General features: G+C 39.8%; 2 protein-coding genes and 3 non-coding genes across 5 annotated transcripts; all 5 read left to right on the plus strand.

Moving 5' to 3' along the window:
- The first annotated feature begins 17388 nt into the window (after nucleotides 1–17388).
- LOC130718423 (probable glycosyltransferase At5g03795) lies at nucleotides 17389–22829 on the plus strand. Its single transcript, XM_057569012.1, has 4 exons — nucleotides 17389–18021; nucleotides 20750–20979; nucleotides 21242–21590; nucleotides 22024–22829. Exons 1-4 carry the CDS (start codon nucleotides 17668–17670, stop codon nucleotides 22690–22692), a joined length of 1602 nt encoding a protein of 533 aa, XP_057424995.1. The 5' UTR covers nucleotides 17389–17667; the 3' UTR covers nucleotides 22693–22829.
- Nucleotides 22830–25015: 2186 nt separating this feature from the next.
- LOC130720386 (late embryogenesis abundant protein At3g53040-like) lies at nucleotides 25016–26636 on the plus strand. The gene is given in 3 exon segments (XM_057571021.1): nucleotides 25016–25934; nucleotides 26148–26271; nucleotides 26274–26636. Coding segments are annotated over 3 exon segments (1038 nt in total). The 5' UTR covers nucleotides 25016–25133; the 3' UTR covers nucleotides 26387–26636.
- A 1031-nt stretch (nucleotides 26637–27667) lies between these two features.
- On the plus strand, nucleotides 27668–27741 carry LOC130721695 (small nucleolar RNA snoR14). The gene has a single exon (XR_009013617.1). It is a non-coding gene; the product is annotated as a small nucleolar RNA snoR14 (small nucleolar RNA).
- Nucleotides 27742–27803: 62 nt separating this feature from the next.
- On the plus strand, nucleotides 27804–27883 carry LOC130721680 (small nucleolar RNA Z101). Its single transcript, XR_009013599.1, has one exon. It is a non-coding gene; the product is annotated as a small nucleolar RNA Z101 (small nucleolar RNA).
- Nucleotides 27884–70652: 42769 nt separating this feature from the next.
- Nucleotides 70653–70759, plus strand: LOC130721598 (small nucleolar RNA R71). Its single transcript, XR_009013526.1, has one exon. It is a non-coding gene; the product is annotated as a small nucleolar RNA R71 (small nucleolar RNA).
- The last annotated feature ends 1330 nt before the right edge of the window (nucleotides 70760–72089 follow it).

The raw sequence follows: 72089 nt of genomic DNA on the forward strand, positions 1-72089 counted from the left end.
AGTTCAGCATCGAAGAAAAGATAGATACAACGGACAGTGCATGGTCCTTGATTAGTTGATCTTGACTTGAACTTTGGCAACAACACGTCGGAAACATAATAGATTGTCAAAGCTACACGTTGGACGAAAGGCGGTAAAGCGTAAGACCAAGATAGCACGGTATGCAACATAGAATTAAGTTGGCACCATATTCTTTTTTTTTTATAGGCAAATGTTAGTGGTTAGTTGTTAGTAAGTTAGAAAATCCCTTCAAAGTTCCCTTCCAAGATTCGAACCCTGGACCTTGCCCTCCCCACCCTTATGTCCCCTAGCTCTTACCACTTGAGCTAACCCTCGGGGACGACACCATATTCTCCCTTGGTAAAGGAAAATAAAGGGTCAAAACATAATTTGTAAAGGGTCAGTATGCACTTATTGGCAATTAAATCCGCCAATAAAATGAAAAAAATACAGTAAAATTAGAGGCCTCATCTTTCTTCACAAATTGAGGATCCAAAAAATTGTGGGTTCACCTCGGGCTTTTCTAGTGGGTACACATATTTTCTCATTCTTCTCTCTAATTTTCTACTACTATTTCCTATTTCTCTTTACCCAAATTTCTCTTTATCAAACTAAGTAGTGTAATACAGTTTTTTTTTTGAAAGATCAAATGATATTATAATTGAAGAGGTCATAGACCAAATTACAATATTCATAGCATAATACACATGCCAGTACAACAAATGAGGATTGGTCATACCAACACCTAAGGCTAACAAAGAAACTACCCCTCAAAACAAACAAACGGATCCTATAGCCACAAATAAACAGACATGAGAGAGCAACTTACTCTAAGAACACACACAAATAGTGAATTTACCACAGTCTTCACATGTCTTCCCGCAACTATAGCTAGCTTTTAATCATGATATTTGCCTCTTGTCAAGAATCCTAGCATGGTTCACACAACCCAGCTTCCAGAGCAAGTTATAATTAGCTTTTCCTCTCAAACCATATCAGATTTTCTGTTGCACCATATCGGAATTTCAGATCAGTCAGTTGTTGGCAAATTCGACCTTCTTTCTTCAAGAAGCACCCAAATGGGAGAAGCAGCAACACATCCCTTATAGGCTAACAAGTCAGCTTCTAAGTTACCTTCTCTGAAAGTGTGTCTAATTTCCAGACAATTGACTCCTGCCCTCAACAAATCAATTTTGTTTAATTCATTCCTCAGTTTCCATGGTCTTTTGTCTCTTGAGACTACCCAACCAATTGCCATTGTGGAGTCGCTTTCGATGATCACATTCCTAAGAAGGTTCTGGTGACAGAACAATAATCCATGTAATATAGCTTTCACTTCCGCCTCATAAGACCAGCCAAACCTGATTCCAAGTGCGAAATACCCCACATATTTCTTGTTGGAGTCTCTAATAACTCCCCCAACACCGCTGATATCGGGATTACCTTTGGAAGCTCCGTCAACATTACATTTGAGAAGCCCAGAATCTGGAGGGAACCAAGACACCTATCTAGGTACAGAGACATATTTGGGCATCTGAATGCTTCTGTAATTCCTAGTCAACTGGTCTGTATCGTATGGACAGCTTGGCCATGCACTTTTCACCCACCATGCTAGCTGCAACATGTACATGTCTTCAATCTCTTGCATTTGCATTCCTCTATCTCTGAATATTATGTTATTCCTTTCCATCCAGACTGACCACACAAGTGAGTAGGGGATAATTTTCCAAATGGTGCTGTCCATAGAAGAGCCTAAATTGTTCCATTCCTCGTGTAGTGCCAACAAGGAGTTTGGAGCTGCCCACATAATGTCTTCTCTATTTAATATATCATACCAGATAGCACAAACACGGGGGCATGTCAAGAAAATATGATTGGCTGTTTCATTGTTCATATTGCAGAAGCAACAGTACCTGTTGTCGTCCTGAATTATACCTCTTTGCCAAAGATTCATCCTCGTAGCCATTTTATTGTGAACCGCCTGCCAGAATAACAGAGCTACCTTTGGTGGAACTAGTTTTCTGATCTGATCAGGGATTGAAAAGTCTGATTCCTCTTGAATATTTTCTTCAGCCCATTGACATAAGCCTTTTACCGAGTAAAAACCATTCCCGCTCCCACACCATATAATATGATCTCTAGAGTTTGCTGCTGGAAACATTGAGTTAATTAATGTCATGAACTCAAAATATGGCTCCATTTCCCACCCCAGGAAGTTCCTTCTAAAAGGAATGTCCCACAACCATTTATCTCTTACAAATAGCCCAAAATCGGCTAAGTAGGCAGTTTTGTTTGAGCACATTGCAAAGATTCGTGGGAATTGCATTGATAGAGGCTTGTCACCGATCCAAGGGTCCAACCAAAATCTGGTGTTGTTCCCATCCCCAATGCCACAGATCAATTAGTCTTTGAACCCCAACGCTAGTAGGGAGTCTTCCATAAGCACAGTTCTTATCCTTTATAATAGCTGAGAAAGAGCCTCCTTCATCCAAGACAATATGGAGAAGAAGCCTTTTGCTGTCCCACTTATATTTTCCAGCAATTAGTCTTCTCCAAAGGTTGTTCACTTCAAATCCATACCGCCAGGCCCACTTGATTATTAGAGCTTTGTTCTTCCAAGCCAAATGTCCCAGCCCAAGTCCTCCTTTGGCAGCTGATTTGCATATCATATCCCATGGGATCCATACCATTTTGGTTCCTCTTTCTTCCCTCCCCCATAGGAAGGCCCTGTAGATTCTCTCTACTTCCAGAATAACACCATTGGGAGCTTTAAACAAACTCCTCCAATACACTGGAATGGCATTAAGGGCAGCCTTCAAGATTGTTATCCTTCCGCTTAAGGAGATGTATTTTGAGTTGTAGGACCTGGCCTTTTTCCTCAATTTGACAATCATCGGTTCCTAGAAGGCTATTCTCCTTGGGTTACCTCCCAAAAGTGCCCCTAAATACGTTATTGGCAGCGTTCCCACTGACCACCCATAAAGCTGGGCCACTCGTGATACTTCAGAGGGATCTATATTGCGTCCTATGAGTTCTGACTTTGCCATATTCAACCTCAAGCCTGACGGAAAGAGGAAAGCAAAAAGAGCATGGCATAGTAATTCGAGTTGCTTATCGTCTTGCTCGCAAAAGAGCAAGGTATCATCTGCGAATTGCAGATGATTAAGGGCCTCAGCATTGCCCATTCTAACACCGCTAAAGAGGTTGATTCCAGAGTATCCGATCAATTGATTTAACATACATGAAAGCCCGTTGGCGCAGATGTTGAATAAGAGGGGGGGATAGGGGATCCCCCTGCCTCAGTCCCTTTTGAATATCAAAGAAGGTTGAAGGTGATCCATTTACCAACACGGCCAGAGAAGCAGTTGTGATACAGTTTTTGATCCAAATAATCCATTTTTCTCCGAAATTCATTTCAGCTAGCAACTCGAGGAGGAAGTTCCATCCTATAGAATCATAAGCTTTGGCAAAGTCCAACTTTAGGAGATAACCCCCTCGTTGGTTCTTGTTCATGAAATCCTCCACCTCCGAGGCCATTAGGATGCAATCACTTATTTGACGTCCCGGGGTAAAAGCAAATTGGTTTTCTAAAATAATCCTTGGCATTATCCTCTGTAGTCTTGCAGCTAAGACTTTAAACACCAACTTATACACGCTCCCTATTAGGCTTATAGGTCTGAAATATGTGAATTCAAGAGGGCATGGTTTTTTCGGGACCAAGGCTATGAAGGCAGCGTTTAGACCCCGAACCAGCTTGCCATTTGTTTGGAATTCCTGGAAGAACCTACAGATATCACCTTTGATCGTCGGCCAAAAATGTTTGAAAAAATTGAAGTTAAAGCCATCGGGGCCTGGTGCTTTATTGCCATCGGAATGTTTGAGGACTTCCCATATCTCTTTCTCAGAGAAGCTTCCTTCCAGAGATTATTTTTCAGCTAGAGATAATTTGACTAGGTTTGAGCATTTCACCTTTGGTCTGAGCACTTCCTCCCGTGTAAAAAAGGATTGGAAGTGATCACGAATGACCTCTTTTATTGCTACTGGATCAGAAACTTCGTTGTCCCTCACACTAAGCCTGAAGATGTGGTTCCTTGCTCTTCTTCTTTTGCTCACGAAATGGAAGAAGGAGGTATTCTTATCACCCTCCTTTAACCATCTTAATCTGGACTTTTGACACCATTTATACTCTTCTAATCTGTATCCTTCCCATAATCCGCTTAGCACTTGAGTTCTTTTAAGCCTCAACTCCTCGGTCATGCCTTCAGACTCAAGCCTACCCATAACACTTTGCAAATCACACTCCAATGATTTTATCTTCTCTTCACTATGTGTAGCAGAATGTCCTCTCCATCTTTTAATATTTACTTTTAGCTCTTTTAATTTCCTCTAAAGAACATAACCTGACCAGCCTTGCACAGTGTAACGCCCCGATTTCTCGAGTGTCACACAGTAAACCAAATGCGTGTATTTTCACTAGGAATTTTCGTCGTTCAATTATTAACCAACATTAATGACAAAGATTAATTTTATCGAAAACTCTTGAAACTTATGAACGAATTTGCGGAATAAAAGACGTGCATTTCTGAATACAATACTCGTAATCAAAAGAAATCATAATCTCAAAGTACATAAATAAGGCTTGGGCTAAAGCCCTACATCAAAGTACATCGAAGGAAAATGAAATAGGAAAGATAAATAGTTCGACACGAATGCTCAGCCCCACAGAAAGGAATACTCTAATCCAGATCCCGCTCCGGAACATTAGCTCCCGCTCCACGCGCTCTCTTCCGAGGTCCCACTCTAAAGCACTTTGGACGCCCAGGTATACGCTGCGCACAAACTCCCGACTTGGCTTCTGCTGGTGAAGGCTCCACTGCCTCCTCCTCCTCGACCAACCGTGACTCCACTGTAGTGTCCTCTGAAGGATCTTCTTCCTCCTCGTCCACTGCAGTCTGATGAAACCTAGCGGGAGGATGTGGCAGCACAACTGCCCCACCCCTAAGGGTCTGCCTCTCCACAATCGTCCCAGGTCTAATCCTTCCTAAGAGCTCCGCATCGCCGACGTAGACTCTCCGGACTCCGGAACCGTCGGTCTCCCAGAGCCGGTGTTCCGCTGGCCTACTCAGAATGATCTCTCATCTCACGATAGTCTCCACTATCTTGGTGGTCACCATCTACCCCCTCCCCCCCCCCCAAATAAACACGTAAACAAGTAACAGGGTCAGATCTCATATTCTCATAAAAACATTCACATATACATGTACTCTCATAAATAACAAGGTATAATAAGCATAATCTTTAGGTTATATCTCAGTCAGTCACCTAAGTTCAGTTAGGCTAGCGACCTCACCATTCACACAACCACCTCAACACCAATGGTCATATTCACGATCATCCGCAGATGAACAATTCTCGGAGGGGACACACCGTACAACCCTCAATCACGTGGGGACACACCGTACAACCCACAAAACACCCTCGCGTGCAAGTAACCGTTTGTCTCTAACGGTACCATCGTTCTCATGGTCCATAATCATCACTATACCTATGTTCCAATTACATCACATTTTACTTGCAAGCGATTAAGTCGCAACTCTCTTTGTTAGGGCTCTAATAGTCAACCTAGAGTCTTATTACATGCATCGAACAAAACTCAACGATACAGATAAAATAAACAGCAGAAGGAATTACAGCTGGATGAGCGACCTTCGTAATTAAATTTCGGCCAACAATTCGCCAAGACATAAGAGCCAAACATACTATCACAATCCATATAAGATATCCACACCCATCATGTTCACATACCCTTAATCTTACAGTAAAATTTTCAGCAACTAAACACATAACCTAACCCAAAGAGGAGCACAAGAAAATTTCGCCAAAACCCTCAAACATGTGTTCGGCCATGAGCCAAAGACGGCCCAAGGTTTTCCAAAACAATTTGCTCTCTTCATTTCAATTAACCAAGCCAAAGTCCAGCAGGCATACATCATGACAAATCAACACCAATTTCAGATCTAATCATGTTACATACTTCATGTTCGAAAGACTTGCAAAGATAGCGATAAAATAGCAACTTTAAGAGTAATTCTTATCATAAAATTTTGTACATGGATAAAATCCATAACATCATCAATATCATACTCATGTTATCATAAACTTAGTACCTAAAACAGTAGCAAAATTATCCAGCCATCTCATGGACAAAAGAAGGCAAGAAAAATTCACCGAAACGATATAAGGTGGGTTCGGCCGTGAGCTTTTAGGCTCTAGGGTTTTCCTAAAATTCTTGATCTATCATGATCAACCTTCAAGGCCAATTTCCAGCACACATATCCTCATGCAAATACCATAAAAAGTCCAGGTCTATCATACAATTTATAACCAACACAAACCTATGCAACACAAGGCACATTTAGCAATTTTTAAGCATGAAAACATCAAGGATCATGGCATCACTTAGCTACTGGAAAAAAACAGAAGTATTGCATCATATACATGCATAAGTAGAGCCCCCCATCATACAAATAGATTCCCCATAGAGAAACCCATCAAAACCGCATTTTTTACACATGAAATCATAGCTTTTCACATAGAAATCCCTAAACTCTACCCATGTCCTAGAGATCAGCCCTTACCTTGATTTGGTGTGAAGAGATAAGAAGTTGGGTGTTGAAGAAAGGCTCAAAGCTGTTGTCCAAGACCCTCTCTTCCTCTCCTACTCGAGCTTTCTCTCTCGCAGGTCTCCCTCTCTCTCTCTCTCGCGCGCGCACAAGGTGGCGGTGATAGGGTGCGAGCGGCGGCGGCTAGGGTGCAAGGTGGAGGCTCCTTCTCACTTTCTCTCTTCTGTTTTCACGTGTTGCAGAGGTGCACAGGGTTTCTATCTTTAGACTTGTGTGAAAAGAAAACTCTTCTCCCCCTCAAAACCCTATTGCAACCGCGGGCTCCCCCTCTTCATGGGCTAGGGCTTCTTTTCTTTTCTTTTAAGCCCGATCCAAGTCAAACCCTTGACCCAATTACTTAAGCACTTAATCAGACCTGAATCTAATTAAAAACTTAAGCCCTCTTAAGTAATTTCATAATCAAATTCGGAATTAGAAGAAAACAAATTAATTAACTCGCTGGTACTGTACAGCCGGAACCACCGTCACCATAACGCGAATATCTCGAGCTACAGGGGTCGGAATGACCTGATTCCACTTTGAGAATTTTCTACACTTAAAGGGCTACAACTCCCATGAAGGAAATATTCCCAAATGAGATTGTTAAGACCCTCTAAAAATTCACACAAGTTGACAGCCATAATCTGTCAATTTTCAAACTTGGCCAAAAACCTCATTTTTATTCAATTTTTCTCAAAAACGATACAAAATGAATTTGGGCCTTACACATAGCACAAGTGTTCCACCACTCTTGTATCGATCTATCAAATTCTTTGTCCAAAAGCCAATTATTGTAGAATAGGAAAGGTTTTGGCCCTGTAACACAGTGTCCAGAAACCAAAGAGAGTGCTCTATGATCTGACAAGCCCAAGTTTTCCACTCGTTGTATAGCTTCCTCAAGGGAAGCCCAAGCTTCTTCGTTTAACAACCACCTGTCAATTATGCTCCAAACCCCTCCATTTCTCGGGCTAAACCAAGTAAAATCTGAATTTTGTAGTGGTAAGTCTACTAAGTTCCATTCGTTAACAAAGCTGGAGAATGAAGCTTCTGTTCCTCCTAATCTTCCACTCCTGTCTTCTGCATTTAAAGTAGCATTAAAATCCCCACCGAGGACCCAACCACACTCCCAAATCCTGATGGTATCACTCAATTCTCTGAACAATACAGTTTTATTTAATTAAATTAAATTAATTTTAATTAAAATGAAATAAGTTTACAATGTTGCACAAATAAAAAAAAATCAATAGACAGGAAATGAAATTGAAGGTCTATGCAGCATTAGTGTAGGGTGTGTTTGAAAACATTTTTTCATGGGTTAACTTACATTCCAAAACCTCATTTGTTATTATTATTATTATTATTATTTTGGTACAAAACAGCTTAAAGAAAAACAAAAGGACTACAACGCTAGCGCCTCATAAAGAGAGTGTCACGGTAATCATCCGCAAGAAGAGGAGCAATCGCCAAGGGAGGAGCATCCAAACACATCAACCGACAATCCTCACGAGCATCCTCCTTGGCTAACAAGTCCGCAACCACGTTGCCCTCATGAAGAATGTACTCGAGACGCACCACCCAGTTCTGACGAAGCAAACTCCGGATCAAATCAAACACTGCAGCATAAGCATGGAACCGGCCGCACCCATGCTCCAACAGCGACAAGGCCAGCTAAGAATCAGAGAAAACAACAACCTGTCTAAAGCCACGCTCCCAACAAAGGCGGAGACCATAGAGAATCGCTAAGAGCTTAGCTTTAAGAATTTCTGAGGTCCCAACACACGCTGAAAAACCAAAACACCACACTCCAGTAGAATCACGCACCACACCTCCCGCACCGCCCTTCCAAGATTCCCAAGCGAATTAACCATCAACATTCAACGCCACCCACATGTCTGGCGAGGCTCGCCAGGCCACCCAGCGGGGCTCATTTGAGACATGGAAGAATTTGATAAATTAAAAAAGAGATTTTTTTTCGGTTGCAATGTGTTTACAAACCTAACATGAAACTCACTAACATGTGCCGCAGAAAGAATCCCGGGACCAATCCACCAATTTCATTAATATTGGAGAAAATCATGAGTTTTTTTTAGAGATATCAAATCCAATTCACCTCTATTTTAGAGTAATTAAAAACATAATCAATCCACACTACAGCATTTTTGGTCTACGGCAATGCCAGGAAAGTGTTCCCTAAAGCCAAATAACCGTTGCTGAAAGTTTCAGGAACGGTTTTGCATATGTCGTATTAAAAGCCGTGGCCTTTTCCTTCTAGCAACGGTTTTCCAACTTTCGGCCACATACCAGAAAAACCGTTGTCTTAATATGAACTTCAGCAACGTTTTTATATGATCCTAACGGCAACGGTTTCACTTCCAGCCACACATTATAAATGTAGTCTTATGTTTGTTAAGCAACGGTTTAACAATACAGTCTTGCTACGATTTTGTAAGCGTCGCCTTACAGTAAAAGAACGATTATGGAACCGTTGCTAGAAATATTATATTACCTACAAAAACCTATGCTTACCACAAACAGCTTCAGAAGACTACAATTCTACGATTAATCCAATAAACTTTTTCCTTTACAGTCCAACAACTGAAACACACCATTACAACTTTACAAGCATTCTAACTCATAATAATAATAATAAAGAACAATACACTCACTATGAAGAATCAAGTCACGTAAAAATGAAAAACTAAAAATAATAAACCATTAAAAGAGATGTAGGTTAAAATTGGAAGATGAGCAGTTCACCCACGCATCAGTGCTCAATGCAATCATTTTCTATAAGAGCATGTCCACCAGTTTATGACATATTCATGATATCTATATTCTATAATGATGTGAAATACAATGCTATCAAATGAAGCTTGTCTCGTGTATAAGTCTCGCCCTAAAGAGTCTATGTTTCAACAAAGATTGTACTACACAACATACTTTCATACATATATGCAAATGGACTTACATTAGTCTCATATAATTCAATGTTGATTGGATGAGAAGAACTTTTAGGAGTTCCAGAATTTAGAATCACATCGTCATCAAGATAGCCATCAAAATCTGACTTTCTACACTTCAAAACAAATTTTGGATGTGCATTCACTGCATTGTTTCCATTAAAAAAATGAATAAGCATATGAAATTCAAGAAATACAATAAACACATGACAAAATGAAATCAGGTGCAAAGTGTATATGCCCGATCATTTAACTTCTCAACCTAATCATGTAAGAAAAGTCTTCCCAGTTACTGATGTAATAAGTGAACCATGCTCGTCTTAAAGCTAAATTTCTTGAATCATTGTCAATATAATTGTTACACTCATTACTTGAAGGACACTATATACTCAAAAAAAGCACAAGAGGATTGATGTCTCCACAGGTAACACTTAGTACTTGAACAGAGGCAGCAAAAAAGCATACAAACTTATGACCAACCACATGAGGTTTTCCAGCCAGTTAAAGGTGTATCTTGGGATATATCTGAACCAAAAAAACAGAGTAGTTTTGTCTCATAAACTAGAATCATTTTTCCAAAGTTTAACATATTACATTAAACATAGTAAAGTTAAATTAAAATTTCAATAACAGAAGTTTGCTTACCTTTAAAAGGTTTGAAAGACCATCTGCCAATGCAATCTTGATCCTCCAAACAGAAGCATTGGGTGAACTGCTCTAGCTGTTACTTCTAATAGCTGGCCATTATTATTAAAATTGAAATATGAACATTAGTAGTGTATAGAAACTAAATATACATGATTATGAGGTTCCAAATCCTCCCTCTAAATGGTAACAATAAAAGCTCAAAACGTTGTTCTTAGTAGTAAATCTAATACACTTCCCATTAAATAATGTTTCAACTATACCACCCTAGTCCCCAAAAAAGAGGTACATTAAAATATGCTCTAAGATGATAATTTCTTTTTAGCTTAACCTCACCCCTGAGTAAATAAGGAACCTGATTTGTAAATAAATATACCCCTCTTCTCTACTTTCACCTGATTTATAATTTTCTCTTTTTTTATTCCTGAATTGCCTGCCCCTTTAATTATATGTCAACTATCCATTCTGTTGTATTCTACCCTCTTCTCTTACTGATTCCTGCTCTTGCTCCCTTCACAGCTTATATTTCTTCATTGCCCTTAATACATTCATTTTTTCCTCCTCTTATAACCATGTAGATCCATAACATTATTAGGATGATAATATCAAGTGAGTAAAATAAGGAACCTAAACCCTTTTGGAGCCATCAGGTACACGTTTAGAAGGAGTTTGATTGTTCATAGTAAATGCACCACGGACCAACAAATTATAAAGTATATATTGGCATAGAGAATATTTGTTCAAGGGCACTAAATATGCTTACTGAAAATTTGTTCAAGGCAAATAGTTCTTCATATCTCAGATATAATTCATGAAGCTCACATCACAAAGAAGTAAGAACACATTAAGATACGATTTAGATCTAAAAATTTCCAGGAAAAAAAAACAAATCAACATATAAAGACATTAAAAGCATGAAATGAATTAGATAACGTGATAAAACTCACAGGTTATTGACGAATTTGGTTTCAGAAGTGGCTTTGAGCATGGAAATCGTGCGGAGCCGGAGAGACAAGTGAGCCTGAGGGTTACAGAGCGGAATGCATAGGGTTTTCGAAAGGAAGCGATTATGGCGATTGGCGATAGCCAATTGGGAGTGAAACTGAAGAAAACATTCCTAGGGATTGATTAAATCGCTCGATACTAATCTTGGAGGCCGCTTACGAGCTTTTTCCCTTTCTCATCTATCTCACTTTTTTCGTTGCTCTGCTCATCACACCAAAGCATCAAACGGCTTCAGCCAAGATCTGGTTAACAAGGCATTTCGTCGCCGCTGCGCGTTACCGAGAGAGGAAGGGCCCTCAAGGCTATTTCTGATTTTAGGTTTCATTCTTTTCTTTTCTTTTTTCTCGTTTCCAGGTTCAGGTTGAAGCGTATAGAGATAGAGGGATGAATAAGTTTTTTTTTTGAAATATGGATGAATAAGTTAGAAGATATATGTTATATGTTATTGTTTTGTATTTCAAAATCAAAATTAAAATAATTTTAGAGAACTTTAAGTCTGAGCAGAAATGAGATGAGAGAGAGTGAAATCTGATGTATTATTACTCTTTTATTATAGTTGCTTCAAAATACATTCATAATTTACATTTTCATAAGCGTTGTATCTACAAAGTTTTTAGCACAATTTTACAATTGTTGACATGAGATTTAATTATAATAAAATCCGTTGTCTGTTTATGGTTATAAGAACAATTCTCAAACTGTAGAAAAGATTACCGTCAACAATTACACAACCGTTCTCTTTTGTATGTTTTAGGAACATTTACGAAAGTGTTTACAAGTCAAATGACCTGACTTAGATAAAGTGTAGCATACTCTATACTTCAGATATAGTTACGGAACCGTTGGTATGATAGGAATCTACAATTTGAAAACCGTAGCCAGTTCCCCCTTTCAAGGACATTTTTCATGTTGTTGGTATGCACAGTGTTGCCGAAAGTCATAAATGCTGTAGTGCCAAAACATGAATTGTGATTGTGGTGATTTCAAACCACCACAAACTGTGTATGAAATACTATCACAAATTTCACCTAAAATATGAAATTTATGGCTCTTTCAATCTATTATTTTTTCGACTTTCAACTATCATGTCTCTTTTTTAGTCATATTACTTTTCAGTCGCTCTCTTCGTTTAATTTCTTTTTGTTTAACTCTTCGTTTCTATTGTATATTTGTGTGATTCTTCACTTTGTATCTCTCGTTTATATTTCTCCCCTTATAGTTATTTTCCACCTCAAAAGAGGTTTTCTGCTTGAAGTTATAACTCTTCTTGATCATATTTTTTTATTTGACAAGTCTGTTAATCAAATGAGAACTCTAGCCTCACCCTGCACGCCTCTCTTTGTTTTGGATCCTATATGTATGTTTATTCATCTAACTCCATTTTTTCATTAAAAAAGACAAAACGGACACAACCACACGCATGCATGAATTCCGCGACCATCTAATCTAATCTAATGTAACAGCATAAAAAGACAAGCCAGCTAGCAGTATCATGAATGAATTAAATCGCATGTTGTCCAAGTCCTGAAACTATACTGTGCATTGTGGATGAGGTTTTCTGCACTGCAGTGTTCATGAAAAGCATCTTCGTACGTATCCTCGAAGCTAGCTCTGGTGACTCTTATGGTGTGGTTATTGATAAATTAAAGGATAATTAATAGATCTCATGATTTCATCTCTTGATAGGTTGCTGAAAAAAAAAAGGTTAATAACACAATAAAAGACACTAAAAGAACCAACGATTCCTTCATTAACTGCTGCGCAGCAGTAATAATGTTGGTCAATAGCAATTCCATGAAGAGTGCTAATTTCCTTGACTTGTTCCCACGCGTAGCCGTATCCTCTACAATGTTAATATTTATGATGGGAGAGATACACAGCCACACAGGAGCTTCAACATGAAAATAATTTCACATGAGAAAATTCAAATCATGCTCAATAAAATGTTACTATATAAAAATAAACAAGTAAAGTTATAATTGACATACTTATGTTTATATGGCTAAAGGCAATTTTCATATCTAACAATGGGATTCTCGTGGGGTTTGCCCTGTTTGTGTCCCAATCTCGGTAATTTTCCTCTGTGAGATGAGGTAAAGACATAAGTTATCTCTGCCTTTTAAGAAATTTGGGGACAAGATGGGGATTGTTGTCCCCCCATGGAGTTCTCTCCCATATATATAAGTGAAAATGCGATAATATATAATCTTAAAATAAATAAAAAATCAATAAATATTTTTTTTATAAAACCTAAACACAACTCATTATGAAAGCCTGAGAAAATATTTAGAGTGTTAGATTTAACATTTTGGACAAGTTGAATGTTTGATTTAGATTTTGAATTGCTTAGTTTGTAGACTGTACATACAGAGTATTTGAATTTCATTTAATATTATTTAAACTTTATTATATATTTGTATTGAAGTATTTGCTTTATCATTTGTAATTCTTTAATTTATTGCGCAAAATTATGTATTTTACATATTTAATTCGCTTAAATATGTTTTTGGTCCCTATTTTTTTAAGAATTCGAATTCAGGATAAGGGTGAGAGATAGAGGTGGGGAGAAGAGTGGCGGTGGTTGTGGGGGAAGGATAGGGAGAGGGTGAAGGAATGAGTGAAATCAACGTAAGGGCCGAATAGAAGAGTGGACAAGGGTGATAAATTACCATTTAGGATGCTTGGGGGTACGTGTCCATGTGCCACATCACTATTTCTATTAATTTTCACTAACATATAAAAGCATCTCCAATGCTAGGTCTTAGTTCTTAGCACTATTCATGTGGGTCTGTACTGCCACATGTTCTTAAGCAACTCTCAAGCAATTTTGCTCAAACCAAAGTTCTTAGTTCTTAGTACTATTCATTTAGTCTCACAAATCACATTATTTATACTTTTTATTTTCATAAAGCAATAAAATAAAACTCATAAAGTAATAAAGAAATAAAGAAATTTGGATGAGAGAGAAAAAAAAAATTTTATGCTAAGAACTCAAAAGTAAAACTCCTTAGAGCATCTTCAATTGTGAGATCTTATTTTGGGACTTAACTCACTTTTTGTGGGTCCAGATTGCCACATAGGATTTAAGACAATCATAAGGTCTCTATGCACATTTCACTCTAGTGGTTGAGATCTTATTTTACTTTTGACGGGACCCACAGTACCCAATATATTTATATTATTTATTTATCTCCCTATTTTTCACTTTGGTTCTAGTATTGAAGGAGAGAGAAAAAATATTATTTTATTTAAGATCTCACATTTGAGAGTACCTGAGCTAAGGCACGGATCTTAGCAAAAACTAAGATCTCATGCCACGTATGATAGCTCCAATGGTGGGATCTAATAAGATCCGGATCTTATTTTAAGATCCCAAAATAAGGACTCCATTGGAGATGCTCTTATATAAGAACTGAGTTCTTATTTTTAAGAACTAAGAACTTCAAGTCAGCACCTTCAATTGTTAAGTACTTAGTTCTTAGCTCAAAAATAAGAACTAAGAACCTTGCATTGGAGATGCTCTAAGAATCCAGGGATGAAGGTGATCGACTTTTTTACTTTCAAGATTCTTTAAACCATTTTTTCTTCCCAAGACCAAATCGTGAGCAAGGTGAACTTTCAGGGACAAAATTAATGATTTACTCATTTTTTTATCAATTATATTTTTAATCACTCCAATAATATAAACACCTTATTTTTTTTTATCTATCTCTCATATCACAACTATCATTTCTCGTTGCGTGGATATAGCGTATTGTCCACATTTTTTTTTAATCTCTCGTCTCTTAATTAATTTACATTTCTTTTACACTTCAGAAAATGATTGCTTCTTTATTCTTATAGTCATCTATAGTGAGAAATGAAGAAAATAAAATAAAGAATTAATGAATGCAGTAGATGAAAAAATATTTGATGTCCTTAGTGTTTAGCGTCTATATATCACAACTCATGATTGTATAACTTGCCATTTTTTTGGAAAAACAATTGTTCACGACTCAATTTCTCCAACATATAAAGATGTATAAAGAGATATGGATAGAAGAAAGAGAGTCAAGGATATAGACTTCGTTTGGTTTTCGGGAAAAAGAGAATAAGAGTGAAAAGAAAACATGGAAATCAGTGCTTTTTCTTATGTTTTGTTAGTTAATAGGAAAGGAATATGTCTTCGCCGGCCACAAGACCGAATAACATCTTAGCCAATTCAAATGTCTCACAGCTAAGTGAACACCATATTAGTTTACTAAAATTACAAAGATAAGAAACATCCCGTCTAAGGTATAAGAGAATGGACGAGGCCCGTTTGATTGATAAGACATCACAATGTTATATGATGATAGTCAGCGTCTCACAATTCTTTCACTAATACTTCACGAAAACCTCGATTCGCAAGAATAATGACCATAGTGTCTATAAATACAAGCTTAGTCATGCGTTTTGCATTTGCTAACTCATTATTCTTCTATGTTTTTGGGATTTTTTTCTTCATTCTCTCGTACTAACTTAAATGTCGGAGGAATTTTACAGGTATCTTCCCATGTCATGTCAACACTAATTTACACAGGATCCTTCGTTGGGCTGGAAGATCCTTTTAGGATCGTGTACCACTTCATACAACAAATAGATTCAGCCAACCCAGATTTAGATAGAGCAAAAGAAGAAAAAAATAAGTGGGTCACATATAAAATTTGACTAAAAGTCTATGGACCCAGAATGTAAATTTTATTTACACAAATATACAATTGAATTCCATCAAATTGGAAAATAATTTTTTTATTTTAATTAAAGATAAAAATAAATGTAACTCTCTCTCTCTCATATATGGCATACATTGATCGAATGTTAGTGTAAAACTATTTTACACTGATAATTCGGAAGAAAATAGCATAAAAGTATTTTTTCGAGTTTTAATTTATTCACTTCACTTTCTCTTCAATCTCATTCTCATTTCATTTTTCTTCATATCTCTTGTTTTTTCATATCACATCACTCATTTTATCTTTTATTACTCTCTATTCTCTTTCTATTTCTCACTAGGTACGAGTACTTTTCAAATGTGAAACTTTATTATGTTTTACACAAAAACTCTATCATGCTCTATTTCTATGCTGCTAATTGCAACTAATAAATAAATTTAAATTATTTAATTAACCTTTTGTAATTACTTTATTTCATTTTTAATAACAGTAATACAAAATATGTAAATATAATTATTTATTTTAATATCATAGTTACTTTTTTAGTTTTAATATATCAAGTATATATTTTTTTCGATGTACCAAAAAAAATATCAAGTATATATAATACTAACAAATTAACAAATAAATTAAAATTTGAATTTCTAAAAGGTAAATAGTAACTATATATTGCACTTTTTTTTTCTTTCCTTCCACATTTTCACCAAATAATTAAAAAATCATCTCTTTTTCATACTTACTTTAAAAAACTTTTAAACTTTTTGTATTCTTACTTTTTCTTTCAAATTCATGTGGGTTTTACTTAGGGTTGACAATATAACCCAAACCCGTCGGCATCCGCCCGACCCCGACCCGATTTAACGTTTAAAACCCGATTTGATTGGGTTGAGGTTTGGTATTAGTGAAACCCGCACCTGAACCCAAACAATATATATAAAGTTACAAAACTATTCTTATACCATTGAATAACATGATTCGTTATTAATTTGGTCACATTGGAACAATAAGATACCATATTTATTTGCAAAAAGATATAAAACGGTTTTTTCACTACAAAATAATATAAGTTGCATTTTATTTTGCAAAAAAAGTCTATGCATCAAGTTAGGTTATGATGTGTGTTTGAGGTTACAATGAGTTTGAGTAAACCCAAAATCCGACGAGTTTGGGTTGGGTATAAGAGTTCGGGTTTGGGTTTAAGAAAGATAAAATTCGAGCCCGACCCAATCCGTTACCATCCCTAATTTTACTAAATATTAAATTCAAAGTGAGACGAGATCCACACATTTAATGCATCATAAATGAATTTCAATAAATTAAAAGGTAAAGTATCAAACGTTTTTATTTTTTTCAAGTTAGTATTGTTAGAAATAGAGTGTTGATAGGTTATTTTTCATATTCTAAAATCTTTTTTTACTACACAAGCCTCATGTTTGTCAAATAAGAACACCATTCTCAGAGCCAGACCCAACACGCCTCTGTTTTTTGTATTGGATCCTATGTGCATTCTTCCTCTCACTCCACCACCTCCGCAAACAAAAACGACAAAAAGGAAACAACCACCGCATGCATGATTCCCGCGACCATCCAATGCAACAGCACAAAAGAGCACTGCAAATACATTGAATGGATCCATAGGGGTCTTTGATTGCATGTCTGAACTCTGAATCCTGAAAAGTACTCTGGTTTGGTGTTATCACAATGGCTACTGGTAAATGGAATTGTTCAACTTCAAATGCATCTTCTTCCTTGAAGCTGTTGGTGTCCATGGTGCCTCTAATCTTGATTGTGGGGCTTGTTTTTGTTCTGGGTTCTGGGTTTTGCAACTGGGATTTTACTGGGAAAAGTAGTCCTCTGTTTTGGAGTTCTGTTTCTTCTTCTGCTTCTTCTTTTGATGGGAAACAGAGATCAGAAGGGGTTTTGGATTTGAGGTCTGAAGCGGTGGTGGAAGTGGGTGGTTCTGAGAAGAGCAAAGAGAACAAAGCTATTATGATTAATGCATCTTCTTCACCCACAATTCCTGTTCAGGAAAACATGCAAACACTTCAACAATCTGTAAGTGCTCAAATTTTCTTTTTCAATTTTCTGACTCTGCTTTGGTGATTTTTATTTTAATTCTGATAATTTTGATTTTTGAAGTTTGATTTTCTTTTTTGGTCAGCTACTAGGTTGGAAATTGGAAAAATAGGAAGTTTTCTTTAGAAAATTGATAAAATATCAGATTATTTTATCATATTGAAGAATAAAAAAAGAGTGTAATAAGTAATAACTATTGTCATTCATGAAAAAAGAAGTTTTTTATTGCACTTTCAATTTTTTATTTGATTTTATTTTACAATCCCCTGTTTTGTGTTGCTTCCAACCCAGAGAATTCTCGAGAACATGCATTCACAGGCTTTTCTTAAAAAAGTAAAAATAAAAATCCTGATTTTCCTCTGATTTCTGACGTCAGGCATTCTATGTGCTTCTTTTTGGCAGCATTTGCAATAAGTTTTTAAATTATTTTCTGCTTTACTTATAGTTATTTCTTTATTTATTTTCTTTGTTTCTATTGTTGTGCTATTGTTTCTTTTATGGTAACTTATTATTGTTACTTATTTGTGCCTGCTTTTGCAATAAATAATTAATGGGTTTTGATATTGTTCTATTTTGCTGATTTGGTTTTGCCGTGGGAACCGGCAGATTTTGCTTTTTTATTTAAAGGATTTGAATCAACCTGAAGTTAATTAACTTGTAATCAATGTAGATATTTGAGGCATAATTTTCTGGATTATTATTCCTTGCTTGCCCCTATTTCCTTCTGTAATTTTGGAAAGAGCACAAATGCAGTTGGCCACCCTTCTCATGTGAAAACGTCTGTTGCATTTGACTTGGTAGACAAGTTAAAACAGGATGGAATAGAATATTTTCTTACTTATATTTGATGTGTATTAAAATTAGAATATACCATATAAGTAGGAAAAAGATTACATTTTGATTTCACATGAAAAGATGGAAATAGAATAAATTATTTTAATATTATTTGCCTACCTATTGAAGTTTACCTTAATTTCTCATCCTAAGCTCAAGTGGAAGTTACAATCCCTTGGATTTTGAGTGTCTAAATATCAATTAAGTTCAACGGATTTTCATATCTCAATCCATAAGAATTAAGAAGTTATATTTACATATTGTCTCTCATTTGCACCGGTACCAATTCATATCTAAACATATCTCACATTCCAACCCACATAAGCCTAATAATTAAAATTTTAAAAACCCAACTAATTATTGAATCGGTGAAGGTACTAATTCATAGTTCAATAGTTGAACTATAATTGACCAGTTCTCTGCTCAATCGGTCGCTCCAATTTTAACAGTTGTGCTAATAGCATTAAGACTCTCGATCCAAGAAAGCTCGAGCAAAATCAAGATGTTGAAGTAAAACTGAAAAAGAGAATAAGGCTACATGAGTGCCCAATCCACATGGGAAAATAACTTGAGCTAAGTAAGCAAGTTAACATGCTGAATGTGTAGTTAAATTGCATTAATGCATCGATTGATTGTGTAGACAATGGAAATGTAGAAATTGGGTGGAGATAAAAATAGGAGTATTTAACTTTTGATTATAGAGCAAAAATAGATAGGAAGCAAAAGAATCAATGCAGTGTCTGGAAACACAAATTTCAAAGAAGACAATTACTATTTTACCCATTTATTCATCTAGTTTATCTAAGATGGGGTCCACTTGATTCTCCTTAATTTTCAATGGCAAAAAATACATTTTGACAAAAAGGGTAAAAGATATATTATATTAATTAACTAGTTTTTTCTTTTCACTTTTCTATACAACTAAGAGCATCTCCAATGAGGGTTGCTTAAATCCAGTTGGACACTTAAGTAACGTTGCTTATTTTGAAACACCATTGGAGCAACATGACGTGGCAGTTTAGTTGCTTAAATTTAAGCAACGGTTGCTTATTTAAGCAACGATTGCTTATTTTTATGTACCAAAAAAAAACGATTGCTTATTTTCTCTCTCCTTACTTTTTGGCTAAAAAATTATATTTTCTCTTTCATTCATGTACTTCAATAGTGTCATGACCTTCAAATAATATAAATATATGAGGTATAGTGGGACCTAACCAAAAGTAAAATAAGCAACTGTGGTTGGAGCGAATTTTGCTAGGGTTGCTTAAATCCTACGTGTAAGTTTGAGCCCACCATAATAGTGTTTAAGCAACCCAACTAACAACCATGCATTGGAGATGCTCTAAGAGGTGGAGAGAAAATTCTACTTTTCTTTCTATCCATTCAAACTATATAGAAAATCCACTTTTCAATTCTTCTCTGTAATTTTTCTACCCATTTTCTGTCATCATCCAAACGAAGTAAGTGTCATAAAGCCAACTTAAGGGAAAGATAAATAATGTCATGTTTTGTTTGCACTTTAAATGAGGCCTAAAACAAACTTTAAAGTGAGACATTTTTTTTTGGCCTTTTAGTCTTAGGCTTGGTTTTTTGAGGCCTTTTTTGACTTAGTGGAAAAAAAATTGGGCCTTTTTTACTTGATAAAAAATATAAAAATTTGGAGGCCTAAAGCGGTTGCTTGGGTGGCTTTACCCTTGGGCCGGCCCTATTTACATGGACCTCATGACATTTTTTCAAAGGACTGACATGTCCCGCCATGTGCTGTTCTAGGACTGATTTGGAGGTTTCTTCGTAATTCTATTACAGAATTGTTTAAATTGAAATCTTAACATTTCATAGTTTAACTAAAGTTGATGACTCATTTTTTGAACAGAATGAAAGTCTCAATGTTTCCATACCTTGGCCTAAAATAGCTCCTGGCAATGAAACTTATGTACCTCTGCTGACAAAGAAGCAGCAAAAGTTCAGCATCTTGGATAGAACAGAAGCCAGGCTACTTCGAGCTCGAGCTGCCATTAGAGAAGCCAGAAACAGGAGTGAGATACAAGATCCAGATTATATTCCTGTAGGTCCAATGTATAGGAATGCTAAGGCATTTCACAGGTACTTAATGCACTATTCATATTTGAACTGTTACCATTTAACATACCTAGTATCAAATTTACCACATCACAGGAAGTGAACAATATTACTGCAGCAAATGGCCTAATTGGCAGATCCAGTTCCTTCAATACCACATCGCAGGAAGTGAACAATATTACTGCAGCATTCAGAAATTAAAACTTTGCACTTTTGAGCTATATCAATATTTAATATATGTCATTCATTAATCATTATCTCTTGAATTACAAAATTGCTATGACAGGAGCTACATAGAAATGGAGAAACAATTCAAGGTATTCGTCTACGAAGAAGGTGAGCCTCCAGTTTTTCACAATGGACCTTGCAAAAGCATATACTCCATGGAGGGGAACTTCATCCATGCTATGGAGATGAATGACAAATTTCGAACAAGAGATTCCGAAAAAGCACATGTATTTTTCCTTCCTTTCAGTGTAGTAATGATGGTCCGATTCGTGTACATAAGGGACTCCCATGATTTTGGCCCCATAAGAAAAACTGTCACTGACTATATCAATGTCATTGGTGAGAGATATCCCTATTGGAACCGAAGCCTTGGAGCTGATCATTTCATGCTTGCTTGTCATGATTGGGTAAGTAATTAAATACTAAATGGCTCACTACTCATTCATGATCCTTGCATTGTTGATTTGAATGCAATAATTCAAACACCTTGAGTGTCTGTTTAGAAACCCTTCTATCTTTTATAATTGATTGTTAAGATGGAATCAATTATGGGGAAAAGATTCTCTGGATTTCAGAATTAATTCTGATAAAAAAGAAGCTGATTCAAACATGCTATGAGATGTGATAATTTTGGACTAATTTTGCAAACACCTCGAGTGCATGTTTTGAAACCCTTCTATCTTCTATAATTGATTGTGAAGCTAGAATCAATTATGGGAAAAGTTTCTGTAAGTAGCTTCTGAATTTCAGAATTAATTATGATGAAGGAGAAACTGATTCAAGCATGCTATGAAATGTGATATCTTGGACTAATTTTGCAAACATGTTCTTGTGTTTCAGGGCCCAGAGGCTTCATTCTCTACACCTTACCTACACAAGAACTCGATTCGGGTGCTTTGCAATGCCAACACCTCTGAAAGGTTCAACCCTGCAAAGGATGTTTCTTTCCCTGAAATCAATCTCCAAACTGGTTCAATAAATGGTTTCTTAGGTGGGCCATCTGCATCTAAACGTTCAGTTTTAGCATTCTTTGCTGGAGGGCTTCATGGTCACATAAGGGCTGTTCTTCTTGAGCATTGGGAAAACAAAGATGAAGATATCCAGGTCCGCCAGTACCTTCCGAAGGGTGTTTCTTACTACGCGATGCTGAGGAAGAGCAAGTTCTGCCTCTGCCCCAGCGGGTACGAGGTGGCGAGCCCGAGGGTGGTGGAGGCAATATACACCGGGTGCGTCCCGGTGCTCATTTCGGAGCACTATGTCCCTCCGTTCAACGATGTTTTGAACTGGAAGTCTTTCTCAGTTGAGATCTCTTTGAAGGACATTCCCAATTTGAAGCAAATTCTGATGAGTATTTCCCCAAGGCAGTATATAAGAATGCAGAGAAGAGTAGAGAAAATTAGGAGGCACTTTGAGGTCCATTCTCCCCCTAAGAGGTTTGATGTGTTCCATATGATCCTTCATTCTGTGTGGCTTAGGAGACTCAACTTCAGAGTCAATGATGATCAGTAAGTTATGGGCTTATTGGCTATCCCTTGTGTGACAAATTACTTAGAACAATTTTTCATTGGCAATGTACTATATGTGAAATGATTGTATTATATCATTGGCAATCTTTTTTTGGTTCACCATAGTAGGCAGAAGGCAATCAGAGCTGTTGAATAAAAAAAGAACTTGATTGACTAAATCACACAATTTCATTGATACTAGCTTTCTTTAAATACAGTAAAACTCATAACTGAAAAATGATAAAAATTCTCTAAATAAAAAAGTGAACAGAAGTATTAAGTAATAACAATTCATTACTTCCTACTTTATTTTACTGATAACAACTCATAACTAAGATAGCTATAAAATCTGTTTCTGATAAAATGTAATTAGTAGCTAATAATGCATATCATCACTCCTGTTTGCATTAGTAGCAATGAAGTTTCTCTCTTAAGATTTCAAATCTTACATTCAGTAATGACTCTAGCAAGACTTCTCCTTTTTGTTGAACTTCCATGAGAAGATAAAACTTCACATTGAAGTGCTTAGTCTTTTCATTCAAGACTAGATTGCAAGAAATTTTTGCAGCTTGGTTATCCACATGAACCTTAGTGCCTTCTCTTTGTTCAATGTACAATGCACAATAATTTGGAAAGAACACCAACAGCCTGCAAAATGTGAGGCCTTGTAGATGTGAGATACATCAAACATCTAATTTTTTTATTTTTTTATTTTTTTTGTATAGGCAAATGTTAGTGGTTAGTTGTTAGTAATTACAAATGCTCCTCCTCAGGGTTCAAACCCTGGACCTCCATCTCCAACACCTATTTCTACCCTTAGCTCAACCAAGTGAGCTACCCCTCCCACCCATCTAATTAAACTTCAATATACAACCTCTTCAACCTTACCATCTTATATCCAACCCCTTGAATTTTCATGAAACCTCATATCCCCTGTAATGCATTCTAAACTCTTGAACAAATGACCTCAAGTTGTTTACAGCCAAAGTAAAAGTCATCCTACATTAACAAAGATAGACAATCAAACATTTTCCTAATCCGGGGAATGAAAGTGCAACTTTACTTCGTTAATGGAGTAAAATCAAAACTAGTTACCATTAGAGGTACCAAAATAATATTTAACTCTAATTAGAGACATGATTATTTAATATTAATCTAATTTGTTTAAGATGAAAACGCTTATGAGTTAGCAATTTTTCATAAAAGAACAATTTGTGTTTAGATTTTCCTTAATTTTTTAACAACATTTATTAATTTATTATGAGACCTGAATTAACATTAAATTTGATTTTAAGCATTAGATGCTTTTCACTTTTCACCACTGCATTGTTAATTTGTTATTATACAATAAGATAAGATGACACTAGACTTGTCGTAAGAGAAAACGTTAGACATTTGACTTGGGTGACCTTCTCATAACATGCCACGTCGTAGTACACGTGGACTTTCAATCTCCTGAAGTTTCCAAATTTATTTTAAAACAAAAAGTTTAGAGAGTTTTGCTCTGATCAACCAACATAGGATATATTATTGCTTAAGTATTTATAAACTGTCAACTAACATAATTTTTACATTAACTACGTGAATTGAACACAATTTTCAGAGAAAAAATATTAGTAGACATAACGACTGTGCTTACCACTTTAGACACCTCATTTTATGGTGATATCGTCACAAATCGAAAAGATAATAATAGAGTGCACGAGTGAGGAGGCACGATGGGAGCACGAGACAGTTTCTAACGGTTTAAAACCACCAAAAATGTATAACACATGCGGGTTTTTTTCTAACACCGCATATTAATGACGGTTTTAAATCGTCAGAAATGTGTAAAATTTACATTTTTTTCTTGCACCGAAAATCAGTGACAATTTAAAACCGCCACTAAATATTGCTCGCGCACTCTCATGCACAACCATGTCGTACTAAATAGCTCTGCTCAATTGAAAAATTGACTAAAGTGGTCGTTGGTGTGTGAATCACCAAAGTTTTAATATTGTAAAAGTGTAAGGGAAAAGTAGGGAAAAGTGAGTCGACATGTGACATGTGTTAGTGTGAAGTTTCCAAATTGAGAAGGACCTCTCTCCCTACTTGCCGACCTTCTTGTTCCTTCCTTCATCCATGCTCTTCCTACCACAGTCACCGAAATCACCGACATGATGTCACACCAACAAGAAACATCTCATCTTATAAACAACGTGTCGACATTCTCCAAAGCCAACTGTCTATGCCTCACCCTTCACGCCACGTGCCTCTTTCTGAGTGCACACGTGTCACTCACCACCTCACAACACCACCCACTCCTATATATATTCTTCAACCCTCACCTCTTCCTATAATAACAAACAAGCATTCATTCTTAGCAAAATACAAAACAAAAGAAACATATCAATTTCAGTTAGCTAGTGTAAGAAGTTGTGTGTTGTGTTCAGGAGTATTATTTCAATGGCGTCAAGGCAACAATTCGAGGAGAAACGAGCTGAAGAAGCTGCCAAGGTTGCAGCCAAAGATCTTGAAGAAGTGAACAGAGCAAGAGAGAATGATTCTGGTGACCAACAGAAGCGTGGTGTGATTGGATCAGTGCTGCAAGCTGTTCAAAACACCTATGAGAATGCAAAGGGAGCTGTGGTTGGCAAGAAGGACAACCACCCTGCAGATATTGATGCTAATGCTAACAGGGGAGAAGTGGTTGAGGTTATTGGTGGCACTGAAGAGGATGTAAAAGGCGAAGTGAGAGACATATCAGCAACCAAATCCTATGATACTTCCTCTGCCACTACTAACAAAGCAGGTTCCAAGGTTGGGGGGGAGTCCACGGATTTCGCCGCGCAGAAGGCGAAGGAAACGAAGGATGCGACGGTGGAGAAAACCGGTGAGTATGCTGGGTATGCAGGGGAGAAAGCTAAAGAAGCGAAAGACTACACGGCGGAGAAGGCAAAAGAAGGAAAGGACTCTGCTGCTGATGCTGCCAAAAGGGCTGTGGGTTACTTGGGTGACAAGACAGAGGAAACCAAGCAGAAAACTGCAGAAACTGCTGAGGCTGCAAAGAACAAGACTGTGGAGAACACACAAGCTGCAAAGGACTCTGCTACTGATGCTTGTGAAAGGGCTATTGGTTACATGGGTGACAAGAAAGAGGAAACAAAGCAGAAAACCTCAGAAGCTGCTGAGGCTGCAAAGAACAAGACTGCAGAGACAACAGAGGCTGCAAAGCACAGAACTTCAGAGGCAATGGACACAACCAAGGTCTCAACTTCAATTTTTTATTTAACTAGTAACATGTCTGCATCTGTTTTTTCTTATAATCTCATAATCAATTCTTAGAAAAGTACTTTTGGCTCAAAATTAAATTTTTTACATTTCTAGGAATTGATTTCGTAAATCAATTGTATGATTTGGAGATAATAATATAAAATCATTCATGTGACCCTTTTCTAATTTTTGTGGATGTGGATGCAGGAAAATTTGAGTGGAGCTAGTGAAGAAGCAAGGAGGAAGATGGAAGAGCTTAAGCTGCAAGATAAATCTGGGGATCGTAGTGGTAAGGTGGCGATCAAAGTGGAAGAGACTCGACCAGGAAGGGTGGAGAAACGCTGAAAGCATCAGATCAGATGTTTGGGCAGACATTCAATGATGTGGGACGATTGGATGATGATGATGTAGAAGTTAAAACAGCAGGGCTCCTTGATAGAAAGTAATGATCATGTAAAAGCATTCTGCAGCAAGCCAACAACGATGTAATATGGGGATGATATAGTGTCATGAAACTTGTTTGTTTACATTTTTGTTAGCTGTTTTTGTAAGTGTTTTGTATGGTCTTTTTGTAATTGGTTTTGGGGTCTCTTATGATTATGGACTGTGAAGAAGACAATAATAAACATTGTTGGCGTTTCTGTAAACAGATATTAGCAAAAAACAAAAAGCAACAAATTGATTTTCACACTCAAATTTTGTGAACTTGAAAATGGGGAAACTGAGTTCTGTTTGATGCCACTTGGTGTTATAACTGCGTCTTACTGTTTAGCTGTGTGTTCCCCCTGTCATCATCATCTTAAGCTGCCTAGCTCTACTTGATTTGAAATTAATTTTCTCTAAACTCGTGTTCAGATTGAAGTCGACATAAAATGATGATGTAGCTAGGTTTTGTGTAGAAGCACTACAATAAAACTACAATAAAACTTGTTTTTAGGGGTTCATTTAGTATACACAAGAAAATTCTTGTGTAAGATTGCACAAACCTCATTTTGACTCCTTATTATAGGTTACCAGGTAAAATATTGTTTATATACTTAATAACATTTTCATTAAGAACACCAAATTAACCACACACATAAAAATACTTCTTCCTCTTATCTTAAACTTCATCTTCTCCATCTCTCTTGTTCATCAGTCTGAGAATTGCACCATCACAGCAATAATCTTATCTCAAGTTTCCGAGAGATCGACGGTGCGAAGGGTGAAGGAAACAACGCGAAATTCCTCAACCACTGAACCTCGCCATCCTGGATCGCGTCACCTCCACCTCTGCCGCGAGGTCCGCCTCATCACGTTCGTACCCAGCCGCACGCAGCACCTTCATGCCAACCAGCAAGTCGCGGTGGAGGCCTCCGAGTGCCACCATTCTAGCCGTCATCGTCATCGTTCCACCTTTGGTGTTGGTGATTGATTTGGTGATGAAGGCCATGTCTACCCAGATCTGGGTTTCCCCTTTTTGAAACTGGCCTGTACATCCACTCACCCTACAAATCAGAGGAGAGGGAAGGGGAAAAGGAAGGTGCTTTAGAGGGGTTTGACGGCGGCTGGGTTGGGTGAGGGCGAACGGAGCGACACGGTCGAGCGACCATGCAACCTGGATTTTTTCTTTTTTTTTTTATCATTATTTTTGTATCCTTTATCAGAGTGAGAGGAAGAAGATGAATGATTAAAGAAAACTCAAACTTTGTGCCAATTAGTTGAATTTTGTTATGTTTTGTTAGGAGGAATAGGGATGATAAAAATTCATTTGTTTGTCAATCCGCTGATTTTGTGTGATGTTATTTTGGGGCTATAACTCATTGAGCATTGAAAGTTCAGTATTTTCTTTAACAGTGTTTGTAAATTGAAATCAAAATCATGAGTGGGCTTATATTGTAAATTGGGTAATTTGCATCTGAATTGCATTGATGTTATATCACCATGGAGGTCTGATTCCCAACGTTTGATTTTTTCCCCTTTTTAATTTTAATGTTTACTAAAATTATATATGCACTATTGTGCTTTCTGGGTGAAGATGAAGAGAGGATGAGTGATTTGTTTTTCTTGTGCTTTTGGGTTTTTTTTTTTTTTTTGTAAACAGTGGTGGTGGGTTAAACCAGGGTTAGATAATTAGTTAAAAATAATTAAAAAAAGATTTACCTAGAAAGTAACTCACTATAGCAGGTAAATTTAGGGTGGTGCAACTTTACACAAGGATTTTCTTGTATACACTAAATGAACCCGTTTTCAGGATTTTTTTCTAAATAATATATATATTAAAAAATTACCAAAAAGTGTGGTTCAAAAAATATTTACCAATATGGGTTGTTTTTGCCATGTTCCTCTTTGGGAGGCTCCTCACATAGGGCGCCTCCCTTTATTCAATCAATCCATCATCATTACATTGATTGGGTTGTTGGGGTTTGGTGCGACATTGAAGTCGCTCTAGAGTACCATCTGAACGGACCACATGAAAAGTTGTTCTCCATGTGAAAACATGTCCCTTTGAAGGCTCCTAGAAGCAGACGATCACTTTGGTCAAGGAAGACGCTCCATATGAGGCGTCTCGTTTGAGGAAAACGACAAGCACGCTGCACGATGCTCTCTGAAAAGCTTCACATGATAATGACATTTAATAAGTTGGGTGGGGTTAGAGGTAGCAGAAGGGGAGTTCCCTGTTTGAGGAGACTCACATGAAAGGGAGAGGCTCCTGCTTCCAGGCGTGTCAGTTGGCCAAAGGGAGGCTCCTCATTTTAGGAGACTCCCAGTATATCCTACAACGTGTTGCCTCGCCAGACGTGACCACACATAGGAGGATTGGGGAGACTTCCTTGTAAAATGGAGTCTCCCAGTTTGAGGAGACTCTTTTGAGGCTCCTGAAATGAGGAGTCTTACGCTCTATAAATACCAGCAACCCCATTCAGCAAAAATCACACTTCTCCCATCCTCTCACGAAATTCTGTCCAATTTTTTACGAATCTCTTTTAATTTTTTTCATCTTTTGAGTTCCAAGATAATGAATTCAATTAGTTTCTTTTGTCTATTACAATGGTAGAAAATTTGAAGGCGGAGAAGGTCTAATATTTGAAGGCGAGAAGAAATCCATGCAACTTAAGCACAAAATGAACATGTCCAGCTTGAAGCAAAGAATTCATAGCAAATTGAAGTTTGGACGTAATCAGGTGATTTCTCGAGTGACTTGTAGATATTGTTCTCACAAAATCCAAATCAGTTTACAAGTCTTGAAGTATACGATGACGAAGATGTGGAATGCATGTTCAACGTCTTTTCTCAGCAAACATTGATGACAGTTATAGAGTTGTACGTTGATATTGATCAAGTCGGAAGTTCATCAATACCAGTCCCAACTTATGAAGGAGGTAATGCCGATACCACTAATCAAGGTTCTAGAAGTGTCCAGGAGGCCTAGCCTGAAGCACAATATGGCAATGTTGATATTGCAGTAAACTTGGGTGCTGATGGTGATGACCACAACAACTACAATGTGGATCCTGATGCATATTTTTCAGAAGATGAAGATGCACGTGAGGAAGGGAAGATTCCAAATGATGATTCATCTAACACAGATGTAAAGGGTGACTTCGACGCTAATCTTGGACCTCCAGTGACACATGTTTCTCCTACATCCGCAATTCCATCGGCAGTTCCGATCAACGTATATTCTGAATTAAACAGTATGTAAAAAATGTTCATCATGCTACATGTTTCATTATTTATTATTGTAGGCATTGACTTAAATTACTATGCTTAAATGTGCCCAACGTCCCATTTTGGAATTCATCTCCACATTATACCTACATCAACTGGGATCATCCAGATGAAGAAACAGATTGGATTGGTTTAGATGTGCCTGGAACTTGGGAGGTCGGGCAAGAGTTTTATATTGGTCTACGTTTTGATTCCAAACAGGCTGTTCAATTGGCTATCAAGCATTACTCGATGAAAATTCACCAGTCATTTCGCGTAGTTGAATCCAAACCAACAATATTGACGGTAAGGTGTAACAATGAAACATCATGTTCTTGCCCATGGAGAATGAGAGCAATAATGTCCAGGAAATCAAACAAGTGGGCAATAACCAAATGAGGCGGACCCCACACTTGCGTCAACCAGATGTATAGTCAGGACCACCAAACAAGTGTGATTCTAAGTTCATATGCTCTTGCATACTAGGTATGAATCATCTTCATGGATATTGGACACATGGTATTTTTGATCTATACATGGATAATTAGTCACTGTTTTGCTGTATTGTTGTATGCATGATCAATGATCAACCAGCTATCCTAATATCTCCTATACAAGAGAGGATCACTGGAATGTTTGTTACATAGTATCATAGCCAAGCAAAAGTTCTCGCAAAGGTGTTTGGTGATTAGGACGAGTCTTACGATGAACTTCCAAGATGGATGGAATATATGATGATGCTGAATTCACCTGGATCCTTCTACTTAGTGGTCACGAAAGTCTACAGAAGCAATGGGGTTGTTGATCATCGTTTTCTGACGTTTCATCGAGTGTTTTGGCAGACATTCAATGATGTGGGACGATTGGATGATGATGATGTAGATGTAAAAACAGCAGGGCTCCTTGATAGAAAGTAATGATCATGTAAAAGCATTATGCAGCAAGCCAACAACGATGTAATATGGGGATGATATAGTGTCATGAAACTTGTTTGTTTACATTTTTGTTAGCTGTTTTTGTAAGTGTTTTGTATGGTCTTTTTGTAATTGGTTTTGGGCTTTCTTATTATTATGAACTGTGAAGAAGACAATAATAAACATTGTTGGCGTTTCTGTAAACAGATATTGGCAAAAAAACAAAAAGCTAACAAATTGATTTTCACACTCAAATTTTGTGAGCTTGAAAATAGGGAAACTGAGTTCTGTTTGATGCCACTCGGTGTTAGTAACACCGTCTTACCGTTCCTGGTGTTCTGGGAAACCCTGGCTCGGACGACCAGGGCGGAAACCTAATGAAACGGCCACTACCGCCTGTGGACGATCATCGCTCCAGGAAACCCTTGAACGGACGACCGGAGTGGACCTAATGGGACGATCACCCACTAAACGATTGCTACCTCCTCTCGGCCTGCTTGGGACAGAGGAGACTTCCCTTTTGAGTACAAGACAATCACCGGGTCCACCATGTAGGGGTTGACTTATCCCAACCACCCTACGGTACTAGTGGTTGGAGGCACAGATCCCAAGGAACCTTGGACCATTGGATCACTGCTTTGCGGCAGGGAGCAACATAGGATCCAACGGCCCAGGATGAACCAAGTACGAGCTAGGCATGACGTTGCATGGCTTCAACCCTAATTTCCCTTTGTGTATATAAGGAGGGTTTTCCCTCCATATTAAGGTAACATATTCTCTTCACTTCATCACTTCCATTCCAATTCCTCTACTTACTTTGGCATCAGAGTACCTTTGCAGGAGCCCCTCCCGGGACCTCGTTCCACTGCTCCAGCACCACCAGCTCACCAACATCCCCGCCTCTCTCCGTTACGCTCCTCCGCCGCGTAACTTGGTCATCCTGATCACCTAGCGGATCCAGAACCCCGGGTTAGGGTTCAAATTAATAAAAATATAATTAAAAATAACTTTAATATGTTTATACATGAGAAATTATAAAAGTCATAGTTGTACAAATAGGTGAGTATTTAGTGCAAATAGGTGCAAAACTTGGTCTACTAGTATAATTTAAAATTTTTAGGGGTTTAAAAAAAATTATATATGATACTAAGTGCAATTTTGTTTTTGTTCAGGGGTTCAGATGAACCCTTCACTTTTACAAAGGTCCGCCCCTTCTTACTGTTTAGCTGTGTGTCCCCCCTGTCATCATCATCATCTTCAGCTGCCTAGCTCTACTTGATTTGAAATCGAAACTCGTGTTCGGATTGAGGTCGACATAAAATGATGATGTAGCTAGGTTTTGTGTAGAGCACTACAATAAAACTTGTTATTAGTACCACCAGAATTGTGGCAAAAAAAATTGTTATTATTTTGTCATTTAGAATGCCCGCTAATTTAGGATAATTACTAGCTATTGTGTAGAAGATTGCGCTTGAACTCGACCAGGTCGCCAAAGATAAGAAAAATGAGTAATGGAAGGTATACATACCCATGGTAACCATTGAGAAGGTCACCAAGCTCCATGGGTAACCATGGGTATATATACCAACCATTACTTGTTTTACTTTTCTTTTACGACTTGGTCGAGTTCAAGTGCAATCTTCTTCATTATCTTCTTATTCGTTGGTATTTTATTCGAATAGTTCTTTGTTTTTCGTGGAAAAATGAGAGGGATGAGTGAGATTCCAGAGTGAAATTTTGAGGTCTTTATTCTGAAGGATCACGCGCTTACCACTACGCCAAAACCAATTGGTGTTAGTGAGGGCGCAACGTTATTTCCTTATAGCGTAGCAGACAGCGCCCCGTTCCGAACGCTACCTAGCAGGCAGGATGCTGGCCCACCTGGACCCAACAATCCCCCCCCCAGCACCTGCCAGCCAAACTAGCTGCACAACATGTCTTCCATGGGATTCGAACACGAGACCTGGCTCTGATACCAATTGAAGGTATGAAAAACGGTAGAAAGGGGGGTTTGAATAACGTTTTCAGTACAAAACTACCACCTTAAAGATTTTGACAAATCTTTCGAGAACTTAAATGCTAAAGATAAGAAATAGAAAAGCACACAAGGATTTTATCCTGGTTCACTTGATAAATCACTCAAGCTACTCCAGTCCACTCGTTAAGGTGATTTCTTCCTTCTTAGAATGAAGGCAATCCACTAATCAGGTAAGAGTTACAACTGCACTTGAAACCTACAAGTGACTAACAATTACACTGACTTAGCTCACACTAAGATTCACTCTCTTAGTCTTCTCTAGGATCCGATCAACCTTGATCTCCTAAAGGAACTAAACAAACTGTTTATCAAAGAATTGTTTACAAGAGATTTGCTTCTAAAAAGCTGATAGTAAACACAATGAATTTCAGATGAAAGAAAGCTTAGAATATTTTGAATATGTCTTGCGTGTGTGTGTTGTTTCTACTATTCTCGCCGCTTCTTTCAATCTTCAGCCTCTATATATACTCCAAGGATTAGGGTTGAGCGTTGCATGGGAAATGCTACCGTTGGAGGGCAGTTCTGGAAAATCCAGCTTCTGCTGTGGCTGAGAACGTTAGGTAGGTCGTTAGGAAGGTACACTTGCTTTTGTACTTGGATAGCGACTTGACCTTTTAACCTAGGAGACTTCTGATCAGGGGAATACTTCATATTGGAACTTGTGAAGCCGGTTGATCAGAGTCAGAGGGAAAGCACAGATCCTCTGACCATTGTATCTTCTGATTCTGAACTCAGAGGGAAGAACATGGCCTTCAGAGTTTCTTGCTTCTGGACTTCAGAGTTTCCACTATTCAGCTTCTGGATCTTCAGAGTCTTCTACACCATCAGAACATCTGAACCTTCAGTGTTTCTTGGCTATCAGAACTTCTGGATCTTCAGAGCTTCTAGCGACTGAGTCCTCATCAGAGTTTGTATAGCTTCAGAACTTCTGAAGCTTTTCCACTGTTCATACTGAACATGGTGAATGCGAAAGTGTTGCTTGGGTTACCCTTTATACACAGTGCTTCTGATTTGTGTGAGATTGAGTTGAGGTCAGAGCCTGTAAATAGCACACTCAGAAAAACACGTTAGAGTACCACAATTGTTCATATCAAAAGGTTAACTTGTAATCATCAAAACATAGAGTTGTACTACTAGATCAAAACTTGATCTTACAATCTCCCCCTTTTTGATGATGACAAAACTAAGATTTTTGATGAACAATTCTTAAACATTAAACTGAATTCACTCAGAGTTTAGAGATATAGAATAAGACTTATCCTGATGTGAATAGTTTATCTTGCTCATTCTGAATTCAAGTCACTGCTTGATTCTGAGCTTAGCTCCCCCTGAATCTAATACTTGATGAAAACGTTAGTAAAGTCTAGATTCTGAGCTAAAACATATAAGAGTTCAGAGTGAAAAGCTTATGACATAGATGAAAAACGAATAATCAGAGCGCATAAGTGATCAGAGTCATGGACAAGGTATCAGAGTCTTGGGTATCAGAGTCAACTTAGAATCACTTCAGAAGAAGTGAAATGTATTCCTTGTATTTGCCCAGTGACACATCTATGGTCATGAAGGTGGAACTCTTAAAATCTCCAAAAGAAAAATAAGTCACACTAACACATCTTACACATCAAAAACTGGGTGTACTCCCCCTTTTTGTCATAAGCAAAAAGCTTGGGGTGTGAAAAACTCAGCTTGAAGTACAAGGTACTCCCCCTTAGAGAAGGTCTAAGTTTAAAAGAAAAAGAAAACGATGTAAGAATCAGAGTTAGGCGAAAATAAATAGAAGAGTTAATGCAAGGGATGAGCGTTTACCACCGGTCAAGTGAGTAAATAGAAGGGTCAGTTACCAAGAACTTAACCTCGAGAAACTGTAGGAGCATTAACTTTCAGAGAGAAAGTGAAGCCTATAAAAAGCGTTGGAGAGAAAGGTAAGCTTCACACCTCGAATAATTTTCAGAAGAAAAAAAAATGGCATCATACAACGTAGCACTAGAAGAACTGAGGAAGAAGGCCTTTGAAGAGGACTTGTTCCTGAACATCAGGCATCCAGAGGGTGAAACTACCATCGCGGAGCTGACACGGACACTGCTGGAAGAGGACCTGCGTCCAGAGTTGGAGAGGGACCTGAAGGAATTTCTTGCCTTCGTGGAGGAGGTGCAAGAACTCAGCCGGCTTGAACTCAAGCTGCTGGAAGAAAAAGAAATCTTGGAAGAGAAGCTCAGGACTTCAGAAGAGATTCTGGAGAAAGATGAGCTAGAGGTCAGACTCAACAACATCCAGCAAGTACTGGAGCGTCTGGAGAAGAATAGGTCAGAGCAGCGCCAGGAGTGCAGAAGAATGAGGAAGGATCCTCCATTCTAGAGTTATATGATGTAAAGAATGTGATGTAAACATAGAACAATTATGAATAAAACAAGTTTTGCAAACATATGTGACACAAATATATATAGATATATGCATATAGAATCACAAACGAACAAATGAAAATAAGGAAATAAAAAAGAAACAGAGTTTAACAAAAAGGAAAACAAGGTAAACGAAAGAAGAAAAAGAAGAGATCCTAAGACTAAGGTTTGTCAGTGCGTCGCAGAAGTTCCATCATCATTTGCTTCATCTCAATCAACATGGATTCATGAGTGTCAAGACGTTGTTCCATGATGTCGAGTCTGGATGAGCTTGTCTGAGTAGAGCTGGAAGGAACGTTCTGAGCAGCTTGAGGTTCTGGAATGGAAGCAGAAGCAGCAGGAGTAAACATAACTGGTGCAAGTCGCTCTGCCTCAGCCTCAGCTTCAAGACGCTCTGCCTCAAGTCTGGCTTGTTCAGCCTGAGCTGCTGCTTGACGTGCAGCTTCTGCTGCTTGCTCTTTCTTTCGCTTGGCTTCTTCAATAGCTTCAAGAAGCTTATTTCTCTGTTCTAGTTCATGAAGAGCCACCCGTCTAGCAAACCTTTGCTTGGCAGCCTCAATCCTCTGAATTCCCTCTGCATGCAGGAGCTGCAACATGATTGGAAACTGAGCCACTAGCCAAGTGCTCAAATTGTTCCACTCATCAGCCACATGTTCAGCATTCTCACTGAGATCAGTCTGACCGTGCACATTGCGGAGCCTCAAGGAGGCTTCATGATAGAAAATATTGATGCACTCAGAGAGAGATGTGGGTTGGAGGTGAGTATAGGGAATGATGGAGAGGTTGGTTCAGGAGAGGCTGGGTGATTGCTGCTATGAGCTTCAGAGGCCCCTTGTGGAGAACCAATGTTAATTATGGGAGCATTGGGTTCAGAGGTTCCACGGTGAGGGTCTGAAGTTTCAACCAGAGGGTGAGGTGATCTAACCGAGGATTGGTTAGACACTGAGTGTTCGGGTTCAGGGTCTGGTTGAATTGGCTCTTGTTGGTCAGGGACAGGGTGAGCTTGTTGAACTAGGGGGTCTGCCTCTTGGATAGGATTGGCCAAGATAGGTTCATCTGGGTCAACTAGACGTTCAGGTCTAGGGCCAGGATATTGCCTAGGGCTTGGACAGGTAAGGTAATATTCTTCCAAGGCAGATACCTTCTCTTTCCTAACCTCCATGAATTTTCTAATTGATTCAGAGGTATTGGAGGGAGGAGAGTCAATGACATTGATTGGGAAGGATACAGGGGTGAAGGCTGTTGAAGAGTCTGTATCCGTGGTTCTGGCAGCAGGACGTGCTGATGCTCTGGGAGCAGAGTGATCAGACGTTCTGGGTTGTGGTTCTGTTTGGTTGGGCTCGGGTTGGTCATGGATGATGGGTTCAGAAGATAATGGGTCGTATGGAATGGTAAGGAGAGAGGTTGGATCTTCTGACCTAGAGGTTTGGGTCTGAAGCAAATTCCAGAGAGGTGCTTCAGTAGGAGAAGGTTGAAAGAAGGAAGATCTTGGGGAATGTGGTGGAGTGGTGGTTTGTGCGGCTGGCTGGGATTCAGGAATAGGAGTGAGGGGATTTGAGGAGTGTTGAAGTAAGGCAGAAATAGGAAGTGCATCAAATAAATTCAAATCATCATCAGAAGCAAGTGCAGGCTTACTTGAATGTGCTGATGATCGAGTCACTCTGGCAGGAGCTTCAGTCCTTCTGACCACTGCAGCAGCTGGTTCCACCCGAGTAGGCTTCACCACAATTCTGACCTTCTTCTGCTTCTTCTTTGGAGAACCATCCTCACTATCATCACCATCATCATCATCAGGCTTGCTCTTCGGTTTCTTGACCAGAGGGACATCAGATTCCTCTGAGGATTCTTCCAGAACCATCGTCCTCTTGGTTTTCTTCTTGGGAGGAGAAGGAAACTCTGGTGCTGGTGGAAGTCTGCTGACAAAATCATCAAGGTCAATCTCGAATCCTTGAGCCCTGAGGTCTTCAACATAGCATCTGATGGCGTCAGGATGGTCTGCTTGAGTCCACAGAGGGTAGTCATTCCGAGGCATTCTTCTTCCTCTGATCTCAGAAGATGTGTCTTCATGAGCAGGAGCAATCTTCTTCTGGATTAAGCCCATTTTCTTCAGAGAGTTGGCAGTGAAGACATCACTGACAATGGTGCTCAAGTCCTCTGTGCAACCAGCATTGATCAAATCTTGCACCAAGTTGCTTTCAATGAGAAAGTCTGAGAGCAGTCTCCCAAAAGGGATATATTTGATTGCAGACTTGATGGAGGCGGTGGTGCGAGACTTCCGGATGCATTCCTTCAAATAGGAGAACAGGAAGTAGGGAAGGCAGATCTTCTCCTTGTCTTGAATGAAAAACAGCATCGCCTTCTGGTTGAAGTTGATGTAATCTGGAGAACTACCCTTCGGTCTCTGATTGATGCAGTTGAGCAGGATCTTGTGCCAGATTCTCAGTTTGGGGTGAAGGTCCATCACCTTGTAACTCGTCTTGCCCGGTTTGAAGGTGGTGTACAGGGCCTTGTTGACGATGTCCTTGGTGCTGGGTTTCAGCTTGGATTCCGTCAGTTGGAACCGATACCCATAAGCAGTTTCTGCTCCTAGCAGATTCACGAATGACTTCTCAGTGATGATGATCTTCCTGCCAAGAATGTGAGAGACCACCTGAGTGTCATCGCAGTCTGCGTGCTTCCAGAATTCCTTTACCAATTTCTCATACACCGGTCCTCGAAGTCGATTGAAGTAGTTTCCCCAACCTTGAGCTTGGACTTCAGGACGAAGATCAAACCCATTTGCAGCCAAGTTGTCGAGGTTGAATCTCCATTCTGCCAGGACTTGGAGTTCCTCAGGAGGAAATACACAGTGAACGGCACAGCCCCGTTCTGCAATAGGAACAACCTGCTCTTGAGCTTGAACTTGTTCTTGTGCCGGGTTCTCAGAGCCTCGTTGACCCGTTGCCAAACCGACTACCATGTGAGGGAACTGAGGTGCATCTGCAGTAGATCTTCTGGTTTGTCTCACCATTTTGAAGAGGTTGAAGGTTTGAGGTAGAAGATGAAGTTTGAAGGATGAAGAGAGATCGAGAGAGAAATCAAGAAGGAGGCGGTTTTGAAAAGCAGAGAGTGCGAGAGTGAAAACCGGAAGTGAGAGAGAACGTGTGTGTATAGTGGGTTTTATCAAATAACCGTTGTTGATTCAAAAAGCACTTTAAGATCAACGGTTGAAAATTAAAGATAGATAGTAACAGTAAAATACACAATCACACATAGGAGATAAGCATATCTACACGCAATCATAACAGACTGTCACACGGGCACAAGGAACTATGCATCAGAAATTCTGACGCACGTGTTGTTGTCTCAGCTTCAGAGTCAGTACCAGTGGGCACACACACTCTGATTGAGTTACCTTCTGGACTAGACATCTTCTGATCAAGAAGTATCATAGTCAGAGGTTCTGATCCATCTTCACTCTGGACAAAAGTCCATGTTTAGATTTTTCAGAATAAAATTAAATCTATCTTCAGCTAAGGGCTTTGTAAAGATATCTGCCCATTGATGGTCAGTATCAACAAACTTCAGAAGAAGTACGCCCTTCTGTACATAATCTCTAATAAAATGATACTTTACCTCAATGTGCTTTGCCCTTGAATGCAAGATAGGATTCTTACTCAATGAGATTGCAGCAGTGTTATCACAATAGATTGGGATATTGCTCTCAAGGATCTGATAATCCTCCAGCTGATGTTTCATCCAGAGCATCTGAGTGCTGCATATTGCTGCTGAGATATATTCTGCCTCTGCAGTTGATAGTGCAATGGTTGATTGCCTCTTGCTTGCCCATGAGACTAGATTGCTTCCCAGAAATTGACAATTTCCAGAAGTACTTTTTCTCTCTGTTCTATCTCCAGCATAATCAGCATCACAATAACCTGAAAGCTTATACTCTGATGTTTTCTTATACATCAAGCCAAGGTTAGTGGTGCCTTTCAGATACCTTAGGATCCTCTTAACAGCAGTTAAGTGAGTTTCCCTTGGATCTGATTGGAAACGAGCACATAAATGAACACTAAATAATATGTCTGGCCTAGATGCAGTTAAGTATAGAAGTGAACCTATCATGCCACGATAGAGCTTCTGACATACTTTACCACTTTTATCTTCTTTTTCCAGAATGCATGTTGGATGCATTGGAGTCTTGGCCACTGTAGATTCCAGCATATTGAACTTCTTCAGAAGTTCTTTAGTGTACTTGCTCTGATGGATATATGTTCCTTCTGGTGTTTGATCAACTTGTATTCCCAGAAAGTACTTTAACTCTCCCATCATACTCATCTCAAATTCAGCCTGCATCATCTCAGAAAATTCTTTGCATAGAGATTGATTAGCAGAACCAAATATAATATCATCAACATAAATTTGCACAATTAAGATATCATCTTTATAAGTCTTGCAAAAGAGAGTTGTATCTACTTTACCCCTTACAAACTCATTCTCCAGAAGGAATGAGCTAAGTCTCTCATACCATGCTCTGGGAGCTTGCTTCAGACCGTAGAGTGATTTCTTCAATTTGAACACATGGTCTGGTTTCTTTTCATCTTCAAAACCTGGGGGTTGATGAACATAGACTTCCTCTGAGATATAACCATTTAGGAAGGCACTCTTTACGTCCATCTGATGTAGAATTATGTTGTGATTTACTGAGAAAGAAATCAATAGTCTGATTGCCTCCAGTCTTGCTACTGGAGCAAATGTTTCAGTGTAGTCTATTCCTTCCTGCTGGCTGTAGCCTTGAGCAACTAGCCTTGCCTTGTTTCTGACTACATCTCCTTTCTCATTTAGCTTGTTTCTGAATACCCATTTCGTTCCAATAACATGGACATTCTCAGGCTTCTTCACTAAGCTCCAAACATCGTTCTTGGAGAATTGATTCAATTCTTCTTCCATGGCCAGAATCCAATCCTTGTCCTGAAGAGCTTCATCTATGGACTTGGGTTCAATTAAGGACACCAATCCTTTCAGACTCAGCAAGGTCTCTTCAGAAGGTCTGAAGGCAGATCTGGTTCTGACTGGTTCATCTTTGTTGCCCAGAATCAATTCCTTAGGATGAGCTGCAGTGATTCTGCTCTTCTTCAGAGTTTGTGAGTTAGAGGGACCAGCTTCTTCCTCTGGTTCATCTTCCTCTGGCTCAACTTCCTCTGGAGCTTTGCCTTTGTCAGAAACATTAATGCTTAAATCTGCAAACTTTTCAACTAGCTTTGACTGGTCAGAGTCAAGCTTATCATCAAATCTAACATGAATAGATTCTTCAATAGTCTTAGCATCAGTATTATAAAATCTAAAACCTTTAGATCTATCAGAATAACCAAGTAATAGACACTTAGAAGACTTAGCATCAAATTTATGCAATCTATCCTTAGTATTGAGAACATAACAAACACAGCCAAAAGGATGAAAATAAGAAATGTTGGGTTTTATGTTCTTCCACAATTCATAAGGAGTCTTATTCAGAATTGGTCTCACAGAGATTCTGTTCTGAATGTAACATGCTGTATTTACTGCCTCTGCCCAAAAGTGCTTAGCCATGCCAGTTTCTTGGAGGATGGTTCTAGCCATCTCCTGAAGAGTTCTGTTCTTCCTCTCAACAACACCATTTTGTTGAGGAGTTCTGGGACAAGAGAAATCATGTGCAATTCCATAGGAATCAAACAGACTCTCAAACTTGTCATTCTCAAACTCTCCACCATGGTCACTTCTGACACGCACAATTCTACAAGCCTTCTCGTTTTGCACTTGAGCAATGAAAGTAGAGAACACAGCATGAGACTCATCCTTGCGGGTTAGAAACTTTACCCATGTCCAGCGGCTATAGTCATCAACGATAACCATCCCATATCTCTTGCCACCTATAGACTCAGTTTTCACTGGTCCAAACAGGTCGATATGCAGAAGTTCTAACGGCCTTGAGGTTGAGACAACATTCTTTGCCTTGAAAGGGACTTTTGTGAATTTGCCTTTCTGACATGCTTCACAAAGAGCGTCTGAAGCGAACTTCAGATTGGGTAAGCCCCTGACAAGGTTTAGCTTGCTCAGCTGAGAAATCTTTCTCATACTGGCATGCCCTAACCGTCTATGCCATACCCACTGCTCTTCATTAACAGACAGAAGGCACTTCACATTCTGAGCCTCCAACTCAGATAATCTGATCTTATAAATGTTGTTCTTCCTCTTGCTGTTAAACAGAACAGAGCCATCGATCTGACTTACAGCCCGGCAGGACTTTTGATTGAATATAACATCATAACCCTTGTCAGCTAATTGACTTATAGACAATAAGTTATGTGTTAAGCCGTCTACCAATAAAACATTATCAATGCATGGACTACTATCTACACAAATAGTACCAGTACCAATAATTTTACCCTTTTCATTTCCTCCGAAGCCAACTTCGCCTCCAGGCTTAAGTTTCAGCTCTCGGAACATACGCTTTTCTCCCGTCATGTGACGCGAGCATCCACTGTCCAGATACCATGATTGGTGTTTCAGTGGAGCTATCAAGGATATCTGCAACATAGATAATCTTGTCCTTAGGTACCCACTTTCTGGGTCCTCTTTTGTTAGTTACCCCAGAGGTTCTGATCACCTTGGGTGTCTCAACATAATATTTTAAGAGGGTTTTTAGCAACTTTAGCAGGTACAGGATCAGGCAATATGGTACCAGAGGGAACAAAGCATTCATATAAAGATTTAGCTTTAGACACAGAAGGCTCATTTCTAATTGGTTTAGAATAGCCAATGCCATGCATTCCATTTCTGCTTACGCCATAGATCATTGAAGCCATTAAGCTTCTATCCACGCTTTTAGCTAGGAATCTTTGAAAAGACTTTTCATACTTAGATTCATTTCTACAATCAGAGGCATCACAGGCAACAATTTCTTCTAACTTAGCAATTTGGTTCTTAAGCACAGAGTTAGAATTTACCAAAGCATGATTTTCATTTTTCAAATCAGAAATAATTTTCTCATGTTCAGAAGGAGTCTTGGAGACAGTAGATAAGTTCTTTTTCAACTTTTTATGCTTAGACAATAAAGAGTTATACTTATCCATGATATTAGACAAAGCATGTTTCAGTTCAGAGGTAGAGAAAGAAGCAAATACCTCATTTTCATCGTCTGAGTTAGGATCTCCTTCTGATTCTGAGTCAGAGTCAACAGCTTCCTTTGACTCTGCTTCCTTGTCTTTGACAATTGCCATGAGTCCTTGGACTTCACCATCAGAGTCAACATCCTCTGACTCTGATTCATCAAATGTCACCATCAGACTCTTCTTGGTCTTGAAGTGCTTCTTTGGCTTCTTGTCCTTCTTCAATTTTGGACAGTCACTTTTGTAGTGCCCTGATTCTTTGCACTCAAAGCAAGTGACTTCCTTGATTGATGACTTCTTCTGACCTGAGGATTCAGACTTTCCTCTTGCCTTTCCAGAGCCTTTGAACTTGCTCTGCCTGTGCTTCCAGATGCGGTTGAGTCTCTTGGAGATCAGAGTCAGCTCATCTTCATCAGAATCTTCTGATGCTTCTTCAGATTCTTCTTCTTCAGCTTGAAGAGCCTTTGACTTCTCAACTTTAGCCTTTTCAGATTTGGATTTCAAGGCTATGGACTTTTTCCTCAGATCTTGCATCTCTGAGCGCTTCAGCTCATGGCATTTCAAAATGCTGATGAGTTCTTCTAAACTCATATTCTCAACGTCTCTCGTGAGCTCTATTGAAGTCACCAAAGGCATCCAACTTTCAGGAAGACACCTGATGACCCTTATGACATGATCTTTTGTTGTGTAGCTCTTGTTGAGAGGACGTATGCCAGCTACAAGCAGTTGAAATCTGGAGAACATTTCTTCAATGGACTCATTTGGCTCCATGATGAAGGATTCATACTTTTGGATCAAAGACAATGCCTTTGATTCTTTGACTTTCTTGTTTCCTTCATGAGACATCTTCAGAGAATCAAAAATGCCTTTAGCAAACTCACGATCTGTAATCTTCTGGTACTCCTCATAGGAAATAGCACTTAGAAGAATTGCTCTTGCTTTGTGATGTTGTGAGTACAGCTTCTTTTGATCTGCAGTCATCTCTGACCTTGGGATCTTCTTGCCATCTGCATCAACTGGACGCTCGTAGCCATCCACAATAATATCCCAGAGATCTGCATCGAAACCCAGAAAGAAACTTTCCAGTCTATCTTTCCAATATTCGAACCTTTGACCGTCGAACATAGGAGGCTTTGCATTGTAACCATCTCTTTGAGTTTCACTAGTGGTGGCAGCCATTGTTTTTCACACCGGCCCGGATCACTGAACACTGTTAGGTGTGGTAATCAGAACTTGCGCTCTGATACCAATTGAAGGATCACGCGCTTACCACTACGCCAAAACCAATTGGTGTTAGTGAGGGCGCAACGTTATTTCCTTATAGCGTAGCAGACAGCGCCCCGTTCCGAATGCTACCTAGCAGGCAGGATGCTGGCCCACCTGGACCCAACATATTCATCTTTCTTTGAATTTCCTTCCAATTATCTTCGCAGTAGGTCTAATGGTTGTATGTTCCCATTCAATTATGTTATGGAATTTTGGAATCTCATATTGTTAAATCTTTTGCTATTGGCAGAAAGCGGTGACATGTCTCAATAAATATGGATTTGGAGCTGTTTTTTCACTCTCTCTTTTCTAATAAGTTTAAAGGTTTAATCGGAATTTATGCTTACTTTTATTGTTTTGTACCTTCTATTGGCTTTCCACCTTGTCATTATGCTAATATGATTGCTTGTGAGGCAAAGAGTAATGTTGCTTCTTGATTCAACTAAGGTAAATATGTTGTAGTTTTTAGTGATTAGCGAAGTTGATTTGGCGTGGTTTTCATTTTTAAGGACAATGTTAGTGGTGGAAAACATGATTCCCCTAATTTGATGATGAGCCGGCTGAAATTGTGAATCATGCAAAATGGTTTCATCAGTGTTAGTTGCTGCTATTTTAGAAAATTTAGTTTAATTTTGAATTCTTTTCTTTCTATTTCTCACTCAAGTGATTACTTGATTGAGTCCCTGCATCCCTATGGCCAAACAATTATTTAGAGATGATAAAACTAATGTTTTCTTTCAATTTCCAAGCATCCAATTTCTTTATATCTAAACTAGGGTTAAGAAAACTGATGCTATCTCCCTAGTATTCTTACTTGGTATTTTGTTCCTGGTTTAGTCATTGTTATACTTTCTCAACAAACTTCATTTCTCTATGAGTAACCGAGGGTGCTGTGTTGGTCAATTCGCAAGTGTACGAATACCTCCGGGTTTTAAAATATCGAACCACAGGGATTGTGAGTGAGAATTGTTGATTTAAGCCTAGAGTTTGCAAGTTCTTAAAACAGTAAAATTCAGAAATTGGTTTTGGTTGATTGTGACTAAAGTTTTGCAAAAGAGCAATGTTGAAAATGATGTAAATAACAATGATGGAAAATTGCCTTGGGTTTTTGATCATCTAGTCCATTTTAGTCCACCTATCCTATGCATGTTAATCCTTGATTACACTCTTGTTGATATAGCCTATGTACTTACTAGTTGATTCCTCACAAAAGTAATTCTCTCAAATTGAAAGATAAGCCCAATTCCTTGTGTACTTAAACATTCATAAGAGGTATGATAACATGGTTATTCATGCCAACAAAACCCTACCCTCACTCTATTCCTAGAACCAAGTATAGAAGGATCTATTCCAATTCATGTCCCTAAATCATAACAAATTTCCATTTGATTATAATCTAGCCTATAGCAAAGGTGCACCAAAGCTAAACATGCAATAAGGAATTGAAATACAAGATTGAATCAAGACTCATGCATAGAGATAGGATTTAACAAACTAAAATTTCATAGAATCTCTTAACCCAAAGCAAAAAGTAAACTAGTCACTCATGGCTAGTGAATTCATAAAGGAAATGTAAAGAAAACCTGAGAAGAAATACAAGTTGGAAGCCTCCCTTGGCCCCAAAGTTCTCCTCAGCTCTCAAACTTGATCAAAAATGAGTAAAATGTCAAAATGTATCAAAGAAATTGGCCTAAGCCTTATTTATAGGCAAAACAAACGAAACTGGGCGCTCAGGCGCCAATTCAGAGCGCCTGAGCGCCAATTGCATGTTGAAAAACATGCTCTCTGACCCTATTGGCGCCTAGGCGCCCACTCCCAGCGCCTAGGCGCTCAAGCTCGCCTGAAAAAGATTTTTTGGCTTCTGAAACTCCTCTTTTCAATTCTCTTTAAGTTCTTCATCAATTCCATGCTTCTTGGCCTTCTTTCTCCTTTAGTTTCTGCACTCCAAACCTAACCAACAAGACAAGGAAGATTCTAGAAGCTCCAAGAGCTCATTAGCACAAGAAGTCCTTCATAAAACACAACAAAACCATGCAAGTCCTAAACTTTACTTAAAATGCAAGAAAACTACCTATAAAACTACTAAATTACCAAAACGAAATAAAAACTAAAGAAAGGAATAAAAATGCATGAGAATGCATGAAACACTACATGAGACTCAACAAAAAGACTCAAAACAACCAAAGAAATGACCCTAAAAACACTACTAAAATAGGGTCATCACACCACTATACTCAACGGCAGCTCGTCCTCGAGCGTAAATAACACTCGCTTGCCCTCAAGCGCAAGAAATGCTCCCACACAAGTGCTCTCAACAAGGAATACTTCACAAAAACAGGGGGACAAAGTAATCACAGCTAGTTCCAAGAGAAAGACCCAACAACCTACTTCATGCATCTTTTGAAAAGAGAAGAGTGTAGAGTCCATTCATGAGAAGCATTTAGATCTACAAATCCTAGGATGAGATTTTCATTTAGTGCACTGAGAACACAAGCAAGTTCATAGGTCCTGAATGTCATTCACTCAATAGCAACAAAGATCAAACATGCAAATATTCAAAGAGACTTCCAAAAGGGTTGAAACATTGGCTAGGTAAAGTATGATGGTGGTTGGTCCCTAAAGGAAAACTAGGCTTTCAAGCACATTGAGTGTGGTCCTCTTCTGTTAACCCCGGAGCTTACAACACCCTTTTTTTTACACAAGTCTCTTGCACCCCTTTTCAAACTCTTCTTTTCTTTTTTCCAACTCCAACTTTTGTTTAGGAGTTCTTTTTCTTTCTTCTTTTTTACTGTTTTTTTTTCTTTTTGGGGCAAGAGACTATTTCTCATTTTTTCAGCTCCATACAACACAACAAGGACCATCACTCCCCCAATATTCCAACCAAACATCCATCCCAACTTTTGGCTACAAAAAGATTCTCCAATTAAGCTCAAATGGGACAACTAAGAGAAATGTTCAACCACAAACTCAGAATCTCAAGAAATCCTATAAGTCTCAAGAATAAAACAGAAATCACTAAGCATGCTATGAGTGAAATTAACGCAGAACCAAGAATTGCAAGTGAGTCAGGGTCCTCTAGAGAATTTTTATGGTGAAGGGTCAAAGATAGACCCTTAATGGACTCACACCGACTCCTTTCTCAAGACACACTCGGAAGACCGAAGTCTCCTCCTCTCTTCCCCAACATGCAATCACTCATCCCCGAGACAACAACAAGTATTCACGAAAGCATTTTCAAAAACAGCACTAGTAGGGAAGCACAACTATAGCTAAAAGCATATGAGTATAGGGAAGTAAAAGACCCAAAAACAAAAACAAAACCAGCTAAAACAATGCATGATCAAAAAGGAAACAAAATCTACAAATGGAAAATATGATAAAAATGCATGACCTAAACTAAGAGTAGAGTTACCTCAACAAAGTCACTCCATGGGGTCATGGTCACCCCTTCCATCGCCATAATCCGGATGAACACCGACATCATGCATCAAGCTCAAGTCTATCATCCCCTGCTCCAAGGTATTAAAATCCAAGGGCCCATTGTACCTGGGGTCTGATGTGCTACCTCCCCTCCAATGGAGGTCAAGATCCCTGTGTAGGTGATCTTGCCTCAAAAACATCCGCCCGAAAGCGGCCTCCATCCAAGCAAGAGAAGGGTCAGCACGTGGTGGAGTAACCACCTCATTCACCACCTCAACATCTTCTGCTTCCTCCTCTTCTTCTTCCTCTTCTTCTTCATCTTCTCCCGCTGGCTCCTCAGGATCCTCTTCCTCTTCATCCTCTTGAGGCATCCTTGTTGTCCATTCCTTATAAAGTTGAGTGATCCTCTCCTTACTGAGCAGAGGTGACACAGGCAACCTTTTCTCAATAACATGGACTGGCCTCCTAGCTCTGTCCCTCACCGCATGTATCAAAGAGCAAATCAAGTGAGGAAAGATGGGCCGATGCTTGTCTTTACTCCTGTTGTAGAGGGAATAAATCCGACCAGCAATGATGGTTGCCACGTCCATAGGATGGCCTCTCACGATGCAATAGATAGCAACCAATGTAACCTCTCTAACTTCAGATTTGTTAGAGCTAGGAATGAGGGAATCATGCAAAAATTCAGCCCAAACTCTAGCCAGTGGTGTCATATCCTTCCTTCTCACAAAAATGATCTCATCTTCAACTGCTTCCAAGTCCCGCCCAGGCCTAACAATCACTGCCTTCATATCTTCCAAGATCTCCGGTGACCTCTCCTTTAAGAGCTCATGATAAGTGGCCTTCTCGGGGAAAAGCTCCTTCTCTTGGTCCTCCGTGAGGAGACCAAGATGCCTGCGAATGACTGCTGGATTGTAGTCAATCACATCTCCCCTGAACCAAGATGAATTCACCGGTGGCCTGGACCTGTCCTCTTGATTGTCACAGTAGGTGTTCGCGTAGAACTCCCTAACCATGACTTCACAAGCAAACGGAATGGGGTTGACCCAATTCTTCCACCTCCTAATCTCCATGGCTTCTTGCATGCCCAAGAGGTCTCTCCTTCCCTCCCGATACAAAACTCCCCCGCTCCTTCACACACTCCTTGTGTGCTAGGTGAGCTCGGTAAAACTCCTCCTTAATCGCTGATAGGAAGCGGGAGCGATCAAAACTCCGGGAGGTGGAGGAAGAAGCTGCAACTCTTGTGTTGGTTCTTGCTCTTTTCACAGGCATCTGCAAAGTTGTTAGCCCATACACAAGCCACAAACGTTAGAAATGTTAGTTCAAAAATAAAAAGAAAAGAAAGAAAAAACTTTGTACAAAAACAAAAATAGAACAACCTAAGAGCACCCAACAAGTTTCTTAGCGATTTTGGCAAAGAGAAAAAAAAACTACCACAAGCACTTGCCAAAAATCGACTAAGAGAACCCATTGAGGCATTCTATCAAACACCTAATAAGCAAAAGCTAAACTATACTAATCCACAAAATCCTAACTACCCATTCCTCACAAATTTACAACCCCTTTCTAATTAAGCACAAAACCAACCCATAATGAACATACACAACCCAAACCCAACTTGCACTAGCACAAATTCACTCACCCTTACCCAAAAGAAGCATGCATTGCAAAACTCATGAACTATGATGAAGAAAAGTGGAAAATGGAACTTACCTTGACTTGAGAGTGAGTGGGTGCAAGTGGAATAGACTTGATGCAATGCAGAACTTTGAAGCAAAAGGAAGAGCTAATGTGTGTGCAAGTGAGTAATGAGAAGTGGAAATGGGGTATGGAGAGAGTGGGGTGCGTTTTTTATGGGAGAATGGGAGTTAAGAGTGGGAAAATGAAAGGTTGGGGTTTTAAAACCCAAAATCTGGCAGATACAACGTAATGGAGCGCTCGAGCGCTCGTGGGGAACGCTCAGGCGCTCGTGCCAGATACAGAGGCAGTGCCTCTGCCACTAATTGGCGCCTAGGCGCCCATTCATGGGAGGCGCCCATGAATTGGCGCCTAGGCGCTCAACCCAGTTTTTTTCACAAAAAATTTACTTTTTTTCCTTCTTTTTTTTGAAAATAAACACCTAAAATACTACAAAATTAAAATATAGTAAATAACAAAATTAAAAGAATGGGTTGTCTCCCATTTAGCCATAGGTTATAGTCCTAGGTGGACTCTCCTTCCGATGGTGTTAGGAAGGAAATTCCTTTCCATTGATTAACTTACCACAAGTGCAAGGAAGAAACCTTGCACAAAACCTCTGGAGTAAATCCTCCCATGAGGCTATGTCCTCTTGCTCATCAAACCAAGTTCTAGCCTCCCTTGTCAAAGAATGAGGGAAGAGTTTAATCTTCACTTCATCACTTGAAACACCCTCAATCTTAGCAAGGGTGCTAGCTTGGGTAAACTTCACCATATGAGCATGCAAGTTCTCGTACTTGGATCCCCCATACTTGTTACCATTAACAAGCTTGATGAGAGCCGGATGGAACTCATCAATTTGGGCATTAACTTTGGGGATCTCTTCCAAAACCTTCGACCTGCTTCTAATCACATCACAGACAAAGTCATTGTCATGGTTAGTCTCAATCATAGGATTAAAAACAGAAAACCGTACCTTTTCCTTACCAACACGGAGAATGAGGTGACCCTTGTCAACATCAATCTTAGCTCTACCAGTAGCTAAGAAGGGTCGACCAAGAATGAGAGATATCTTCTCATCCTCCTCCATATCAAGCACAACAAAGTCCACGGGGAACACATACTTGTCCACCCGCACCATTACATCCTCCACAATCCCATATGGAGTCTTGAGGTATCGATCCGCCATTTGCAAGGAGAGCATGGTTGGGGTAACCTCTCCTAGGTTAAGCCTCTCAAACATGGTGAGTGGCATCAAATTGATGCTCGCTCCAAGATCACACAAGGTGTAACACCCCGATTTCGGGGGCGTCACTTTAGTAACCAAAGAAATAACTTAAGCGGAAAAACGTGAATTATTTTTTTTTCGATAATGTAAGTAAAGACAGAAAGAGATGAAACTCTAAAACGAAGATAACAGAACTAATATACAATATGATTACAGCCCCCACTGTAAGTTGTAAACCACGTCACGAGTAAACCTCCAGTGACGGAAAGTAAAAGAGAGTAACGCCCGTAGGCAAAAGTACAAACCAAGGTAAAAAATACTGTGTCCGCAACACTAAACCTCAAAATCTGAGAACAAGTTGGCCCAGCGGCCTAAGAAAAGACCCCCTAAATCCAACCAGCTCTCTGTGATCTCCATAGGAAACCACACAAAAAGCTACCGGTAGGAAACTACCCTGTCCCCAAAACTGAAGCATGACGGTCAGAGCATCGACACTACTCCTACACTAATCCCATCTCGAGTAAGTCGCTCGGTGGCCAGCGGGGTCGACCACCCCTGAACCGTAGTCCTCCTGATCAAGCTTCTTCAACCTAGTTTCCCCTGAAGGGTGAACCATCGTGAACCGGTCCGCCATACTCAACTGACAATGGCGTAGTCCGCCCAAACACACACAGAAGACGCGAGGGTCAACTCCAAAGAATTATATAAATAATAAAACCAGATATATAGGGTAATAATTATTTAGCCTCTCAGGCTTATACGTTTAGGGATAACATCCTAGGGTTGCATATATCACAATGAATATAAAGATCATAATAACAATTAGCATGCCTCAAGTAGGATAAACAGGTACCAATCACACTCAGCAACTAAGTCAGCATGTATGTTGCATGAAATGCAATGCTGGGTAACAAAATGCATTCCGGAAGAAGGATGGACACCATCGAGTCAGCCCTAACACCGGCCAAAGTGGGACCATTCCGCTCGGGCGCCTCTTACACCACACAAAAGTAGTCAGATCAGCAGTGAACCCGTAGGTCTGCCATTCCGTCTGCTACTAAGGACCACCGTAGTGTCCTAAATATGGAAATCCAGGTCTTATGACCATTTTGGAATCCACCGAGGTCCGGTATCACGCCGTGTATTAACCTCAAAATGAGTGCATGAATGCAAGTGATTAGCCAAACAACGTCTCCGACCTCACTCGACACGTCGTCACGTGTTCTAGCTAACTTATTGTCTCTAAAAAGCCTACCCTAAGGCAAACGTCGATTCTGCGACAAAATGAATTAATCAAAAGAAGAAGAAGATACTTTGGAACTCATGGTTCCCGGCTAAACTTTAGATAGCCAATCAATAAACTGCTCATCGAGCGAAAAGGTACCGAAGTACTTGGAAACTTATAGTCTCCGGCTAAACTTTAGATAGCCAAACAATAAACTGCTCATCGAGCGAAAAGAGTATCAACATACTCAAAAACTTGTAAGTTCCTCAAAACTTGGACTCGACGACACTTATCATATCTTCAAGACTAATATTCAGGCTCTAAGCTCTTATCTAAAGTTGTTATCATTGTTCAAGGGGTTTAGAGATTGATTAATGTCTTATGAATTTTCTTTGAGAAAATAGATTTCGTTTAGTCTTATGATACTTCCTATGAGTTTCAGGGATCCCATAATCCCAATTAATTTCTGAGAAGGTCTCGATCCATTAAAATATAACAAGGTCCGAACTTCGTTCGTCCTTTCAAACTCTCTCAAAATCTCATAAAAATTCGGCATGACTTGCCCGTAATCCTCACTTTCCAGAAACATAGGCACGAGTGGAATAGCATCAATGAAACAGCTCAACCAATAGGCATAAACAGCATATTCCAACACATCCTAAGTTAACCATGTAGCACATAGCATGTGAATCATTTAGCACACAATATCATGGCATCAAGTACTCAACAAGTTCGGCCGAAGCCTCAGAAATCATTTCAGACATTTAGCAATTAGGTGCATAACACATAAATCAAGTCGAATTTCATCGACACCTAAAGCATTATCTAGTAATTCAGAGAGTAGCCCTCACCTGTAACTCCTCCAGCGTTTTCCTCACAACCTCCTTCACGTTCCTCGCCTTGATCTCCAGGAAACTCCTCAAAAGAACCTTAAGCCAAAATCACAGAAATCAACACATTGAGTCAGAAACTCAGCAAGCAATAAGTCCTAGGGTTACACGGTACATTACAAACTCTGTGGTACGACAATCTAACGCGTTAAGACAAGTTTTCGAAAAAGTCGGATTTCCTCCCCCCTTGGTATAGCTCTCGGCCACTTTCCTTAATTGGGAGGGTCGATTTTTCTTCGATCAAACTTGGTTCCTAGGTTAACATACGCCGTAACTAAGACGGTTCTAAGCTCGGAAAAATTTTCGGATCGAAAACTGATATAGGGGTAGTTTGGTCATTATTTTTAGCTCAAAATTTCAAAATTGGATTTTTGAAAAACAGATTGGATGGAGACGTCCACAACGACGTTTATGACGAAAAATCCTACTAGCACTAAGCCAAGTCGATAGATTAGAGCTTAAAGGTTGCGACTTTACCGAAAAATGGGTATTTAAGGTAGAAATTGATCCCGGCGGCATTTCGTCGACATTTGACAAAATCTAATCCGCAGAACACGCTCAGGAGCATGCAGGGAAGAAGTTTAGACACTGAAATCAAGCTATTTGGACAATTTTACAAAAAGCTCCAAACTTTGAGCTCAGAAAAACATAGAAAAAGTCGACAGATCTGACGATCAGAAGTGAGATATAGTTTACCTACCTCAAGGTCTTCGATTAGCAACGATCGGTGAAGAAAACGGGCAAAGATTCGCGAAAATCCGGATCCTCTCTTTCTCTCTAGCTGCTCACGGTTTTTGGGGGAGGGAATGGGTGATTTTTTGGCAAAAATCTAATTTTTGAGCTATTTATAGATTTTGGAAAATGCGGAAAAATGATTTTTTTTGCGATTCCGATTTTTTCTGCGCGTTCCTCTGCGCATTCTAAGATAGGTTCTGGCGACAGAATTCCAGAACTCAAAACAGGATTCTTGGAGTTAAACCAAAAGATCCAAAATCGGCATAAGTCGGTGTAAGTCGGATTATCCCGAAAAACTACTTTTTGCAGTGATCGTCGGATGAGAAAACTTCCTTCTGAAGAAAGATTAGGAATGATGAGAGAAATAGGAGAACGCGGGTGGAATCTTCTTTTGAAGCTCCGAATAGAAAAAGTCTTCATCGTCTGTCGATCTTAGGTTTTCTCGAACTATCAGGGATTCCGTTTCGGCAAACTTCCGAGAATTGGAATTTGACGTTCGTACTTTCCAGGATTTCGCATCGAAATAATTGTTTAAGGACGGAAAAGAGAAGTTCTAACATTTCTCTGAGGATTTTTTGGAATTAGTTTCCATCGTGTCCTAAAGCGTAAATTAACTATTCACTAATACCTTTGACCTAGGATTAAGCGTATGTTAGTCGTGCGATAACTCTTATCGGTGTTTTGATAAATTCTTGGACTTTTCCTGAACCTTTTTCCTTCACAAATTTATCTTAATCAAATAAACTCTTTTATTTTATTCACTTATCCAAAGCTTTAAAACTTGGGCCTTACATTACTACCCTCCAAAAAGAAAGTTTCGACCTCGAAACTTATGGTCCAGTAAAAAGTTCTGGATACTGTTCCTTGATCTTTTCCTTCAGCTCCCACGTCGCATCACCGGTGTCCTTGTTCCAGATAACCTTCACTAACTCGATCTCTTTTCCCCTCAACTGCTTTATCCTTGTGTCACCAATGCTGATTGGCGGTGTCTCGAAAGACAAGTTATCCTTCAACTCAATGTCATCCAACTCGATGACATGTGTCGGATCAGCAATATACTTCCTCAGTTGTGACACATGGAATACACCGTGAATGTTTGATAGGAAAGGCGGTAGTGCGATCTGATAAGCTATCGGTCCTACACGACGAGTAATCTGATAAGGTCCAATGAACTTTGGCGTAAGCTTTCTTGACTCGCTTGCTCGACCAACTCCTGTAATCTGAGTAACTCGCAGAAACACATGGTCTCCTTCTTCAAATTCTAAGGTTCTGCGCCTTTGATCTGCATAACTCTTCTGTCTACTCTGAGAAGCCTTCATCTTCTCTCTGATCTGTTGGATCTTCTCAGTTGTCTGTTGCAGAAGTTCCGGTCCTACTAACAAATTCTCTCCATCTTGATACCAACATAAAGGCGTTCTACACTTGCGGCCATACAAAGCCTCATACGGTGCCATGCCTATGGTCGTATGAAAATTGTTGTTGTATGTGAACTCAATCAGTGGCAATAGGGTATCCCAACTGCCCTTGTTGTCTAACACGCAAGCTCGTAGCAAATCCTCCAATGATTGGATAGTTCTCTCAGTCTGTCCATCAGTCTGTGGGTGATAAGCAGAACTTAATCTCAGCCTCGTCCCCAAAGCCTCATGAAGAGCTTTCCACATATGTGAAGTAAGCTTCGGGTCTCGATCGGAAACAATGCTTGTTGGCACACCATGAAGTCGCACAATCTCAGCTTTATATATCTCTGATAGCTTCTCCACGTTGTGCGTAGTTCTCACAGGTATGAAATGAGCCGACTTAGTCAATCGGTCCACGATTACCCAAATCGAATCATATCCTTTTTGAGTTCTTGGCAACGCCACGACAAAATCCATCGATATGCTATCCCATTTCCATTGAGGTACATCCAAGCTCTGTAGCATACCTGAAGATTTCTGATGTTCCACCTTCGCCTTCTGACAGATTAAACATGCAGCTACATATCCTGCCACTTGTCTCTTCATCCCTGGCCACCAAAAATTCACCTTCAAGTCCTGATACATCTTTTTCCTTCCAGGGTGAATGCTCAACTTGCTTTTGTGACCTTCGTCCATAATCAACCTCCTTAAGTCAGGGTTGTTAGGTACGCACACTCTATCCTTGCATCGCAGGATATTGTCACTCCCTACCTTGAATTCCGGGTCCTTACCCTGAATTACTAAATTCTTATTTTCCGAGTAAAAATTCATCTTGTAACTGTTGGTCTCGGATTTCTTCCATCAATCCATTGGTGATCTTGATCGTCCCAAACTTCAGTTCTCCCTCAGATGCTCTCACATCTAAGCTCAAATCTCAAAATTGTTCCAGCAGTTGCAGCTCCTTAACCATCATTGATGAGATATGCATCTTCCTGCTCAATGCATCAGTAACGACATTAGCCTTTCCAGGATGGTATTGTAAGGTAAAATCGTAATCCTTGAGAAATTCCATCCAGCGTCGTTGTCTCATGTTCAACTCCTTCTGGTCAAACAAGTACTTTAAGCTCTATGTCGTCCTGCTCGACCACTCGTGTCGGTTCTATGTTGGAAATAACATTGGTTGACGCTACGTGCAATTGCACAACCTTAACCACTTGATCCTTTACTTTTGTTCGTCCAAAAATTCTGCTTAAACTCAGTACACCTCCGCCATTCCATAGTGGATGTTCAACCTGTCCTCGTGATCTTTACTCATGATTCAAAACTTAACTCGATCGCTCTATACCTCATAGACGAACTATTCCCTTGGAATCTACTAGTCCCTTAACGTCACTCCCAACTTCGTAACTATCCTCATTCGCACCACGAAATCAATCTTCTACTTATTCATCACTCAAAGTAAAACTCGACGTGAGTCTTAATACCTTGTGCATCGCTAGACCCAATCCCTTTTAACATCCATTCATCAGCAACTTATAAGCTAATCACCATCTTAATATCTTACAATCCATTATTGTCATCTCCCCTTTTTTGAGACTTCCCTTACTCGAACCATAAAACCAACCTTCACTTATTCACAACCCACTTTACAATTACCTAAAATCCTTAACACTTCCCCCAAATCCGAACTTATTCCCTAGAAGATCAAACCATAGCTGTACCTCAGGAAACTTAACTAGTCATTTTATCATCCGATCCCTCAACATTCGGAGGTTTAACTACAATCATTAATGCCAACACCACTAAATCTCTGATTCGAACATGATTTTCACCTCCCAAGGTCAATCTTAACCCTTAAATCCTCACTTAACTTAGTGAAATTCACTTGCTAACCCCAGTATGCAATATCGGAATCCATAACAAAGTTCCATTCACTCTTAGACTCTAAGAAATTTGTCCACATATAACAACCTCAAGTATTAATCTTAATACTAACTCTTTATTTCCGTAACTAGATCGTTCTCCCATCAATCCGATACTTAGTCTCTCGATCAAAACCTGACAAACCTTGAGTCCTACGCACTTAAGACAAGAATTCATAGACTTAAAACCTAAACTTTCACCACGTTTGGACCTCAAATGTCCTTTAATTCTTCAATACTTCTTAAATGAATATCCATTTCTTAAACTATAACTCCTCCCCAAAGGAAATCAATTACTTAACAAAAACTTTACTTCCCGACTCCACTAATCCTCGATCCAATCAAATTAATCTTACCAATCCATCCATCAAAGTCCATTGCCAGTTCTGATTCCGAATATCACCCCCTCAATATTAAGTTGATCAGGCCTAATACATCGAAGGTGAAGATTTAGAAAAACCCACTGGAACAGTCGATGAGTTCCTAACATCCAGTAGTCACAGAGATCTTGATATTAAATCCTCAATGATGCCGCTACGGAACTACACACTCTCGACATCATACATATACTATCCATACGGAATCTCCCTGAGATTCATCCTTCAGCTTCTAGCTTCTTGTTAAACGCATCGGTGCAAGACTACTTTCTAGGCTTAACGTGTTATTCTGAACCTCGTGTAACTTCTATAGTTTAAACACGAGCAACGGTCAAATAAAGTATTATTAGGCGTAATAACTATAAAGTCAATGCTTAAACAATTTAAGTAAAATTGGTGCGTCGCATGTGCTACGAGAGTAATGGAGCGTATTATACTAGAATGAGAAGGAATAGTTAGAAGGTTACCATCGTTTGTGCGCTCTCCTCTGACTAGTCCGTCAGCTCCCTCGCCGCACGAGACATAGACTCCTCCCCGTGCAGCAGGATGTCTTCCTCTTACCGTAGGCACAGATGGCTCAACCCTGGTTACATTGCAATCCTTGGCTTGATGCCCCGGGCGATTGCAGTTGAAACATAGAGGTCTCCCGTCTGGACACTTGTTAGAGTGGTGCCCCACTTTCTTGCACCTGTAACACGTTACTTGCTTCCTCGCCCCTTTAGATTTGGCAGGAAGTTTACCCTTCATCTTGTTGTCAGACGGTCCCGCTTGGAACGTCCTACAGTTCACGGCCAAGTGCCCTATCTGGTTGCAATTAAAACATCGAGGCCCTTGGTCCAGACATGCATTAGCATAGTGTCCATTCTTTCCACACCTGAAACATGTCACCTCAGGATGTGCCGATTGGCTTCCTGCCCCTGGAGTGGCAGTAGTCGAAGGCTTAAAAGAGCTTGGGGTAAAACCCCTCTCCTTCGGATGCTGATACGGCCCCAACTGACGGTACTCCTGAGAACCTGACCTCACTGGTCCTCCAGTTCCAGCTCGGTCCAACCTACTTTGCTGGTACTGGGACGCCTCGATTAGCGGTTGAGGTTGCTCACGTGCCGCCTCCTCAGCGCGTCTGTAAGCATCCTCAGTAGCCTGATTCATCATTGCCTCAATCATGGTAGCTATTGCCTTCGCCATACGGTCAGGGCTTACCATCCTATGCTTAGTCAAACAAACAGTTAGTACTCATCATCGGATAGCATCTAACATACTATACAATATGATTAAGCAATAACTTCAATCAATTCTAAGCGACAAATCGCTTGGCAGACAATCAATTTTTACTCTTTGCAGAGTCACACAACCTAGCACAGAAGACCTATTCCCCAAAGACTCCCGAAAGACTCGACAAGCTCTGATACCACAATGTAACACCCCGATTTCGGTGGCGTCACTTTAGTAACCAAAGAAATAACTTAAGCGGAAAAACGTGAATTATTTTTTTTCGATAATGTAAGTAAAGACAGAAAGAGATGAAACTCTAAAACGAAGATAACAGAACTAATATACAATATGATTACAGCCCCCACTGTAAGTTGTAAACCACGTCACGAGTAAACCTCCAGTGACGGAAAGTAAAAGAGAGTAACGCCCGTAGGCAAAAGTACAAACCAAGGTAAAAAATACTGTGTCCGCAACACTAAACCTCAAAATCTGAGAACAAGTTGGCCCAGCGGCCTAAGAAAAGACCCCCTAAATCCAACCAGCTCTCTGTGATCTCCATAGGAAACCACACAAAAAGCTACCGGTAGGAAACTACCCTGTCCCCAAAACTGAAGCATGACGGTCAGAGCATCGACACTACTCCTACACTAATCCCATCTCGAGTAAGTCGCTCGGTGGCCAGCGGGGTCGACCACCCCTGAACCGTAGTCCTCCTGATCAAGCTTCTTCAACCTAGTTTCCCCTGAAGGGTGAACCATCGTGAACCGGTCCGCCATACTCAACTGACAATGGCGTAGTCCGCCCAAACACACACAGAAGACGCGAGGGTCAACTCCAAAGAATTATATAAATAATAAAACCAGATATATAGGGTAATAATTATTTAGCCTCTCAGGCTTATACGTTTAGGGATAACATCCTAGGGTTGCATATATCACAATGAATATAAAGATCATAATAACAATTAGCATGCCTCAAGTAGGATAAACAGGTACCAATCACACTCAGCAACTAAGTCAGCATGTATGTTGCATGAAATGCAATGCTGGGTAACAAAATGCATTCCGGAAGAAGGATGGACACCATCGAGTCAGCCCTAACACCGGCCAAAGTGGGACCATTCCGCTCGGGCGCCTCTTACACCACACAAAAGTAGTCAGATCAGCAGTGAACCCGTAGGTCTGCCATTCCGTCTGCTACTAAGGACCACCGTAGTGTCCTAAATATGGAAATCCGGGTCTTATGACCATTTTGGAATCCACCGAGGTCCGGTATCACGCCGTGTATTAACCTCAAAATGAGTGCATGAATGCAAGTGATTAGCCAAACAACGTCTCCGACCTCACTCGACACGTCGTCACGTGTTCTAGCTAACTTATTGTCTCTAAAAAGCCTACCCTAAGGCAAACGTCGATTCTGCGACAAAATGAATTAATCAAAAGAAGAAGAAGATACTTTGGAACTCATGGTTCCCGGCTAAACTTTAGATAGCCAATCAATAAACTGCTCATCGAGCGAAAAGGTACCGAAGTACTTGGAAACTTATAGTCTCCGGCTAAACTTTAGATAGCCAAACAATAAACTGCTCATCGAGCGAAAAGAGTATCAACATACTTGAAAACTTGTAAGTTCCTCAAAACTTGGACTCGACGACACTTATCATATCTTCAAGACTAATATTCAGGCTCTAAGCTCTTATCTAAAGTTGTTATCATTGTTCAAGGGGTTTAGAGATTGATTAATGTCTTATGAATTTTCTTTGAGAAAATAGATTTCGTTTAGTCTTATGATACTTCCTATGAGTTTCAGGGATCCCATAATCCCAATTAATTTCTGAGAAGGTCTCGATCCATTAAAATATAACAAGGTCCGAACTTCGTTCGTCCTTTCAAACTCTCTCAAAATCTCATAAAAATTCGGCATGACTTGCCCGTAATCCTCACTTTCCAGAAACATAGGCACGAGTGGAATAGCATCAATGAAACAGCTCAACCAATAGGCATAAACAGCATATTCCAACACATCCTAAGTTAACCATGTAGCACATAGCATGTGAATCATTTAGCACACAATATCATGGCATCAAGTACTCAACAAGTTCGGCCGAAGCCTCAGAAATCATTTCAGACATTTAGCAATTAGGTGCATAACACATAAATCAAGTCGAATTTCATCGACACCTAAAGCATTATCTAGTAATTCAGAGAGTAGCCCTCACCTGTAACTCCTCCAGCGTTTTCCTCACAACCTCCTTCACATTCCTCGCCTTGATCTCCAGGAAACTCCTCAAAAGAACCTTAAGCCAAAATCACAGAAATCAACACATTGAGTCAGAAACTCAGCAAGCAATAAGTCCTAGGGTTACACGGTACATTACAAACTCTGTGGTACGACAATCTAACGCGTTAAGACAAGTTTTCGAAAAAGTCGGATTTCCTCCCCCCTTGGTATAGCTCTCGGCCACTTTCCTTAATTGGGAGGGTCGATTTTTCTTCGATCAAACTTGGTTCCTAGGTTAACATACGCCGTAACTAAGACGGTTCTAAGCTCGGAAAAATTTTCGGATCGAAAACTGATATAGGGGTAGTTTGGTCATTATTTTTAGCTCAAAATTTCAAAATTGGATTTTTGAAAAACAGATTGGATGGAGACGTCCACAACGACGTTTATGACGAAAAATCCTACTAGCACTAAGCCAAGTCGATAGATTAGAGCTTAAAGGTTGCGACTTTACCGAAAAATGGGTATTTAAGGTAGAAATTGATCCCGGCGGCATTTCGTCGACATTTGACAAAATCTAATCCGCAGAACACGCTCAGGAGCATGCAGGGAAGAAGTTTAGACACTGAAATCAAGCTATTTGGACAATTTTACAAAAAGCTCCAAACTTTGAGCTCAGAAAAACATAGAAAAAGTCGACAGATCTGACGATCAGAAGTGAGATATAGTTTACCTACCTCAAGGTCTTCGATTAGCAACGATCGGTGAAGAAAACGGGCAAAGATTCGCGAAAATCCGGATCCTCTCTTTCTCTCTAGCTGCTCACGGTTTTTGGGGGAGGGAATGGGTGATTTTTTGGCAAAAATCTAATTTTTGAGCTATTTATAGATTTTGGAAAATGCGGAAAAATGATTTTTTTTGCGATTCCGATTTTTTCTGCGCGTTCCTCTGCGCATTCTAAGATAGGTTCTGGCGACAGAATTCCAGAACTCAAAACAGGATTCTTGGAGTTAAACCAAAAGATCCAAAATCGGCATAAGTCGGTGTAAGTCGGATTATCCCGAAAAACTACTTTTTGCAGTGATCGTCGGATGAGAAAACTTCCTTCTGAAGAAAGATTAGGAATGATGAGAGAAATAGGAGAACGCGGGTGGAATCTTCTTTTGAAGCTCCGAATAGAAAAAGTCTTCATCGTCTGTCGATCTTAGGTTTTCTCGAACTATCAGGGATTCCGTTTCGGCAAACTTCCGAGAATTGGAATTTGACGTTCGTACTTTCCAGGATTTCGCATCGAAATAATTGTTTAAGGACGGAAAAGAGAAGTTCTAACATTTCTCTGAGGATTTTTTGGAATTAGTTTCCATCGTGTCCTAAAGCGTAAATTAACTATTCACTAATACCTTTGACCTAGGATTAAGCGTATGTTAGTCGTGCGATAACTCTTATCGGTGTTTTGATAAATTCTTGGACTTTTCCTGAACCTTTTTCCTTCACAAATTTATCTTAATCAAATAAACTCTTTTATTTTATTCACTTATCCAAAGCTTTAAAACTTGGGCCTTACATTACTACCCTCCAAAAAGAAAGTTTCGACCTCGAAACTTATGGTCCAGTAAAAAGTTCTGGATACTGTTCCTTGATCTTTTCCTTCAGCTCCCACGTCGCATCACCGGTGTCCTTGTTCCAGATAACCTTCACTAACTCGATCTCTTTTCCCCTCAACTGCTTTATCCTTGTGTCACCAATGCTGATTGGCGGTGTCTCGAAAGACAAGTTATCCTTCAACTCAATGTCATCCAACTCGATGACATGTGTCGGATCAGCAATATACTTCCTCAGTTGTGACACATGGAATACACCGTGAATGTTTGATAGGAAAGGCGGTAGTGCGATCTGATAAGCTATCGGTCCTACACGACGAGTAATCTGATAAGGTCCAATGAACTTTGGCGTAAGCTTTCTTGACTCGATTGCTCGACCAACTCCTGTAATCTGAGTAACTCGCAGAAACACATGGTCTCCTTCTTCAAATTCTATGGTTCTGCGCCTTTGATCTGCATAACTCTTCTGTCTACTCTGAGAAGCCTTCATCTTCTCTCTGATCTGTTGGATCTTCTCAGTTGTCTGTTGCAGAAGTTCCGGTCCTACTAACAAATTCTCTCCATCTTGATACCAACATAAAGGCGTTCTACACTTGCGGCCATACAAAGCCTCATACGGTGCCATGCCTATGGTCGTATGAAAATTGTTGTTGTATGTGAACTCAATCAGTGGCAATAGGGTATCCCAACTGCCCTTGTTGTCTAACACGCAAGCTCGTAGCAAATCCTCCAATGATTGGATAGTTCTCTCAGTCTGTCCATCAGTCTGTGGGTGATAAGCAGAACTTAATCTCAGCCTCGTCCCCAAAGCCTCATGAAGAGCTTTCCACATATGTGAAGTAAGCTTCGGGTCTCGATCGGAAACAATGCTTGTTGGCACACCATGAAGTCGCACAATCTCAGCTTTATATATCTCTGATAGCTTCTCCACGTTGTGCGTAGTTCTCACAGGTATGAAATGAGCCGACTTAGTCAATCGGTCCACGATTACCCAAATCGAATCATATCCTTTTTGAGTTCTTGGCAACGCCACGACAAAATCCATCGATATGCTATCCCATTTCCATTGAGGTACATCCAAGCTCTGTAGCATACCTGAAGATTTCTGATGTTCCACCTTCGCCTTCTGACAGATTAAACATGCAGCTACATATCCTGCCACTTGTCTCTTCATCCCTGGCCACCAAAAATTCACCTTCAAGTCCTGATACATCTTTTTCCTTCCAGGGTGAATGCTCAACTTGCTTTTGTGACCTTCGTCCATAATCAACCTCCTTAAGTCAGGGTTGTTAGGTACGCACACTCTATCCTTGCATCGCAGGATATTGTCACTCCCTACCTTGAATTCCGGGTCCTTACCCTGAATTACTAAATTCTTATTTTCCGAGTAAAAATTCATCTTGTAACTGTTGGTCTCGGATTTCTTCCATCAATCCATTGGTGATCTTGATCGTCCCAAACTTCAGTTCTCCCTCAGATGCTCTCACATCTAAGCTCAAATCTCAAAATTGTTCCAGCAGTTGCAGCTCCTTAACCATCATTGATGAGATATGCATCTTCCTGCTCAATGCATCAGTAACGACATTAGCCTTTCCAGGATGGTATTGTAAGGTAAAATCGTAATCCTTGAGAAATTCCATCCAGCGTCGTTGTCTCATGTTCAACTCCTTCTGGTCAAACAAGTACTTTAAGCTCTATGTCGTCCTGCTCGACCACTCGTGTCGGTTCTATGTTGGAAATAACATTGGTTGACGCTACGTGCAATTGCACAACCTTAACCACTTGATCCTTTACTTTTGTTCGTCCAAAAATTCTGCTTAAACTCAGTACACCTCCGCCATTCCATAGTGGATGTTCAACCTGTCCTCGTGATCTTTACTCATGATTCAAAACTTAACTCGATCGCTCTATACCTCATAGACGAACTATTCCCTTGGAATCTACTAGTCCCTTAACGTCACTCCCAACTTCGTAACTATCCTCATTCGCACCACGAAATCAATCTTCTACTTATTCATCACTCAAAGTAAAACTCGACGTGAGTCTTAATACCTTGTGCATCGCTAGACCCAATCCCTTTTAACATCCATTCATCAGCAACTTATAAGCTAATCACCATCTTAATATCTTACAATCCATTATTGTCATCTCCCCTTTTTTGAGACTTCCCTTACTCGAACCATAAAACCAACCTTCACTTATTCACAACCCACTTTACAATTACCTAAAATCCTTAACACTTCCCCCAAATCCGAACTTATTCCCTAGAAGATCAAACCATAGCTGTACCTCAGGAAACTTAACTAGTCATTTTATCATCCGATCCCTCAACATTCGGAGGTTTAACTACAATCATTAATGCCAACACCACTAAATCTCTGATTCGAACATGATTTTCACCTCCCAAGGTCAATCTTAACCCTTAAATCCTCACTTAACTTAGTGAAATTCACTTGCTAACCCCAGTATGCAATATCGGAATCCATAACAAAGTTCCATTCACTCTTAGACTCTAAGAAATTTGTCCACATATAACAACCTCAAGTATTAATCTTAATACTAACTCTTTATTTCCGTAACTAGATCGTTCTCCCATCAATCCGATACTTAGTCTCTCGATCAAAACCCGACAAACCTTGAGTCCTACGCACTTAAGACAAGAATTCATAGACTTAAAACCTAAACTTTCACCACGTTTGGACCTCAAATGTCCTTTAATTCTTCAATACTTCTTAAATGAATATCCATTTCTTAAACTATAACTCCTCCCCAAAGGAAATCAATTACTTAACAAAAACTTTACTTCCCGACTCCACTAATCCTCGATCCAATCAAATTAATCTTACCAATCCATCCATCAAAGTCCATTGCCAGTTCTGATTCCGAATATCACCCCCTCAATATTAAGTTGATCAGGCCTAATACATCGAAGGTGAAGATTTAGAAAAACCCACTGGAACAGTCGATGAGTTCCTAACATCCAGTAGTCACAGAGATCTTGATATTAAATCCTCAATGATGCCGCTACGGAACTACACACTCTCGACATCATACATATACTATCCATACGGAATCTCCCTGAGATTCATCCTTCAGCTTCTAGCTTCTTGTTAAACGCATCGGTGCAAGACTACTTTCTAGGCTTAACGTGTTATTCTGAACCTCGTGTAACTTCTATAGTTTAAACACGAGCAACGGTCAAATAAAGTATTATTAGGCGTAATAACTATAAAGTCAATGCTTAAACAATTTAAGTAAAATTGGTGCGTCGCATGTGCTACGAGAGTAATGGAGCGTATTATACTAGAATGAGAAGGAATAGTTAGAAGGTTACCATCGTTTGTGCGCTCTCCTCTGACTAGTCCGTCAGCTCCCTCGCCGCACGAGACATAGACTCCTCCCCGTGCAGCAGGATGTCTTCCTCTTACCGTAGGCACAGATGGCTCAACCCTGGTTACATTGCAATCCTTGGCTTGATGCCCCGGGCGATTGCAGTTGAAACATAGAGGTCTCCCGTCTGGACACTTGTTAGAGTGGTGCCCCACTTTCTTGCACCTGTAACACGTTACTTGCTTCCTCGCCCCTTTAGATTTGGCAGGAAGTTTACCCTTCATCTTGTTGTCAGACGGTCCCGCTTGGAACGTCCTACAGTTCACGGCCAAGTGCCCTATCTGGTTGCAATTAAAACATCGAGGCCCTTGGTCCAGACATGCATTAGCATAGTGTCCATTCTTTCCACACCTGAAACATGTCACCTCAGGATGTGCCGATTGGCTTCCTGCCCCTGGAGTGGCAGTAGTCGAAGGCTTAAAAGAGCTTGGGGTAAAACCCCTCTCCTTCGGATGCTGATACGGCCCCAACTGACGGTACTCCTGAGAACCTGACCTCACTGGTCCTCCAGTTCCAGCTCGGTCCAACCTACTTTGCTGGTACTGGGACGCCTCGATTAGCGGTTGAGGTTGCTCACGTGCCGCCTCCTCAGCGCGTCTGTAAGCATCCTCAGTAGCCTGATTCATCATTGCCTCAATCATGGTAGCTATTGCCTTCGCCATACGGTCAGGGCTTACCATCCTATGCTTAGTCAAACAAACAGTTAGTACTCATCATCGGATAGCATCTAACATACTATACAATATGATTAAGCAATAACTTCAATCAATTCTAAGCGACAAATCGCTTGGCAGACAATCAATTTTTACTCTTTGCAGAGTCACACAACCTAGCACAGAAGACCTATTCCCCAAAGACTCCCGAAAGACTCGACAAGCTCTGATACCACAATGTAACACCCCGATTTCGGTGGCGTCACTTTAGTAACCAAAGAAATAACTTAAGCGGAAAAACGTGAATTATTTTTTTTCGATAATGTAAGTAAAGACAGAAAGAGATGAAACTCTAAAACGAAGATAACAGAACTAATATACAATATGATTACAGCCCCCACTGTAAGTTGTAAACCACGTCACGAGTAAACCTCCAGTGACGGAAAGTAAAAGAGAGTAACGCCCGTAGGCAAAAGTACAAACCAAGGTAAAAAATACTGTGTCCGCAACACTAAACCTCAAAATCTGAGAACAAGTTGGCCCAGCGGCCTAAGAAAAGACCCCCTAAATCCAACCAGCTCTCTGTGATCTCCATAGGAAACCACACAAAAAGCTACCGGTAGGAAACTACCCTGTCCCCAAAACTGAAGCATGACGGTCAGAGCATCGACACTACTCCTACACTAATCCCATCTCGAGTAAGTCGCTCGGTGGCCAGCGGGGTCGACCACCCCTGAACCGTAGTCCTCCTGATCAAGCTTCTTCAACCTAGTTTCCCCTGAAGGGTGAACCATCGTGAACCGGTCCGCCATACTCAACTGACAATGGCGTAGTCCGCCCAAACACACACAGAAGACGCGAGGGTCAACTCCAAAGAATTATATAAATAATAAAACCAGATATATAGGGTAATAATTATTTAGCCTCTCAGGCTTATACGTTTAGGGATAACATCCTAGGGTTGCATATATCACAATGAATATAAAGATCATAATAACAATTAGCATGCCTCAAGTAGGATAAACAGGTACCAATCACACTCAGCAACTAAGTCAGCATGTATGTTGCATGAAATGCAATGCTGGGTAACAAAATGCATTCCGGAAGAAGGATGGACACCATCGAGTCAGCCCTAACACCGGCCAAAGTGGGACCATTCCGCTCGGGCGCCTCTTACACCACACAAAAGTAGTCAGATCAGCAGTGAACCCGTAGGTCTGCCATTCCGTCTGCTACTAAGGACCACCGTAGTGTCCTAAATATGGAAATCCGGGTCTTATGACCATTTTGGAATCCACCGAGGTCCGGTATCACGCCGTGTATTAACCTCAAAATGAGTGCATGAATGCAAGTGATTAGCCAAACAACGTCTCCGACCTCACTCGACACGTCGTCACGTGTTCTAGCTAACTTATTGTCTCTAAAAAGCCTACCCTAAGGCAAACGTCGATTCTGCGACAAAATGAATTAATCAAAAGAAGAAGAAGATACTTTGGAACTCATGGTTCCCGGCTAAACTTTAGATAGCCAATCAATAAACTGCTCATCGAGCGAAAAGGTACCGAAGTACTTGGAAACTTATAGTCTCCGGCTAAACTTTAGATAGCCAAACAATAAACTGCTCATCGAGAGAAAAGAGTATCAACATACTCGAAAACTTGTAAGTTCCTCAAAACTTGGACTCGACGACACTTATCATATCTTCAAGACTAATATTCAGGCTCTAAGCTCTTATCTAAAGTTGTTATCATTGTTCAAGGGGTTTAGAGATTGATTAATGTCTTATGAATTTTCTTTGAGAAAATAGATTTCGTTTAGTCTTATGATACTTCCTATGAGTTTCAGGGATCCCATAATCCCAATTAATTTCTGAGAAGGTCTCGATCCATTAAAATATAACAAGGTCCGAACTTCGTTCGTCCTTTCAAACTCTCTCAAAATCTCATAAAAATTCGGCATGACTTGCCCGTAATCCTCACTTTCCAGAAACATAGGCACGAGTGGAATAGCATCAATGAAACAGCTCAACCAATAGGCATAAACAGCATATTCCAACACATCCTAAGTTAACCATGTAGCACATAGCATGTGAATCATTTAGCACACAATATCATGGCATCAAGTACTCAACAAGTTCGGCCGAAGCCTCAGAAATCATTTCAGACATTTAGCAATTAGGTGCATAACACATAAATCAAGTCGAATTTCATCGACACCTAAAGCATTATCTAGTAATTCAGAGAGTAGCCCTCACCTGTAACTCCTCCAGCGTTTTCCTCACAACCTCCTTCACATTCCTCGCCTTGATCTCCAGGAAACTCCTCAAAAGAACCTTAAGCCAAAATCACAGAAATCAACACATTGAGTCAGAAACTCAGCAAGCAATAAGTCCTAGGGTTACACGGTACATTACAAACTCTGTGGTACGACAATCTAACGCGTTAAGACAAGTTTTCGAAAAAGTCGGATTTCCTCCCCCCTTGGTATAGCTCTCGGCCACTTTCCTTAATTGGGAGGGTCGATTTTTCTTCGATCAAACTTGGTTCCTAGGTTAACATACGCCGTAACTAAGACGGTTCTAAGCTCGGAAAAATTTTCGGATCGAAAACTGATATAGGGGTAGTTTGGTCATTATTTTTAGCTCAAAATTTCAAAATTGGATTTTTGAAAAACAGATTGGATGGAGACGTCCACAACGACGTTTATGACGAAAAATCCTACTAGCACTAAGCCAAGTCGATAGATTAGAGCTTAAAGGTTGCGACTTTACCGAAAAATGGGTATTTAAGGTAGAAATTGATCCCGGCGGCATTTCATCGACATTTGACAAAATCTAATCCGCAGAACACGCTCAGGAGCATGCAGGGAAGAAGTTTAGACACTGAAATCAAGCTATTTGGACAATTTTACAAAAAGCTCCAAACTTTGAGCTCAGAAAAACATAGAAAAAGTCGACAGATCTGACGATCAGAAGTGAGATATAGTTTACCTACCTCAAGGTCTTCGATTAGCAACGATCGGTGAAGAAAACGGGCAAAGATTCGCGAAAATCCGGATCCTCTCTTTCTCTCTAGCTGCTCACGGTTTTTGGGGGAGGGAATGGGTGATTTTTTGGCAAAAATCTAATTTTTGAGCTATTTATAGATTTTGGAAAATGCGGAAAAATGATTTTTTTTGCGATTCCGATTTTTTCTGCGCGTTCCTCTGCGCATTCTAAGATAGGTTCTGGCGACAGAATTCCAGAACTCAAAACAGGATTCTTGGAGTTAAACCAAAAGATCCAAAATCGGCATAAGTCGGTGTAAGTCGGATTATCCCGAAAAACTACTTTTTGCAGTGATCGTCGGATGAGAAAACTTCCTTCTGAAGAAAGATTAGGAATGATGAGAGAAATAGGAGAACGCGGGTGGAATCTTCTTTTGCAGCTCCGAATAGAAAAAGTCTTCATCGTCTGTCGATCTTAGGTTTTCTCGAACTATCAGGGATTCCGTTTCGGCAAACTTCCGAGAATTGGAATTTGACGTTCGTACTTTCCAGGATTTCGCATCGAAATAATTGTTTAAGGACGGAAAAGAGAAGTTCTAACATTTCTCTGAGGATTTTTTGGAATTAGTTTCCATCGTGTCCTAAAGCGTAAATTAACTATTCACTAATACCTTTGACCTAGGATTAAGCGTATGTTAGTCGTGCGATAACTCTTATCGGTGTTTTGATAAATTCTTGGACTTTTCCTGAACCTTTTTCCTTCACAAATTTATCTTAATCAAATAAACTCTTTTATTTTATTCACTTATCCAAAGCTTTAAAACTTGGGCCTTACATTACTACCCTCCAAAAAGAAAGTTTCGACCTCGAAACTTATGGTCCAGTAAAAAGTTCTGGATACTGTTCCTTGATCTTTTCCTTCAGCTCCCACGTCGCATCACCGGTGTCCTTGTTCCAGATAACCTTCACTAACTCGATCTCTTTTCCCCTCAACTGCTTTATCCTTGTGTCACCAATGCTGATTGGCGGTGTCTCGAAAGACAAGTTATCCTTCAACTCAATGTCATCCAACTCGATGACATGTGTCGGATCAGCAATATACTTCCTCAGTTGTGACACATGGAATACACCGTGAATGTTTGATAGGAAAGGCGGTAGTGCGATCTGATAAGCTATCGGTCCTACACGACGAGTAATCTGATAAGGTCCAATGAACTTTGGCGTAAGCTTTCTTGACTCGATTGCTCGACCAACTCCTGTAATCTGAGTAACTCGCAGAAACACATGGTCTCCTTCTTCAAATTCTATGGTTCTGCGCCTTTGATCTGCATAACTCTTCTGTCTACTCTGAGAAGCCTTCATCTTCTCTCTGATCTGTTGGATCTTCTCAGTTGTCTGTTGCAGAAGTTCCGGTCCTACTAACAAATTCTCTCCATCTTGATACCAACATAAAGGCGTTCTACACTTGCGGCCATACAAAGCCTCATACGGTGCCATGCCTATGGTCGTATGAAAATTGTTGTTGTATGTGAACTCAATCAGTGGCAATAGGGTATCCCAACTGCCCTTGTTGTCTAACACGCAAGCTCGTAGCAAATCCTCCAATGATTGGATAGTTCTCTCAGTCTGTCCATCAGTCTGTGGGTGATAAGCAGAACTTAATCTCAGCCTCGTCCCCAAAGCCTCATGAAGAGCTTTCCACATATGTGAAGTAAGCTTCGGGTCTCGATCGGAAACAATGCTTGTTGGCACACCATGAAGTCGCACAATCTCAGCTTTATATATCTCTGATAGCTTCTCCACGTTGTGCGTAGTTCTCACAGGTATGAAATGAGCCGACTTAGTCAATCGGTCCACGATTACCCAAATCGAATCATATCCTTTTTGAGTTCTTGGCAACGCCACGACAAAATCCATCGATATGCTATCCCATTTCCATTGAGGTACATCCAAGCTTTGTAGCATACCTGAAGATTTCTGATGTTCCACCTTCGCCTTCTGACAGATTAAACATGCAGCTACATATCCTGCCACTTGTCTCTTCATCCCTGGCCACCAAAAATTCACCTTCAAGTCTTCATTTGATTTTGAATCTCGTTCATTTGCTTGGAGAGTTGCTTGTTGGAGGCCATAAGTTGATCATAAGCTTCAACCTCAAGGACTCCTCTTCGGGCTTGGCGTTCATTACTAGAGTTCATGGCTCTTATAGCCATCTTTTCAATCAAATCATACCCCACTTGTGGAAGTAAGGCATCGAACTCTCCACTTGAAGCCGCATCCAAACCAAACCTTGAAGAATATTGGAGACCATCATAGAACTTTGCTACTTGTTCAGCTTGAGTAAGGTTATGTTGAGGACACCTCCTCAAGAGCTTCTTGAACCTCTCCCAAGCTTCATAGAGATTCTCATCGGTGGATTGAGTAAAAGTCATGATGTCATTCTTGAGCTTCCTCAAGAGGGCTCTTGGAACAAACCTTGTGGTGAACTTCTCAGCCAAGTCTTCCCAAGATGTAATGCTACCTTGGGGCTGTGAATTCAACCACTCTTCAGCAGTATCCCTCAATGAAAAAGGGAACAAACTCAAACGGATTGTGTCCGCTGAAACATTCTGAACTCTGTAGGTGTTGCAATTGCGGATAAACCGCTCTATGTGTGCATGAGGATCTTCAAGAGCACCTCCACCATACTGATTTTGACTCACCAAGTTGATGAATGCCGGCCTCAGCTCAAAGTTTCCCGTGCCATCGGGGGAAACTATGCTGCCCGGATAATCGTAGCTCATGGCAGCCGAGGTGAGGTCTCTGAGAGAACGATTGGCATTCTCCAATTCTTGCTCTTGAAGTCTTTGAGCAAGAGCCTCATTCACTCTTTCTTCAATGTGGGCTTGCATCTCCTCTTCCGTCATTTGAGCAGCCATGGCTTCGAGCCTTTGTTGGGCTCGACGACGACGAAGAGTACGTTCAGGCTCCGGATCAAACAGCAATGGATCCGTGCCAAGCCTACTGTGCATAAACTGAAATCACAAAAACAGAGAAAAGGTTAGTAACACCTATTCAATGCAATGCTTAGTAAAACAAACAAACAAACACTTTAACTTAAATCGAAAACCACAAACAATCCCCGGCAACGGCGCCAAAAACTTGTTGGTCAATTCGCAAGTGTACGAATACCTCCGGGTTTTAAAATATCGAACCACAGGGATTGTGAGTGAGAATTGTTGATTTAAGCCTAGAGTTTGCAAGTTCTTAAAACAGTAAAATTCAGAAATTGGTTTTGGTTGATTGTGACTAAAGTTTTGCAAAAGAGCAATGTTGAAAATGATGTAAATAACAATGATGGAAAATTGCCTTGGGTTTTTTATCATCTAGTCCATTTTAGTCCACCTATCCTATGCATGTGAATCCTTGATTACACTCTTGTTGATATAGCCTATGTACTTACTAGTTGATTCCTCACAAAAGTAATTCTCTCAAATTGAAAGATAAGTCCAATTCCTTGTGTACTTAAACATTCATAAGAGGTATGATAGCATGGTTATTCAGGCCAACAAAACCCTACCCTCACTCTATTCCTAGAAGCAAGTATAGAAGGATCTATTCCAATTCATGTCCCTAAATCATAACAAATTTCCATTTGATTATAATCTAGCCTATAGCAAAGGTGCACCAAAGCTAAACATGCAATAAGGAATTGAAATACAAGATTGAATCAAGACTCATGCATAGAGATAGGATTTAACAAACTAAAATTTCATAGAATCTCTTAACCCAAAGCAAAAA

Source organism: Lotus japonicus, chromosome 5 (assembly GCF_012489685.1).
Source record: "Lotus japonicus ecotype B-129 chromosome 5, LjGifu_v1.2".
NCBI lineage: Eukaryota > Viridiplantae > Streptophyta > Magnoliopsida > Fabales > Fabaceae > Lotus > Lotus japonicus.

Excerpts from the sequence above, each read along its gene's own strand:
- LOC130718423 (XM_057569012.1), top strand. The coding sequence starts at position 17,668 with ATGGCTACTGGTAAATGGAATTGTTCAACTTCAAATGCATCTTCTTCC. Across the intron at positions 18,022-20,749 it reads TGCAAACACTTCAACAATCT|AATGAAAGTCTCAATGTTTC; the intron begins GTAAGTGCTCAA and ends TTTTTTGAACAG. Across the intron at positions 20,980-21,241 it reads AATGCTAAGGCATTTCACAG|GAGCTACATAGAAATGGAGA; the intron begins GTACTTAATGCA and ends TTGCTATGACAG.